Genomic DNA, 72,089 nt, shown 5'->3' with positions numbered 1-72,089 from the left:
ATAGTGGTATTGCTTTTCTCTCTCTGTTCTTTTCCTTCATCTCCAAGAAAAGATCACACAATATTTAGAATATTTTTTTTTTTTCTTTAAAATAAAAGTGATTGTACAGAGTGCTGCTTAAATTGTACAGAGTGCTGCTTATATTGTACAGAGTGCTGCTTAAATTGTACAGAGTGCTGCTTATACTGAAGCAGGGAATTGGCCTGCAGATAATAACCTCTTGGCTAATCTGAGCTGCCAACATCATCCCTGCATTCTGGATAAACTCCAGATTCTCCTAAACTAGATACCCCTAGCTGTCAACCAGTCAGCTATCAAAATCATAACAGGGACTCTCAACAATTGTATAAGACAGACTAAAATGACATGCATCTTGATAGGTAATTTCACACTAAATAAGACGTAAACATTGAGTTATTTTCCATACTACACAAATCAGTTCATTTTATGCCAGTAAATATATTCCTAATGCACTGTGAAGAGGATGCATCAAATTAAACATACCTCTACACTCTTGTGTTATACTGAGTAATCAAGGCCATGTTATTATTATTACTAAAACAACAACATACTCCACACCACACAACAATGACATTGGACGCTGTCTGGCACTACACCATTTTTAGAGTTTCTTATTCATTTGCCACCCATCCTTTATAAATAATCTACAAGTGTGAGATAAATAAAACTTGTTTTTGTTTTCATGTACATTCTTCTGTTTTCCCTTTGAAATATAACTGAGTACATTGCATATACCTAGTGTGAAGGGTTCGGGGGGTTGCTGTTTCACCAGTGATTTTTTTTTTATCATTTTGTTGTCTTGCACTTTGATGTTTTTGATACAGTGTTTAACCAATTGATGTGTAGAGATTTCACTCTTCTGAACTAAGTTAGAATGTTGCTGTCCTTGAAGTGAGAACTGAAAATACTGTGGATATGCTCTAAAAGGAAGCTGAAATATCAAACTATCGTTATTGTTTGAAGTCAAAAGTGAAAACTGTGTTGATGTTCTCCAATGGTAAGGTAAAGGAAATACCATAGTTCAAAATAAAGTCCAAGCACAGGACTAAGGACAAAGATGTCAAAAAGCCTGTGGAGATACTACAGGTGAATTTATGGGAACCAAAGAATGAATTTAAGGAACATGAGAAAAAGTGGGCTAAATAAGCTTATATTGTCTTGTTGTAAACAAAAGAGCTCAAATAAAGTTGAACATAATGGAAAATACTAGCAAGAAGAGGAAAATAATAAAATAATTATTTTGTGGTCATCCAGTACCTTTGCCAAAGATCAAATCAGAGAGCTGTTAAGATAAATGCACTCTATACCAGATTAGAAGAAATGTGAATCAGAAAACAGAATGCAGACAACTGAGATGTTACAATTACTGTGATATCTGCTTATATCTATATCAATATGTATCTGTCTAGCTATATATATAGTATATGAAAACAGAGAATGTCAAAAAATCCTGATACTAATATATTTTAGTTCTGAGATCACCATCCCTCAGTGAAAAGAAACAATTAATGCACAGGACTAATGCCTCACAATAAGATGTTGTCCTGTTCGATTCTTAAAATCATTAGCAGACCGGAGTTCTGCTGTGGCGACCTCTAACCGGGGAAAGCCAAAAGACACCACAACAACAACAACTAAGGTTCAAAGCTATTAATGTACCTGTAGTAGAGGGTTTGATTCCCTCTACCTACTGTGCAACCTTCAGCAAGTTTGGGCTTGGTTCTTAAATGGTCTCCTGGAATACATTTATACCTATGACACATTAATCCTGCAGTTGGTATGCATAAGCATATGAGTTTATAAAGAATAATTGCTGGTGAGTTTGATTGAAACTCAAAACATTGAATTAACTCACTGGCGATTACTATTAATTGCAACTAAAATCATCACAAAAAAGTAACTGCAAATATGAATCAATAGGTTACATTTGTGATACTAAACATAAAACAAAAACAGATGGCTTGGCCCCCCCTCCACACCTGTGTGTAGGGGTGTGTGCCTTGGGCAAAAAAAACACTTGAATGATATAACTCTCAAAATAATGAGCTTCAACCTTCATGTAATTTGACAAATTGTACCAGCAATGGAAAATGCCACATTTCACCAGGCGATACTTGTATAGTTCTCATATTTTATATATATATATATATGTGTGTGTGTGTGTGTGTGTGTGTGTGTGTGTGTGAATGCGCGGTAGGTATATATATAATGATTGGTGGTAGACATGTTTGTTATAACACAAAACCGCAACCAAAACACATCAACCAATCATTACATCACTAATACACCACATCGACACACTATACATTGAAAAAGGAAAAAAATGTCCTTTTCTGATGCACTATCCCAAACCTGACCACATTCAGTTAAAATTTTTCTGAATATAAGTTGTGTGATTTTAATTTTTTTTTTTTAATTAGATGCAGGTTTAGGGTTAGAACATATTACTAAAGTGGAGCAGAGGGAGGTGAAGCCCCTAACCCTACCCTGCATCTTAATTAAAAAAAAAAAACCCTCCCATAACACTATCCCTAACTGAAACACTAATCCTAAACACTCATGATCATACGCTCATAAACCATCTCCTTATCTAACCCCCCCCCCCACACACACACACACACACACACACACACACACACACACCTACTACACACTACTACACATCCCACTTGTCTTTTTGATGAAACACACACAATAAAAAGTCTGTTCAGTGCCCTTAAAACACTGGACTTCCACTTGTCAATGAATGATAGCATACGATTTTCAAACTGATTGTACCTATATATATATATATATATATATATATATATATATATATATATATATATAGACACACACGCACACCCACCCACCACAGACCTATCTATCTATCTATCTATCTAACTATATATATATATATATATACACACACACACACACACACACACAAACAGAATCTGTGGGAGATAATCAAATACAAACTTTTATTCTCAAATAAATGTGAGCACGTTCAGCCCCTTAAGCAGCAGCATCAGATTCAACATAATATATAAAAAGGCAGATGAATGTTTTAACAGCTGCCAAATAATCCACAAAACTCTGTATTGTGTTTATAATGACCACTATTACTTTCATTTCTCCCTGTCCTAATGCCTAGAAAGATTCACTTGTAAAATGTACAACCTCCACAGAGGTCATTTTTAAGTAGGAAAAACAATGGAATAACTTCAACAAAAAAGAGATGCTCAGGTATATGCCATTAAAAGCAGGATGAAATACAATGCCATATTTCAGTGTTTTACACAAACATTTTTACAGGTTTTATTTACTTTTGTGTTGGAGAAAGTAGTATTAAATGATAAAGGAGGGAATATAGATTTGATTTTCCAAAGTAAAAAATATGCTAGCACTTTAGCTCCAAGCACACAATCTAAATGACTTTGTGACAATGAAATCTCTTCTTAAAAAGGGAAATTAGAAAAGGTCAAGTTGATGAGTCTGTTATTATGATTATTATGACCTTTGTTTTTTATGCTTTATCTTTTGTATGATGAAAAGCTTTAGGACTTGCATTTTTAAATTTGTCTTCTCATCATTCCCATTTCCATGGAGAAGGGGGTAAAGAGAGGCCGCTCTGTCAGCTGTGGCAGACAGAAGCAAAAACTTTCAGTGGAGAGACAGTCAAATCAGTCTCTCAAAAAGATGTGGCAACAGATGGGGACAGTCTAGTTTGGAACATTTCCAAAAGAATTTTGGACATTGATGAATTCAATGTTCTTTATAAGGGACTTAATTTCATTCCCACTAGTAATAACAACTTGACTAATGTATTAATTGATGTAAGAATGTTTCTTAGAAATGTTATGTTACAGTACGAGTTTGGAAATAACTTCTCTGAACGCAAATGCAGTTTCAAAAAATCCAGTGTATATATGCCTAATAACTATCCATTAATTGAAGCATTTTTTAGGTTAGTTGAGGATGACCTGCATGTTTTCTATGATGAAGGACGTTCCAGTAAAGGTCGGAATAAATTTATGGGTAAAAAATTTACTTTTAGGGACCGAGCTGCTATACGTAGACTACAAAATTATTCTACTATAGCTATTAGACCCGCAGATAAAGGCGGTCCTGTGGTAATTATGGATCAAGAGGGCTATCGAGAAGCTATGCTTAGAATGTTGAGTGACGTTAAGTATTATCTAGTTATTAGTATAAATAAAGTGGATGAGATTAAATGTAGGATATATTCCATGATAGAAGACTTGGTTAAGAGTTCTAGTATTACACATGAGCGAGGCAGGTTCTTTGAAGTAGAGTATCCAATGGTTCCAGCTATACATGGCCTGCCTAAAATTCATAAAGATAGCCTAACCCCCCTTTGAGACCTATAGTCTCAGGCAAGGGGTGGTACACCGAACCATTCTCCATGTATGTTGAGAACGTCCTCCAACCATTATTAGATAAAAACATATCTGTTCTTAAAGATACCAACAATTCTTGATAGACTTGTATCATTTCCCAAATACATATGCAATGAATTCTGATATGTTATTTGCTACATTAGATGTTCAATCCTTGTTCACTGTTATGCCGAATGAACAAGGTGTGGAATCAGTTAAGAAGTATTTGATTAAGCATAGTGGTTATGATGGTAAATATATTGATCTTATATGCCTTTTTCTTGAGGTTATTTTGGAAAATAACATTTTTATTTATGAACAAGAGCGTTATATACAACGTGATGGCATGGCTATGGGCACTTCGTGTGCCAATAGCTAAGCCAACATGGTTCTAGCTTTTTGGGAAGAGGATTGTTTATTCACTACTGACGAGTTTAAGAAACGTGTTGTTTTATCAATGATTTATCGATGATGTCTTTTTAATTTGGAATGGTAAGGGTGATGACTTGGAATTGTTTGTGGGTGAAATTAATATTATGACAGACTACGTTAAGTTTACTCTTAAATATTCTAATACCAAAATAGAATATTTAGATGTGTTTGTAGAAAAAGTGATGGATACTTATATTAATACTGGCGTTTTTAGAAAAACAAGTTATAGGAACACCCTTTTACACAGACACAGTATGCACCCCTCATATACCTTTAAGAACATCATAAGAGGGCATTAAATGCCACTGATGTAGGATATCGACATGAGTTAGTATGTTTCAAGAACAGACTTCTACATGGAGGTTATAATAAAGTAGAAATAGAAAGAGGTCTTTCAGATCTTGACAATATTAGAGAAGGCAGAGCCGCCCCATATTATTCTAATAATGTAATATCAACCAGTGTAATAAGGAGTGAACCTTCAAATATAAAAATTTCTATGTTTTACACCACTGATAATGGGGCTATCTATGATATTATCAATGATCATTGGAAAATCCTTACCACCAACAATGACTTTAAGAATATTGTCGGTGAAAGACCTGTTTTTAGATTTAAGAATAAACCCAATCTAAAAAGGATACTATGTCAGTCCACACACAAAGGTATTTGCAGTGGGAGAACAGGTACAATACCCTGTGGGAAATGTCATTTTTGTGGTTTCATTGAGACCAGTGATTGTTTTATTCACCCAGATACTGGCAAAGAATTTAGGTTTAATATAGTTGCGAGTTGTGACACCTCGCATGTTGTTTATTTGGCAGTGTGTAATCTATGTTCCTCTTTCTATATTGGGAAAACCAATAGGACATTTTGGACTAGAATTAGAGAACATTTATACGCCATTAGAATTAATCATTAATAATGCCTTAGCCAAACATGTAATGGCTTTAGGTGATGACCACACATTTAGTTTTATGGTTATAGATGTAGTCACACCCATGATTAGACATGGGGACATTAGAAATGGCACTGAGAAGAAGGAGATTAGCTGGATTTTAAGGCTTAGAGCCAATAGAGGTAGAGGACTTAATGAGAGGGCGTCCCTTCAACCCATATTGAAATCACGTAGACAATGTTTCAAGTGATCATTTTATCCTTTAGGCTAATTTCCATTTTTCTACTTTGCTTGCTATTAACATTATTATTGTGAGACACTGATTCCCATGATATTGTATTTTATATTCATAACTTGGTTTTGTCATGTCCAGTTTTCATGATGCTATTATCTATGTACAAATTTATAACATAGTTATGTGCTTTTTTTAATATTTTTATATGTCATCTTTTATAGTTTCATCATTTTTAAAGTAGTTGCTTTAATTCATTATTTTTTAATTAGTCTATTACGTCATTGTTTTTTGATTGGCTATATAAGGTGTGGAATTTGGAGAAGGTGTTCTTTGGTCTGATGAAGCGATTGTGAAAGCGCTTACCTGTGTACACCATTAAAGTTAAGAAGTTGATTTTACCAGCGACAGTTTTTATTTGACTGTTGCATGGTTGCCTCTGCTGCTACTTTGTTATTTATAATCCCTAGAAAGATTCACTTGTAAAATGTACAAACTCCACAGAGGTCATTTTTAAGTAGGAAAAACAATGGAATAACTTCAACAAAGGAGATGCTCATGTATATGCCATTAAAAGCAGGATGAAATACAGTGCCATATTTCAGTGTTTTACACAGTGAAACATTTTTACAGGTTTTATTTATTTTTGTGTTGGAGAAAGTAGTATTAAATGATAAAGGAGGGGATATAGATTTGATTTTCCAAAGTAAAAAAATATGCTAGCACTTTAGCTCCAAGCACACAATCTAAATGACTTTGTGACAATGAAACCTCTTCTTAAAAAGGGAAATTAGAAAAGGTCAAGTTGATGAGACTGTTATTATGATTATTATGACCTTTGTTTTTTATGCTTTATCTTTTGTATGATGAAAAGCTTTAGGACTTGCATTTTTAAATGTAGCTTCTCATCATCAAATTCAGTTTAAGAGTCATGCATTACATTTTTGTCCTTATATATGATTTATAGATAGATTTATTATTATATCTGATGAAGTCTGTGTTGCTTAATGTGATGAAAGCATTCACATTTACTTCAGAAAACAGACAGGAGTTTATTTCCTGTGGATTTCAACTCTGTTTTAACAGTTTGTACTTTCCCACACACTGACATTTTTGCTTCATGCTACAGTTTTATACTATATATTACATATAATGGAAAGTAAGCCACTGACATTTGTAACTTTCTTCTATTGTCCCTAATAAAACATATATATCTGACATCTCCAGAATACAGAAAATAGCATGATGACCTTACAAATGCAGACTATTTTATTTATTTAATTATCATTTGTTGACTGGGTTAGTCCCATTAGGCTAGTAGCTTATTTTTAGGGGAAACTCAAGGTGGTATTTATACTACTAGAGGAAATTCTGCTATAGCATCATGAATTAGGAGAGTGCTTGTTCCATTCCTAGCTCAGTGGTGGCTGGGAGAACAGCACTCAAGGAAATCCAAGACGGCGGATAGCACAGAAGCAAATGGCTGTGCAGTGTCTAAAGCTATATCAGATTCTGAGGAGCTGTTTCAGCAGAATTTGCTTCATCAGAAGGAAATGTGCAACACAATGATGGATGTGTTATTGCAACCATCTAGTCTGGAGGGTTGCAGGAGGATATTTTGGGTGAAATGTTGAGGCAGAGTGAGCAGGAGAGTGGAAAAGATGTTTCTTGGGGTGAAATTATGGATAAAATTCAATCTGAGGAATCCAAAGTTATTTTAACTGTTAAAGAAACTGCAGGGAAAGTGATGGCAGATGAACAAAGGAGAGGAAATAACAACCAATGGAAATTTATGGCAAGAATTCAGAACAAGGAAGAAAAATACATGGACAGGTATGACATTTGGGATAATTTAAAGGTCCCATTGAGAGTGAAGGCTCAGGAGATAAAAGATTTTACTTTTATTTATAAAGAGACATTTTGTGACACTATTGTTGAGACTGGTTCTGTTCTGGTAACTTTCTGAGGGGAATATCAGAAGACAAGGAACTGTAATCCATAGAATTCTTATGTGGTTAAAATATTTTACAGAGAAACAAAAAAGAAGATACATATTCAGTTTCAAACTGAAGTTGAAAAAGAGACTTTAAAGAGACATTTAAGCAAACTTTGTAAAGAAAGTATGAAGATTAGCAAAGTATATGATAACAGAGGAGTATGAACTGGGGGATGGTACTGACATATTGTAATGAAAATGGAAAAATCCCTAGTATGATAAATGTAGAGGGTAACAGAGGTCTTCTAAAATATTGGGGACAGCAAAAAACATATTTTTCAGTGGAAAAAGTGAGCATTTGATAAGTAATTGTGATAAAAGGAATGTTATATTTGTGGAGAAACAGGTCATAGTGCAAAAAGTGTGAATTGAAATGTTATAAATGTAACAAAATTGGGCATTTATGGATGGATTGTAAACTAGAGAAAATAGATGACGAAGAAGAAAACAAAAGTGAGGATAGTACACACAGAGAAGAAACAGTCCCAATAAAAGATAAAGTGGATATAGAGAAACAAGAACAGAGTAACAATAAAGATAAGGATAAAGAGAAAAATGAAATGGAAGCGAATATAGAAGAAGGTTCCGAAATGATGACAATATAAACCATAAAATATTAAGAGTTAGAAAGAATTATAGTCGCAAAAGAGTAAGAGACAGAAAAAGAAAGTTTATGAGGGGAGGAGCTCCCTGATCAGCCTCAGTAAGAAGCTGAGATCCCTTATAAGATCCTCCAAAGCTAGATACGAAAACAAAATTGCCACTAAATTCAAGAACAGCCACAAAGCATTCTATAGTTATGTCAAGAATCTAGATGGCAACACCCAGATCTGCTCTGAGTTACAGCACAAAGGCATGAAAATTACAGAACCAACTGATATTGCCAACATCCTGGCAGATAGGTTCAGTGCTAACTTTACTCCCCCACCACCCCCTAAAGGGCCCATATCTATACAGGAAGAATGCAGAGTCCCTGTAATCCCAACTACACAGTTAAAAGCTGCACTCTCTAAAGCCAAAAACACAGCATCCATGGGACTGGACAACATCTGAGGCTGTGTTTTACATGAACTTCAGAGCAAACTGGCTCCCCACTTAAGCACCATGTTCAATAATAGCCTCGCATCAGGCTTTGTGCCCACTGAATGGTGCACAGCAACAGTTACCCCACTCCACAAAGGGGGAGCCACCACTGATCCCGGGAACTATCGACCTATTAGCCTGATGAGCCTGGTCTGCAAGGCCATGGAACAGATCATCATGGAACTCATAAACAAAGACCTTGGTAACCTCCAAACTCTGGATCCCACCCAGTTCGGGTTTGTGAAAGGCAGATCATGCCTCCTGAACCTGATCGACTTCTTTGAGGCAGTCACCAAAACTGTGGATGAGGGTAAGGTGGTTCACACAGCCTATCTTGACCTCGCCAAGGCTTAAGACACCATCCCCCATTCTGGAATTATAGCTAAACTCATTAAACTAGGTATAAATCCCTATGTCACAAGATGGGTTGCCAACTGGCTCACTGACAGAACCCACACTGTAAAAGTTGCAGACTCCAAATCTGACCTCAAAGCAGTGACAAGTGGAATACCACAGGGTTCCATCCTGGGACCTCTCCTGTTTGGTATCTACCTCTCTAAAGTACAGGCTAACACAGAAGGCCTCTGGCTAATGAAGTTCGCAGATTACTGCAAACTAGGAGCCATAGTCAAGCCCCCAAGTCCCCAAATGATGTGGACATCCTACAGAAGGGCCTCACTAAGACAGATGCCTGGTGTCAGAGCTATGGCCTCAAGCTCAATGCCAAAAAGTGCAGTGTCATCCCCTTTGGTAAAAACTCTGTACCCATGAACTACCACATAGGTGGCAATCTACTTAACACAAAATGCATGATAAGAGACCTTGGGACCCAGGTGGACAGCAGTCTCTCCTTTGATAGTCACATTGCCACAGTAGTCAGGAAGTCCTTCTATGTGGCACACTTCATCATAAAAGGGTTCTCATCCAGGAAAAAAGAGGTTATTGTTCCCCTCTACTCGTCACTCATTAGACCCATTATAGAGTACAACACTTCTTTTGGAATGTACCTCACAAGACAGCTGCAGCAGCTGGAAAGGCCACAGAAGTACCTCACAAAGAGGATTACTGTCCTCAAACAAATGCCCTACACTGACCGCCTCAAAAAACTCCAGCTTTACTCTGCAGCATATTGCCTACTTCGAGGTGATCTCTGCCTAACAATATAAAGCTATGTCAGACCCAGAGCTGGTGGACATGCTACACCTAAAGAAATCCCAATCCCTCTGAGCTACATGCTCTACGGACCTAAACCTTGTCACCACAATAAACAGGACATGCTGGAGGGATAGAGTCCTGTCCCAGAGACTTCCCACACTCTGGAACAGGCTACCCATCTATGTCAAACAAAGTTCTTCATTAGCACTCTTCAAGAAAAATCTTGATGAGTGGATGAGAAATAGGAAATACACCCCGGGGATCACTTCTGTTGCTCTGCTCAACAGTAGCACAGGAAAATAACTTTCTTGGGTGGCGTAAGCTATGGAACCTTGCTGGCTAGGCTTACGTAAGCCCTTGGGCCGAATGCCTAGTACCTACCTATGAACCTATACATGTAAATGAGAAAAAGAAAGGAAATGGTTAATGCAAATGAGATAATTTCTTCAAATTTAATTTCTGGGGAGCTATAACTTAGACATAATTACAGTTTTAGGGTGCTTATAGTAAATATTAACAGTATCAAAAATATAAGTAGAAGAATGGGCATTATAAATTGGAGTAGTAAGAGTTATACTGATGTAACACTATTGGAAGATATAAGATTTTTGACACAAGAAGAGAAAGTACAAGCAAAGACATTTTGGGGAGGAGATATAATATGGAATTTAGGAAAGTACTATGTTCAGGAATAGTTGTACTTTGTAGAAAGTCAGTGAAAATTTTGAACATAACATTGGCAATGATTGAAAGATTAATTATTGTAGATGTCAGATGGCATAATCAGGTATATAGAATTATAGCATTGTATGCTTATATTGCAATGTAAACAAATTTTGGATTATATTAATATAAGTATAATATTAACAGAAGGTTTTAATTGTCATTTGAGAGGAAAAAATAAGAACAGAGAAAATGATGTTAAGAAATTTTTTGAGGTTACAAAATGTAGCAATTTAAAGATTTGGAATAATAATTTGTGGACATATAGTTAAGGTATATATAAGACAGAAATATATTATTTTATGATATAATAAGGTTTAAATATAGCTAAGGGAGAGGCACTTGTAACAGGCTTTTCAGATCACTCAGCCATTTGGATAGAAATACAATAAAATAAGGAGTATATTAGACTGGAAAAGGAATAAAAATAATAAATGAGAAATTAAGGAATGAAAATGGGAAACAATAAGTATGTGTTTATGGAAAAATCACATTTCTACTAGAGTGTGTCATAAAAACTGGTCTGAGTGGTGGCTAGCTTTGAAGGAAAATATAAGATTTTTTAAAATGGCAGTTAGATGTAAAAAAGCAATGGAAATAAAACAATGTCTGGCTGTTTTACTGATTTTGAAAGGAACGATAGAGAATGTTATAGACAGAATGGAGAATTTATGAAAAAAATCAAAAGAAAATCAAAGATTTATTATTCAAGTAAAGATATTTTACAAGGTAGAAAGGAAGAGGTATCAGCTTACTTGAGCCGCATAGTTAAAGAGAATACTAGTATAATGAGAGGAATGAAAAATGATAGAGGAGAAGTAAGAAGATCTCACTCACTATTATAATAAATGATGTAAAGAAAATGTTTCAAGATAAGAAAAAAGTGCAAAAAAGAAATAAAAGAAAAGAATGGCATGATAAAACATCGACAGAACAAGAAAATAAGAAATTAGAAAACAAGATTTTATTATATGAATTAGACAAGGTACTTCACCACGTTAAGTTACAGTCAGTTTCAGAATAAGATAGAATAGGATACCAATTTTATAAAAAAAAATGGATTGGCAGAAAAATACTTCTTAAAAGTTATAAATGAGTGGTTAAATGAAGGTTTTATGTATAAAAAATTATGCAGTGGTATATTTAAATTTGTATGGAAAAAGGAGGATAAAATTAAAATTAAAACTTGGAGATCTATAGTATTGAATAATATAGATTATAAGATTTTTTTATGAAAATAATTCAGAAGAGTATGGAAAGTAAAATTAGAAGTATTATGGAAGATAGCATATATAGTTTAAAGGAAAAAGGATGTCAGGAAGTATTATTCATAGTAAGAGAAATTTGGGGATGATATTATAGACAGTATTGATGAGATCAAGATCATGACAGGGGATTTAAATAAAACTTTTGACATGATATAACATGAAGTTTTATGGACAATTATGGAAGATTATAGCATTAGTAAAAAATTAAGAATGTATGCTGTTCTGTAGCTAATAAAATAAGGTAAGAATTTTAGTGAATGGATGGTTAAACAAAGAAGTAGATATAAATAATAGGATACATCCAGAATGTTCTTTGAGTAGAATATTATTTGCATTAGTTATGAATGCATTAGTCAGAGATGTAAATTTGCACATGAGAAATGCTACTTATAATACTACTGAAGGAATAGCAGTTCCAGTCATGTTTACTTATGCAGATGGTATTGATTATGAAAAATAATGTCTGGATGAAAGAAGTTATATGTTATATACATCAATGATTAAACATAATAGGCATGACCTTAGATTGTACAAATAGGAGGAGTATCTTTCTCAATGAAAGAAGTCTTTGTGTTAGGAATAACATTTGTAGATAAAATGTAAGTGAAGAACAATGGAATAGAATACAAGATGAAATAAAATAACTTTGTATTTGAAAAACATACAGCCTATCATTTAATAAAAAGGTTTATTTGATTAATACAGTTTTGCTGGGAAAGACTGTATATTTAGCTAGTGTTTATATGTTGCCTATAATCTATGAAAAAGAAATACTATAAGTATTTTTTCTTTTATATGCGGCTCAAGATTGAATCCAGGGGAGACTTGTACATGGACAAAGAAGATGGAGGTTTAAGCTTACTAAATCCAATTGTTTATGCTGCTTCTCTGAATTTGTATAAAGTGTTTTGAATAAATGATATAAATGAAAAGTTGGTAGTAAATATACTAAAGTCTAAATATAAGCACCATTGGGATATGTTAAAAAAATTAAAGAGGAAAAGCATGTTTAAATAAAATAATGAGATGTTATCAAGAAAAAAAATATTTTATGGAAAATAAAAGTTGACAAAATAGAAAATGAGAGGAAAGTGTGATACAAAAATAGCATGATACAATATTATTAAGTTAATCCTTGTTTGAGCTAATGAATGAACACGTTAAAGCTATAAGAGTATGAACAGCACAGTGTAATAAGCAAGTAGAATGTCAAGAGTTTTATGGAGACTCATGATTAATAAATTACCAGTAAAGGGAAATATACCATTATATAAAAAATCAGTGAAAGAGTTTGTATATATTGCGGTAAAGAAGAAACTACAGAACATGTTTTTTACAATGTACAAGTTGCAAAACGGTGGGAAAAATTGTGTAAAAACTTTCTTTGATAATATAAAGGAGGTACATGAAATAAAATAAATATAGATATGATTCTATATGGATATTATAGGCATAAAAATAAAAAATATGTTAGTAAAACAGATAAATGATTATTTTAGGTTGCGTGGACCACCTGGAATGAAAGGCTAAATCAAGTCATGTTTAATGGTAAATGGAGACTACCAGTAACTTTAAGAAAAAATTAGATGCTGGTTGTGGAAAAAAAGAGTAGGATTCAAATAAGTTTTAACATAATAATAAATAGTAAGATATCTAAAATTATATGACTATAGCAGAAAGGAATGGAGATTTGTAAACTGTATACATTTGTAAATATTTAAGTTTGTAAATAGTATTGTATGTAGTTTTTTTAAAATAAAGGACCCCTCCTCTTTTCAATATGTGCCATGGGATCTTTTATACCCACCTGAACTACCAACAACTCAAGCAGATGTGACCACAGTTTAATGTCTCATCCAAAGAATGACAGACTCAGGAGTACAGCACCCTCCTTATCCTGTACTGCAGTATCATCAGTCGATCTACCAGGTGTGAGAAAAGAACCCACAGCTTTCTGCGCCAAAGGTAAGTATTCTACCTGTTGCACCACTGACAATATTTACAAACAATAAAGTCTTGTGAATAGAATCATTACAGCAGACTGTCTCAGGCAAAACTCCGATGTTTATTACTAGGACCTCCACTGGTACTTTCTTCTCTCAGGATTGTTCCTTCTCAGGGTGGTGCTCTGGCCTCAAGAAACTCTTCCTTTTACAAAACATATCTTCAAACTAACTCTGGACCTCTTCAACAAATACTCATAACTTTAATAAACATTTTTATTGTGCTTTACTGTGTTTGGATCCTGGTCTTCATTCTGTTGTATACTATCTACAGTTCCTGCTTTCCAGTCATGTTGGTGTTTATGCCTCATCATGTCCAGCGATCCTTCACTTAATGTACTGAAAATTTTCAGACAAGATTTTTTGGATTCTAGTCAAAAGACTACAGACCAATTTACTTCTTCAGTGGAGGACCAAGTCCACGAATAGCCTACATGGGGAGATGAAACTATGACACCCTGGAAAATGTTTTTGCAAGAAGAACAACAAAGAAGGACAAGCAATACATTTTCCTCAATAGGACAATGGGTAAGTGGTACTTTACCAGCTGAAACTAAGGAGGTAGTTGATAAATTAGATTAGCTTATGTCAAAAGAGCTAGCTATTCATCTAAAACTCCTAAATTTACAGCATTACCTTGAACTTAATATTACATCTTGGGGTCTAAGGGCTTTTAAGTGGCCTACTCTGCCTTTTGACCCACAAGATGAAAATTATAAAAAATTTCAAGCGAAGTGGGTAGCAGCTGCCCATCGATGCTCCTTAGAATGGATTAACATCTTAGTAGAAAGGGTTAGACTTAAGCGAATAAATCTGTAGGAAGAAATTATGTTAACTTGTGAATCCCTTTCAAATATATTGGGGATTGAGAGTATGGAGCAATGCCTGAATGACATACAAAATAAACTTATAGACTTTGAGAAAGAACTGCTTAATACTAAGAAGTATAAATTAAACCATGACTTAAAGGATTATAATAGCGGTTTTGCTTTTTCTAAAAGAACCAATAGTAAACGACGTTCAAGGGGTGTTCGGCTTTCAGACCAGGAAAGAGATCGGAGGCAAGATGGCAGTTCTAGTGCATGTTCAGAAGCATCTATGGATTGGGATAGCGAGTCCGGTGATTAGCCTGGACTTCCAGCAGCACAAGATCTATGATATATGAATTAGACCTTTCAGAGGGACAAAAGGGCTGGTAATACAGACAATTTCAACAAGAAAAGAACTAAGACTGTTTAAGAGCCCAACAAAAGATCACCGCTTGAGGGACAACAGTTTTTACAACAAAGGTACAAGCAGGTTAGGTGGAATTAGTTCACATTCTGCTAACCCAACCACTGCTGCTGTGCATGATAATTAGTTAACTGATCGACTCAAAAAAAAAAAAAAAAGTTGGTTTGGTGTGACTTTTGAGTTGATCAATTTACTAATTAACTTGAAACTAAACAGAAGGAAGAGTATGTCATTCACTATATTAGGTATGGATTTTATTTGTGGCTTGTCTGATGATGTCTGGCTACTAAGCCGGATGAAAAGCGCTTCACGTGTACTGTTTGTTTTACATTTATTTTTATTTTTTCAAATTAAAAGTGTGGAGTTCAGTTTTTTACCTCTCAGTGGTCTTTGTTCCCAGTTTGTTTGTGGTTTGTTCAGCTTTTGTATAAGTTTTATTGTTTGCCAATGGCTCATAAAAATATTCATAACCCTCCTGGATGGCCAATAGTGTCAGCATGTAACTATTTTATTAACAATATGGGTATTTTTTTTACATAATTTTCTTTTGCCCTTTGTTAATAAACAAGTTTCCTTTGTTAAGGATAGTTCAGACTTTTTGGAAAAAGTGCTTTCCATACATGGACAAATGATATGTACTGGCTCACTGCTGATGTTAAATGTTTATATACCAGTATTGATCACCAGTTTGGGCTTGAGGCTCTAAGCGTTACCTTGGGTGACAGTCCTCTTACATATTATATAGTAGAATTAGTTGAATTTTGCTTAAAAAATAATTATTTGAGTTTGATGGCCAGTTGTTTCATCAGTTGACAGGCACGGCCATGGGGCCACATTTTCACTATGTATGCAGATATTATGATGGGACTGTTTGAAACGGATTATTTGTATCAGAAGGATTTCTTTAAGCAGCATGTAGTTGGATATTATAGATTTATCGATGACCTGATATTTATTTGTAAGGGGGGGAGGTATACACAGGCAATACATTTTTTGAATAATCTGAAGAATAATAGGTTCTTGTTACAATTTGATGGTTTTCAAATTGGTAATAAGGTAACTTTTTTGGACATTTGTTTAGAAGGGGGAGCACATGGAAAAATAATAAGTAAAAATACATCAGAAATTTGAGAATGTGGCCCATTTTTGGGATGCCCATAGTTGCCATCCCCCCATCTTTAGAAATCCCTCCCCTATGGAGAATTACTTAGAGTGAAACGGCTTTGTAATAATAGTGGTGAGTTGAATAATGAACTTTATAAAACAGTGGAATTATTTATCAGAAGAGGTTATGATAACAATGGTGCATGCTTCATTGGATAAAGTAAAAAAAGAAAATTATAATTGGCCAACAGTAGATGGTCACAGTAAGGTTTATCAATCTGGTATTAATTTAAGTAACAACCTCAGAAAAATATTTTTGTGGTAATTACTTATGATCTCTTATCGGATGAGGTGAAGAAAATAATTCAATATTATTAGGGTTTTTTGTTTAAATTTAAAGAAATTGCAGATATATTATGTAGAAGCCCTATGTTTTCTTATCATAAAGGTAGAAGTATTAAAGATATACTAGTACATAATGGCTTCTCTATGCCTGATTATAGCATAAATAGTAATCCTACTCTATTAGGTACCTTCCCTTGTGGTGGGTGTATTACATGTCAATATATCTGTAGGACATTTGAATATATTAATGAAGTGCATTTTCAGGCTAAGGCTATATTTTCCTGTAAAACTGAAGGGCGTTATTTATGCACTAAAATGCCCTTGTAGTATGTTTTATATTGGTGAGAGCAAGATGGCTTTGAAGTTACGAGTCCAGGAACATGTCAGGGATATCAGGAATTCCAAACTTGAATGCCCTCTTGCCATGCATTTTAAGCAATGTCATAATGGAGACCCAGGAGGTCTATTAAGTACAGTTTTAGAACACATCCCTATTAATTAATATGGTTTTGATATAAAGAAAAAGTTGTTGTATAAGGAAGCGATGTTCATATTAAAATATAATACAATGACTCCTAGTGGTATTAATGCAGAGTGCAATTGGCGTGTTTTAATTTAATTTGATTTAATTGAATTTAGTTATTTGTTAATTTATTACTAATTATTTAATTGTTTGTGTTATATGTATGGAAGTAAGGGGTTTTGATTTGTATTCTCCTTTGAAGGCTTTTGCCAAGGCGCTAAAGGTTTTAATAAACATTTTTTATGTGTGCTTTACTGTGTTTGGATCCTGGTCTTCGTTTTGTTGTATACTATCTACAGTTCTTGCTTTCCAGTTGTGTTGGTGTAAATACTCATAACTTCTCTGACATGGGCTAACTAGCCCCCTCTTTAAATATGCATAAGTTCTCACTGCTGGATCCACTCACAGCTTTCACCCAGGTATTCCACTTTAAAGGAGTATCAACACCATGTGACAAGCATGTCTCCATATAGACACACACACACACACACACACACACATACACACACACATACATAACAATGGGTGTGTGTGTGTATTTATATATATATATATATATATATATATATATATATATATATGGGTCTACGACCAGAGATCGAAATTACACTATTTCGAAATCCGGTAGTAGATGCCCACTAACGCGGAAGTGCACTTTCACGAACACCACTAGAACGAAAGGGCAATGTCCTCCACTGTGGTGTGGTAGTCACGGACCTTAGGGTTAGGGCTTGGGTTAAGGATAGTGGATAACCCTACTAGATATCCACTATCCTTAACCCAAGCTCTAACCCTAAGGTCCGTGACTACCGCACCACAGTGGAGGACATAGGTCCATGACTACTGCACAGTGGAGGACATACAATTTCCTCCACTGTGGTGCGGCAGTCATGGACCTTAGGGTTAGGGCTTGGGTTAAGGATAGTGGATAGCCCTACTAGATATCCACTATCCTTAACTCAAGCCCTAACCCTAAGGTCCGTAACCATTCGCTCAAGTGATGTTCACAAATGTGCACTTTCGGTGAAGTGCACTTTCACGTTAGTTGGCATCTACTACCAGATTTCGAAATAGTGTAATTTCAATCTCCGGTAGTAGACCCATATATATATATATATATATATATATATATATATATATGTATATATATATATATATATATATATATATATATATATATATATATTATATATATTTATATTTATACTATATATATAACATATAAAAGTACCTAATGAAAAAGCAACCACTCACTCACATCTGCAAATAAAAAAATGATGAACCAAACAACAAAAAACCCTATAAAATAATGTTTTAAGGAGCGTGCCCCTTCATCTCCACATCCCCTGCTAATTAGATATACCAGCTGACAGATCGCCCAACAGTGAGGAAAGGGCAAATTCTCCATCACTGCTGTACCGCAGTCTTGCACCCACAACAAAGCAAGCTATATATATATATATATATATATATATATATATATATATGTGTGTGTGTGTGTAGGATTGCTGTTCTTTCAACCAAAACCATTTTAATGAAACACCCAACTCATTAAGGCTGCTGCTTTTTCACAAGGTTGGTGTGGCTGTGGGATAGTTTTTTTTTTAAGGGAATTGTATTCCATATTACTCACAACAGTTACCTAATTATAATCACTGAGGGTAAGGATGTTGTCCTGACTTGTTATACTTTCTTTAACATGGCCTTTTACTGAAATAACTTACTCTCTATACCCAACATATATATGTATATATATATATATATATATATATATATATATATATATATATATATATATATATATATATAAATTATGGTTTACTATCAAAATGTGGAAAGTCACAAAAATTTCTGTTCATGTGATCAAATAGCAATGTCAAATTTGGTAATCTTTCTTGTAAAGAATCTCAGACATGATTACTTCAAAGTCGGTATTCTAAATAATTGGAAACACCAGGAGGTGATGTCAGATCATCAGGCTGCTGTGGTAAAGGTGCCATTAGAATTGCATCTCTGAAGCACAAGTTTTTACAATTTTGCAGGGGGCAAGCCCCCTTCACCCCCCATGTGGGGGGGCTGTGCTCCCCCACACCCTTGCATATTATATATTCCAACTCTGAGATCACACTACAGTGAGGAAAAGGGTAAATTTCCCGATCCCCACTGTAGAGCAATCTGTTATCAGAACATCGAATGCACATTAGCGAATGTACATTACCATTCGCTAATGTACATTCAAACATTTTTCAGAATGGCATTATGGAACCTGGAAAAGATGCATTCGACCATCCCAGTTTCACGCAAGTGCCATTCTACATTTTGATATATATATATATATATATATATATATATATACATACATACACACACACACACACACACACACACATATATATATATATATATATATATATATATATATATATATATATATATATGGGTCTACTTTGACCCATCGAAATTACTTTTCAACGAAATGTAAAAAGGCGAGCTGTTTTTCGCGAAAGTGTACTTTTGCCAAAATGCACCTTTGTGAAAAACAAATCAAAAAAAACAAAAAACAAAATAAAAAACACAACACTAATCATATTTATGCAGGGGGGCTGCGCCTCCCCATGACCCCGCTACTGTTATATTCTCACTCCGAGATCGCACTACAGTGGGGAAAAGGGAATATTCCCTTATCCCCACTGTGCCGCGATCTAAGCAACAGTCCCCTTTGCTGTTCCCTTAGGTGCCTTTTCACAAAAGTGCATTTCGGAAAAAAAATGCACTTTCGCGTAATAGAGGTCACCTAATTATGTTTCACTGAAATGTAATTTCCTTGGGTCGAGGTAGACCCATACATATATATATATATATATATATATATATATATATAGATATATATAGATATAGATATATAAAATATATATATATATATATATATATATATATATATGGGTCTGGGTTACAACGTCGACAGATGGGAAGACCGACAGCCGACACCGAGAAGATCGACGGATGAAAACACCGACGGAGAACACCGAGATGGGGAAAGGATGTGTGCGGTAGTGACGGACGAGGGTGTGAGTAAGGTAAGTGTGCGATGTTGGCGGTCTGTAGGGGTAGGGGTGGAGTTAGGGTTAGGTGCGTGTTAGGTAAGGGTGCAGTAGTGAATGTTTTGGGTTAGGGTTAAGTGAGTTAGGGTTGGTAAGGTGCAGTAGTGAATGTTTTGGGTTAGGCGGTTAAGTGAGTTAGGGTTAGGTTAGGGTTAGGTAAGGTGCAGTAGTGAATTTGTTTGGGTTAGGGTTAAGTGAGTTAGGTCAGGAGGGGTTAGGTTAGTGTGCGAGTGACGGACCTTAGGGTTAGGGTTTCGTTAGGGTAGTGGATAGTTGTGTATGTAAGGTTTAGTGTTTGTTTGTTAGGATTTAGGTGTGCTTGTGTGTGTGTGTGGTTTGGTCAGGAATTTGTTTTGTTTATTAGTTGTTGTGATGATGTGTTGAGTGTGTGTGGTGTCGTGTTTGTGAGCTGTCGATGATGTGGTGTCGGTGATGTCGTTGTCGATGTTGTGTGCTGTCGGTGTTATAACCTAGAACCATATATATATATATATATATATATATATATATATATATATATATATAAGTATGGATTCACTTTATATCCTCGAAATACTGAAATGTCGAATTCAGTACTTCCAAGCTATAAAGTCGAATTTTTGAAACATAGAAAACTTAGAAGCGTGAAATTCAAAATCTTGCACACTGGAGATTTTGAATTTTGCACTACTACTACATACACACACACACACACACACACACACACACACACACACACACCATCCTCCCCACACACAAACACAAGCTCTCTACTACATAAAAGCAGAGGTGCAAGCCCCCCCTGCATCCCCCATGTGGGGGGCTGCACCCCCCCCTACTTAAATATCCTAACTCAGAGGTGACACTACACACAAACACACACACACCACCACACAAGCTACATTCTGCTCGCACACACACATCACTGCAACAAAACACACTAACATACACCACAGCCCCTACCTAAAACCCTTAACACACACACACACACACACACACACACACACTCTTACCTGAATCCATAACTACTGCAGAACCTCAGAAGCGTGAAATTAAAAACCTCCATTATTTGAGGTTTTGAAATTCGTGCTTCTGAGCTTTCGGTCTTTTCAGGATTCCACTTTATGGGCTCGAAATACTGAATTGCGACATTTCAGTATTTCGAGCTTCTAAAGTGAATCTATATACACAGACACACACACACACACACACACACACACACACACACACACACACACACACACACACACACACACACACACACACACATATATATAATTTATCTATCTAATCTATCTAGCTTTCTTTGTCCAATAATGTCAAAAAAAGGCCAAAACATACATGCCTGCAGCAAGTAGCAAATGAAGGCCGAGGGAATCAGACCTTGTACTAGAGGTAAGTAGCCTTTACACTGGTCTGTCTTTAACAGGTCTTTGCATATATCATATTGGCCTTTGTTACAGGAGGCTTAAGGTATTACACAATGAAGACACTAGCTTGGCTGGGTCTTTCTTGCAGCTTTTACTGAACAGTTGTGGGACTTTTTACTCTTTGGATTTATACACACACACACACACACACACACACACACACACACACACACAGTTTTACCTTGTGTGTAGGAAAAGTGAAGGTACTAACAAATTTCAAAGGACAGATTGCATGAGTGAAAATATTTGTGATATTGCCATGTACCCTTTTACCTGGTCTATTTTTATATTATCTTGTCTTTGGAAAAAAGATAAAGTTCAAAATATCTGAATGTTTTTTAATTTGTTTAACAAAATGTAAAAAGTATGTGTAAATAAAAACATTTGTTTTGCAAGTCATGTGCCAAATGGCTTTTACACTTGTATTACTCAACTGTTTACCCACATTTGTTTGTTCAAAAATAGTAGAGTATATGTATTTATGCCCATATATAAGAATTTTAATAAACATTTGCATATTAAACACCATGCACCTTGCATAGCTTTCAGTGTGCACATGCTCCAAACTGATTGGCTACCACCAGCCTTTCTGATTTCTGCTGGCAAGTTATGAATACATATTCAATGCCAGACCTGGAAATAGGTCAGGTGGGGGAACCCTAGTACTCTAAAAACCTCACCTTAATATTACCACACAGTTCCCCAGGCTAGTGCTACTACCGTTTCTACCTCCAGCTGGATTCTACTAAAATTATCTGAGAAAAAGAGAATATTCCCACTGTTAATTCTAAGCAGTCATTCATAACATTACCTCCTTAATTCTAAGAAACCAATATATAGCTCTTTCTTGAGACTTTAACCTTTTTAGGTCCCACAAAAAATGACATTATAGAATTTCTGTGTAATCAAGATCTAATCCAACTCATTACAGATACCACAAGGCCTAACCCTATTTCCATTATCACTCAGCTTGCTAATAAGCAACTATCCCAATAATATTTTCAACATTTCACTTTCAGTTATTTACTACCCATTACTTTCCCTATCCAAAATCTTTCATTAAAATATGCTCCTAAACTTGCCACTTTCAGACCCAAATCACAAAATGACATCTCTAAACTTAAATCTCGTCTGCCTACTATGGATTGAGCTCCCATTCTTTCAACAAAACTCAAACCTTGCTGCTGAAAACATCACCCATCTTCTATTCTTACAAAGCAAACTCTTCCCAGTATTCTCAAGACATAAAACATATGGGTCTACTTCTAAAGCCCGACTCTCAGATGACCGACTTTCAAAATGCTGAGATGAAAACCGTGAAAGTTCAGAAACGCAAACGTCAATTTTTATCATGGTGAGTAAATATGTGACCAACTGTAAATGAAACTCACGTCAAGATAAGTAAAATCCACCTAGGTGGGGGCTACACCCCCCATACCCACCAGTTTAGGGGGCTGTGCCCCCCACACCCGCTAACTAAATGTACCAACTCTAGTATTGCACTATCGCACTACAGTGGAGAACAGGGCATGTTGGCCAAGTGTTTACTTACCCTAGTAAACAGTCAACTTTCGGGTTTCTGAACTTTCATGATTTTTGTCTCAGGATTTTGAAACTCAGTCATCTGAGTGTCAAAACACACACACACACACACACACACACACACACACACACACACACACACACACACACACACACACACACACACACACACAAAAAAAAACAGAAGCATAATGACAGCTCTCTCTGGACCATCACAAAAGAAATAGCGCTCATCATGAGCAGAGGCTAGGTAACAGGGACCCTATCTGTAGGCCTCACTTAAGGCCAAGACCCAAACGTAATGAACTTACCATAGCTATTCACTGTCTCTTCTTCAGTCACTTGTATTTATCACCACTGTTTACGTTACTAAGCCAAGATACATTAATTTCACTTTCAGTCAGTCTCATTCCTTACATCCTGTAGCTTCAGCATTTCCTCACAATCAAGGCCCATACTGCAAACATCTGGAACAAAATTTCATTGTGTACCAAACACAGCTTCTCTGTTATGGCTTCCAAACTTTGCCAAGTGCTACTCTCCAACTATAAAGACCTCTTCTCCTAAAGTGCTACTCTCCAACTATAAAGACCTCTTCTCCTACCTTAAATTCAGACCAGAATTTAAAGCCCATTTTATCAGTGAACTAATTCCCTCCAATGGAATTCTGGAAGTTTGCACTGTAACTTCCAATGGGTGGAGCCTAAACAGTTTGATAGAATCAAATTATGTCCTCATCTTTCAAAAAATTTTCTTATCTCTGGAACCATAGGGGTAACTAAAGAAGTGTAAATAGCAAACTGTTCAGCATAACCTATTTTTATAGTGGTAGTATTTTTGAATGTTAGATCTTAAACTGGATTTTATAAGTAACAGTAAACACAATAAATGTTAAGTTTGTAATACTTTATAAACAATTTAAAATATCTCTACAGCCACTCAAGTTGCACAAATACTGTCAGCAGCATTTTATTCGATCAACTGAGAGCTTTCATATGAGGGTAAGTAGCTCTGCCTGTTCTACTTGGTTGTTGAGATATTTAGAAAAACATGACAGGATCTGCCCCTCATGATGGGCAGACCCTGCCTGGTAAATCGGGTGGATTTCTTTGAAAATGTGACCAGGGCCATTAATGAGGGCAAATCTGTGCACACAGCATACTTCAACCTGGCAAAGGCTTTGACACAATCCCACATTCAAGCATTACCAATAAACTTAGCAAACTGAATGTAAACCCCTTCGTTGTAAGATGGGTCCCCAACTGGCTCACAAACCGGACACACACACTATCAAAGTGGGTGAATTCACATCAGCCAGCAGACCTGTTACCAGTGGAGTGCCACAGTGGTCAGTGTTGGGCCCCCCCTAGTGTTTGGTATATACTTCTCAGAAGTTCAGGTCAAAATTTGGGGTTGTGGCTGACCAAGTTTGAAGACGACTGCAAACTAGGTGCAATCATTGAATCCTCAAATGATGTCAGTATACTCCAGGAGGGTCTCACACAGACCAGTGACTGGTGTATTAGTCATGGTCTCAAACTGAATGCAAAGAAATGCATCATCATTCCCTTTGGCACAAACAATGTCCCCTCACACTATCAAATCAACAATACCCTAAGTACCCATGAAGTGGTAAGGGACCTGGGATCACAAGTTGACTGTGACCTTAACTTCAACCACCATGTGTCTACTGTAGTAAGGAAAGCTTTCAACGTAGTATACTTGATTAGATAAGGCATCATCTTGAAAGCAAAAGAAGTTATAACCCTTCTGCACTCGGCACTTACCTGGCCCATAATTGAGTATAATGTCCTGTTTGGTGTGTACTGTACTAAGCACCTGCAGCAATTAGAGAGACCTCAGAGGTTTCTAATAGGTTCATAGGTTGGTACTAGGCTATCGGCCCTAGGGCCTATACAAGCCTAGCCATATAAATTCCCTGGCTATTTCTTCCCACATTATTTACTTCCCTGGACCACTGTCTAGCAGGGTGACTGACGTGATCCCTGGGGTGAATTTCCTTTATCCCATCCAATCATCAAGGCTCCTTTTGAAGAGGGCCAAAGAGGCACTCTGCTTGACATGTATGGGCAGTCTATTCCAGAGTCTGAGGAGTCTCTGGGTCAGGAACCTATCCCTCCAGCAGGTTTTGTTTATTGTGATGACAAGGGTTAGATCCCTGGAGAGTGTGGCTCTGAGGGATTGGCATTTCTTTAAATGTAGCATGTCCAACAGCTCTGGGTTTGACATGGCCTTGTATGTTAAGATGTATGTTAAGAAGCCTTGTATATAAAGATGATCAAGGGGCTCCAGCATGTGCCTTACACAGACCGATTTAAAGTCTCTGCCATTATACACGTATCATATAGACTTCTTAGGGTGGACTTATGCCTAGCCTACAGAGCAATCCAATACCCAAACATAATGAACTTACCATATCCGTAAATCAAATGGGACTAGGGCTACCCATTCCAGGGACCTAAATATAGCCTGCGACTTACATAGGACAAGCTGGAGGGACAGATTTATCTCACAGTGACTGCCATGGCTTTGAAACAGGCTACCAATTCATGTGAAGCAGAACACCTTTATGACATTGTTCAGAGGAACCTGGACAAGTGGATGGGGCACTGTAAATTCTTACTGGGGATAGTGCCCACAACCCTCCTGGACATGGGCAGTCATCACTAAATGCAATCTTGGGTATTGACTAGCATTTCTATGGTATTACATTGGGATGAAACTGCTAGGCTTAAATTGACTTCCTATGATCCTTTTATTTATGACAATATAAAGCAATATTACATGTAGGACAATTAATATCTCCTTACCTGCACTATACAGGGGTCAAATATCAATTCAGTTATGTTTGCCATTGTGTAAGCTTTAAGTTGAAAATTGTATTACTCTGTATGTAGCATGGTATTTGAATTATTAATGTAAATGTGAACAAGCAACATTTGATGCCTAGAGGCATCAGTAGGATATAACTAGAGAAACACCCGGAGGTATCATTTAGTTGTAATGAGTTAAAGGTAACGCCGCTGTCTCATTTCAGGCCACATTATGTAAATGGCTCATAATTCATTAACCATTTTCTTCTAAAACCACCCCCTAAACACAAAAAGTAAACTTTAAGCATCCTGTAAATATGGAAAAAGCCATCTTTTGCTTATTCTCTGTCATACATTGTAAAAACTGCTACTCTGTCTATCATCTGTCCCTTACACTACGTCATTTATTTGCTCATTCTAATTTTTGACAATTGTATGTGTACAATGTGACACTGTAATGAGTAGAGCTTGCAAGTAATTTGCTTTGTTTGCTGTTGCTTGAAATGAACCCAGGACTGAGACAGAAACTGGTCAGTTTTTGAACAGTGCTCTGCTCTGCCAAAGTTAAGTAAATAAATTCCTGTTATCACTTATTCAAACTTATTTCTGCGCCTTTGTGTACAGCTGTGGCCATCAGCTGTTCAGTTTTCTCCATTCCCAAATGCTCCTAGTTAAGTATCCTTGGCATTATCCCCCAGGGCTGGGACTACCACACATACCTCTCAACCTTTAGCATAAAAATAATGGGGGCGATAAAGGACCAGTGTTAGGGGCATTTTAATTATTGTTCTTGTAACCTTAGAACATTGCTAGAATAACAGATCATTGTATTAGCATTCGGTTTCTGAATGATATAAACTCTAAAACTCAAATGTCTACCATTATTTAGTAACTAAAATTGTCAAAAATTTGCCAGAAAATCACAGATTTTATGAGAAATGTACCAAAAGTATGAGACAAAAATCTGGACGTTCTGTAAAAATCTGGATAGTCGAGAGGATCATAGTCAGAGCTCCATATCTCTATATTAAACAGCCAAGGTTTTATTTACCTTTCTCAATATTCTTTTTTTTTGTCTTTCTTCATTTAAAAATGTAGCAAGAGTAAAACTGAAGTAAAAAAATCATTTTATAGATATTTTCATATCGAATAACATTTGTTCTCACAGTATCCCATTTCAATGGGGTTTGCATTTGCTTTTATTTTTTTTTTCTTTTTAAGCCTTTAGTTTGTAGATGTTTAGATATTTTTGTGTTGAATAACATGATTATTACAGAATTCTGTGTTTTTTCTCTTCATGTTTTTAAATGGATTTGAACCTAATGCTGTTCACAGCTATTACTTCTGTCAGAACAGCTAGTACATTACATTTTTAGAACTTTTGTCTGGATTAGAGGTGAATGAAATTTTGGCAGCTACCATGGAGGAGCAATTCTCTGGGAAGTGTTCCTATGGCAACTCATTGTTGAGAGGGTGCTTGTAAGTCAGTCTATAGTGAAAATAAGTGAAATATTCTGAATGTTGGAATTAAAGTAATTTCCTCTCTGGGTCCTCATCACCTAAAACAAACCAATAATTTTACTCATGTAATCAAATACTCTAAGTGAACAAAAAAGATGCAATATGGAATGTCATATACTTCCATATGACATTGAATTAAACACCAGAATAGATCATTGTTTTATTTATTAGTTCTAATAAATTCTTGAAGGTGAAAGAGAAAATATCAGTTAAAAATATAAAAACGAAATGGCATTTAACAGTTGGAAACCTTGCTGATCAGGCTAAGTTCTGTCAGTGAGAAGTGAAGGTCAGCAATAATCTATCTGCAAGGTCAACAAGTGCTTTAAGTACTTATTTGTACCACGGTCTCCACATATGGTCTGCTTGGTTAGGCACATGTTCATCCACTGCGAATCTAGAGTCTCTCACTGCTGGCAAGTCAAGAGCACTTTCAGAAGATGTACTGACATTTGACCTCATGTTGGAAAATCCAAGTTCTGCAGCTGATGTCTTAGAGTCAAACATCATCAGTGCAAATGGTCTCTTTGGTGTCAGATGACTCGGAATAGCACTGCTGGTACGACCAGTGCAATCATCCACTCTTTGCACAGGACAAGGTATTTCAGGTGGCGAGACCTGCGATGAAAGACTGAATAATTTTGGATTGCTAGAAGCAGGAAGAAAGTTAAGTTGAGATGTACTGGTCACATGGGTATGTATTTCTGGTGAGCAGATGATCTGAAATGTTCTTGTAGAAACATTGTTATCTGTTAGATGTGGTGTCATGACATGAGGAGAAGAAAGTCCATTTGTAGGTATGTTTATACAACTGGCCAAATGATTAAGGAGTTTGCTTCTTACATCAGCATCAATTCCATCACATGTTGACAGAAAACGGGTTACTTCATTCACACACTCATTAAATCCAGCAAAGAACTTGCTCAAAACACATGGACTGACACTTAATGAAGCTAAAATGTAAAATAAAATAAAATAGATGTGTTACAATGTGCTCAAATATACATTTTCCAAGCATTTGTATCAAGCATTATTTGTAATTATGACACTACAAATGAAAATAAGTGAACAATGCAAACTTTACCATCAGTCTTGCAAAAAAAAAAAAAAAAAAATATGTAGTGAAGTATTTTCCACATACTGCTATTTAAATTTTTATAGCACATGGAACTGGTCTATTGCCATCAAACACTGAGGAGTTTGAAATGTATTTAAACATATATTTCTGCAATATTCACAGTGGCTTTCCTCCATTGTGTCCCTTTATAAAAGATGAATTTAAATAATTTGAACCCCTTAAGGACATTAGCTCATTTAGAATAAAGATGAATGAAACAGCTATCTCAGATATATGGGAATATTAATGTCTCTGGGACAGAAAAATGCAAACTACTCATTTATTCAATATATCCTTATATCCTTAAATGTGCTCAGTATTAGAGAGAGCATCCCCACTTTGTTGAATCACACACACACACACAATGGGATCTGAAACTGAGAGACTAATTAATGTACTGATTAAATATGCCTTTCCCAAAATGTAATTAAACTGTGCAGGAATTTAAAAATGACTACAATGTGATCTTGCGCTCACACAATGGGTGGACAATAGTGGTGGCACTGCGAAAAGAAAAAGGACTGATGCCATCCTACTTCAAATAGCAGCAGATAAAGAACGTTCGGGCTTAACAATCTACTCATTCCCCTGCTTTTTGGATAATTTAGACATGACACTTTATCAATACCTTATTGATTTTTAAACTACCCTCATAAGACTTATGTTTGTCCCATGTATTTGTTTTTACTGTACTATTTCTTCAAGGTGGCTGTACAGCCATGCCCTGCCATTTCAGTAAAATTGTTTCTCATTGTGTATTCAAACTGTGTTACGTTCCTTTCACATATCTCTTATTTCTTTTTTAGTATGGTAGCTGTTTGGGCTCAGATACTGTTGAAACAGTTAAATGTTTCTTTGTGCCCCCTGTTTATTTAAGAGTATATTTGTTATGTCTTTTGGTACATACAATGCACCAGTTTTGTCTACCCCCCCCCTCTGATTTAATGCCAAAAAAGAGAAAGCTTACAAACTTAAATAGGGAAATCATCACGTTTAATGTGGTGACACAAACAAGAATTGAGAGGGAAATGTCCTTGGATCATACACACCCTAAGAAACATCATGTAGTAAGTACGGTGATATACCTCATACAGGTACTTTACTGTTAGCCAAAATAAAACAGATTTAGGATGCTATAGTCTCATTTAAAGACATCAATAATCTGTTTCAAATCCTTACTTCTGACTCTATCAGCTGTTTATTTCCCTTCAGTCAATATCTAACATGCTGAAATCCTCACCCATTAAATTCCTTGTTAGGATTCTCTGTCAGTTATTTTAATAGTTACCTTAATACACACTATCATAGCACCTTCACTGCATCAGGCCTTGTTACTCATAAAGGTATGGTGCCCTTCAGTGTCCATAATGCATACTGTCTCTGCCATCCAACTCTCAGTATGAATGCCTACATTAGACAGTTAATACTCTAATTATAGGTAATGTTACAAGTTAAGGCATACTGGTTACTCTATCTACATCAGAGTAGTAAGTGTAAGATACAGCAAAGTACCTCAAAGTATCAAATGTGCATGAAAAGACCGGTACAAACAGTGTGCCTACATTAAAGGAAGTGATCTAGAAATGTAATGGGTAGCCAGTTATGGCCAACATCTTTTGGCAGTGAATGGGTATTAAAAATGAATGGAACTCAATGCCTTATTTGGGACATCAGAAAATGGCAAACACAAGCTACATGTCTCCAGACAAACTGGAGGTTGGATGGGAGGCACTGAAGATCCAGCAGGTGGTGAAATTTAGGTCACACTTGGGACAATTAAATAACCACAAGACATTTCTAGTGAACTTCATGGCAGTTTAGAGGAAGGGTCTACCTGGGAATGGGAAGAGAACTATGAATGAGCCATTCAGCTGACAAAAAGGATGGTGATGTCAGAAACTTCACCCTATGAAACAGCACTCTTCTATTGCAGAAGTTTCAGCTTAAGCAAGGCCCAACATAACTGCTCTGTCACTGAAGTACTTCCTCAAGAGAAAATAGACAAGACCCAACATTACCAGAATTATGTGTCCTTGTACTTTGGAATTTGGCATCATGGTGAGACCCATGGACATCAAATGTCCATATGTACAATGATCACACCCACAGCCACTGATGAATGAGTAACTAGAGCAATTCACATAAATGGATGTATCATCAGACCAATGTCCATTGATGATGGATGATCAGATTAGTAGCCACAAAAATATGTTACCCATACATGGAATGATGACCAAACTGGGAGAAGGAAGACTCTCCTTGGCCAAGAGGAGGTGAATGACTGCAACTGTGCACCAGCCATGATGAATAATGCACTGTGTATCCCCAGATGGATAATAGACCAGCATCTCACCAACCAAGATGGATAGCAAGGTGATTTCCATAAACCAGAGATTCACCTCAGACACACCACAAAGCCCCAGAAGGAAGATTCTAGTGCAAGACAAACATATGTTATGGAATTACCAGGATCACTGAGACTGGACAGCTGTGCCCCGTGGTTATTATCCTAAGCACCTGACAAAATCCCTGACATGTTGAAATACTAAGGGAAGGAAGTAACATTCTGAACTAAAATAAAAGTTACAATGTTGATGGCAGTTTTGAAATTTAATAATAATAATAATAATAATAATAATAATAATAATAATGTTGTTGTGTCTTTCGGCCTATCCCGGTTAGGGGTCACCACAGCGAAACTCTGGTCCACTAATGTTTGGTAGTGGATTTTTACATGCCGAGTTACCAGCCGTGACACAACCTTCAACGAAGGCACGCTCATTCACGCATGTCTCCAAACAGAAGACGCTCTAGCTGGGAATCGAACCCGCGGGGAATAATAATAATAATAAGAAGAATAATAACTGATTCTTGACTGAATATTTTCTTTAAACCAACAGCTTTCCTGTTAACTATTTTGATGTGTCTAGTGCTGTGGCATATAGTGTGTGTATGTGTGATGATGTATTTGCATGTCTTTAAGGTCATGAATGAGGCTACATGAATGTGTGTGTGTTTATGTTTTGGAGCATGTGTGTGTGGGTGAATGGTTGAGTGTTTCTGTGACTGTGAATGAGTGTGGAATTGCTTCTTTGTGGATGACTTGATGTGTGTGTGTGTGTGTGTGTGTGTGTGTGTGTGTGTGTGTGTGTGTGTGTGTGTGTGTGTGTGTGTGTGTGCGCGCGCGCGCACATGGGTGTTTAACTATATGTGTGTGTGAGTATAGGGGTGCCTTAGCTAGCACGATGCATGGGCCACTAAGGTGAATACTAGCATAGTCAGGTCTTACAGCACTAGTGTACGATTTAGACATATGGTAATGAGCCAATAATGATGTCTTTCTTACCATGGCTATACCCATCTCTGAATCACATTTTTTTCACAATCGAGCTAAATGGCCAAACAACATTGTGCAACTGGCACCAGTGGTGAGGAGGTGAGGATTTTACTAAATCATAATGTAAATCTTTATGTCCACAGCACTCTTCAAGTTAACGTTGGTGCTACCAACTACAGAACGTCCTTTACAAATAGGATATTCTTCAATAAAATCTATTATGGTCAATCATAATTAAAAATCTGCATCTAGAATATTCTAGGGAAAGCTGACATTATGAACTACAGTCAAATGCTCTACAGCTAGTGACTTTGGCCTACATTACTACCTGATGATCCAGGTTTGATTAGTGGATCAGGTGCTTGTGGAGGAGAGAGATGAGAATTGAACATTTGATAATGTCTTGCCCAGCCTGGGGTAAAGGTTCTGATGGGGTCCCATCACAAAAATTCCAACTAGGGAAGGCACAGAAGCGTAGCTCCCCTTAACTCAAAACTCAGGTGAACATCAGTCTCCCAAGGAATGTACAGCCTTCTCACTAAAGCATGTGGGGTGTGAAGAAGCATACATTTGCACTTGGCTCAGTGCAGTCATCATTGTGTGTTTTTCACTCAATGAGAAGGAGCTAACAGCACTTGAAAAATACAAAACCCTAATCGTTGGCAGCTGTGATCCCTGGTACTGCTTTTGGGGGAATGAATTGGCCGAGAATGGATGGGGAACTGAGAGTTATAAGGAGAAATGTGGGAAAAAAATGTATTAAAAAATACTCTCTACAGATAGAATATTCTACACAAAATGCTGCTACAACAAACCAAGTCAAACTTTAAACAGCTATGTAAATCATCTGCAGTAAAAGCTGGTAGTAGCAGCGAAGGGCAACATTACAATTCAAACATTCTTGTAGGGAAAGTCGATACTATCACCCCCGCAGTTAAATTATGAATAACTACACTATTCACCACAGAAAGGTGGCACTACTCACAATGATGAAACTGAATTTGCAGTACTAGCTATGGAAAAGAGACACTGCCGACAATAGCCAAACTATCTAAAACTAGAATATTCTGTAGTGAAAGCTGATATTACTAACTTTAGGGATATTCTAATGCATTAATCTGTAGTAAAAGGAGATCCAATAAAGCTAAGCTAAACACTCTACAGGTAGAAACACTCCATAGGAAAAGCAGATTCTACATCCTGAGGCCAGACTTTACAGCTAGAATGCTCTGTAGTTGCTGTTGTTTTTCTTTCAGCTTTTCCCAGTTAGGGTTCGCCACAGCGGAACTCTGGTTCGCTAATGATTGGCAGTAGATTTTTATGGTGCCGAGGTGCCAGCTCGACGCCTAGCCTTCAACAAAGGCATGCCCATTCACGCATATCTTTCGAATGCTACTAGACCGCGGGGAGGACATGCAGACTCCACACAGAAGGTGCTCCAGCCGAGAATCGAACAGAAGAACCTCTTGCTGTGAGGCGAAAATGCTACAGCTACACCACCTTGAATGCTCTGTAGTGATACATGATATTACCACCTAATGCAGAATTCTCTAAATTAAGTTCTGTTTGGTGAAAGTTGGTTTGGGAACTGCAATGAAAGCCCATTTTTACTGCCCAAAGCCAGACTTTCTACAACTAGGGTATTCCACAGTGAAAGATCACACTATTATCAATTGCTAAACACTGTACTCTGTACTGAAAGCTGTTGTCATCAGCCACAAACTCTCTGCAGCTACAATATTTTATACTGAAACTAATACTGCTTACCATTGTCAGCAGTCCTTGCAGCAGGAATTTTTTGAAGTGAAAGTATTAGTACCAGAGAGAGCCCAGCTTACTGCAGTTAGTGTGTGCTGTGATGAGTTTAGCAGTGTTATTGAAGCCAAATAAACTCTTGAGCTCTGTGCTGTGACAGAGAGTAGAATGATCAAACAGCAAAATTCTGTATTCAGAATACTTAGCAATGAAACTGATGTTGAGGCCTACATTGAGGCCTACTGCCTATGATGCAGATCGACTCCTGTGATAGGAAAGTTTCTAGTTAAATAGCAGAATGAGGCTTCTTTTCATTCTTGGATTTGTCTATTGTCTGCCAGTAAATCCCAGTAAATGCTCACCTGTGATTTTGTTGTGCTGAAGGGCGCGCAGGTGTTTGACTGCCATTTCCAAAATGTCAGCTTTCTCCAGCTTTGAAAATCTTGGATTCTAATGGAAACAAAGCCACAAGGTAAGACATTTCCTATAATCCATAAGAATCAAATATTACATACTGGTATCAGTTAAATCCTAAAAAAAAAATCATCACATTTCCATTAACATATCAGTAACTCTAAAATGAATTACAAAATACAACTACCATACTCAGAACTAATTGCAATTCTGGCCAAAAGAAAATGATGGGAAACATTAAGTTTCACTAGTCAGTAAAATGCCAGTATAGTTAACAGACGTAGTACTTTCCATGTTGTGCTATCATTCACTCAGCAGGTTGTGTTAAAATGTAAATAAATGTTATATACTAAGAAGAAATAGAAGGGGTGTGTGTGTGTGTGTGTGTGTGTGTGTGTGTGTGTGTGTGTGTGTGTGTGTGTGTGTGTGTGTGTGTGTCTTATCACCAAGTCTTTTGGGTACAGGAAGGATATACAGATTGAACTGAAGAATGAAGCACTGTGATGCAGTGATGTGAATGGTTGCAGTGGTATCACATGACATGCTGTAGAGAACAATTATTTTCATTTGTACTCTATACTGCATTGTGCTTTTGAATATTAATTTGTCACAATGTGAGGGAGGATGTTTCCTGATATCTGCAACTGGAGATGTTATATTCACAATGTGGTGCAAAAAAAAAAAAAAAAACACCTCATATTCATTGCTTCCAACTTTCCACTGAAATTATGAAGCTCAAATAGACCACATGTATCTGGAGATGTTACATTCACAATGTGGTTAAAAAAAACACGTCACGGTCATTGTTTCCTACCTTCCACTGAAATTATGAAACTCATGAGGCCACATTCAGCAGCTGTAACACAGACTAATAATGTATTGTTTTTCAATAAGTTTTCTCCCAGATCTTCAGCAGATCTTTCTTATAACTCTGCTTTATAAATTAAAGATACATAAACATAAACACTTTGCTGACAAGGTCATTTTTCAAGCAGTTACACAACTTTGGAACAACTGTGGGTCATGATGGTACCCTATTTTATGAGCTAGAATCTTGAAGAGAGAAAGCTAAAAAGGCAGAAATGCATTACTGAAACCCTGAAGATTTATACATAAAGGTTTCCCATATAATTATTATTTGGGAGAGAGGATAGAATGCTGCTACTAAGCACCGTACCACTGTGCCTTTCAAACAAACATAGGAATTGGGATTTTTTTAATGCAGCTGGCAACCCTCCCACCACTACTACATGAGTTAGACCACAGTGCTTAATGCCTGAAGTAATACTGACCTTTATGCACACTGCATGCTTCCAAAGTATCTCTAACCTTGGACTGGAGTCTAGCAGTTGTTCACCCATTGTGACACTTCAGTTCATGACTTGTGGCATTGCATATTAATATCTTAAAAGTATGACTTCACAGTCCCTGTGTAAAATCACCTTATGGGGCCCGATTGCATAATGACAAAAGTGTAATTGAGGAGGTGGCCAAGCATAGCTAACTTGCTGCAAAGCAGGGGCTGAAATATCGAAAACTCTGCATATTATGATCAACTTTTTCCAAATCAAGTGTGGATTCTTAACTTTTGTAATTAATGTCAATTTTGGGAACTGGTTTTAGAATGCTCCTTTTCAGACTACTTTCATGAACTGGGGCTCAGTCATTCTAAAATTATACCCTGACGACTGATTTTATAGTCACTCTACAAAATTATATTTTGGAAAAATATGACCTAATAACACTGATATAGTTTAATGTTCTGTAAATATGTGGGCATGAAAGATGGAAATCTAGCAGTGGCATATACAAACATTAATAAATTAAGGGTAGGCTTATAATTTTGGCAGTTGTCAATAGATCTGGAAAAAATCATTACACTCATCATGTTTATGATCATTACATCATGGTGCTTTGTCGACCAGGTAGGAGCACATCATGCAGCATGAATTAGGATTGCTAGTAAAACAAATTATAGTATAAGTATGCATTGATACCTATGAAGAACTATGCTGTGAGCTGCACAACTTAAAGGACATGAGATACAAAGGCAGGCTAAAACAGCATTCACTTAGTGCATTTCAGATGTGGCATTGTACACTGATACTGGCATAGCACACACACAGTAAAGTTAGGGTGAGGTGGCAAGGGGAGGTTTTAGTATATGAGTTTCAAAAGAAATCATATGAAAGTTGAATTGGTTGATGTTTATATACTGCACATAGGAGAGGTTCTATTTTCAGCAGCAGTATTTAGTTCATGGCAGCAAGATAAAATGAATTGTCATCCTATTCTTACAGAGCCGTCTAATCAGCCATTGGTATGTCCTCATGAACTACAGAAGTGTGTCCTTAGGATATCAGCTCATGGATCAAGGAAATGTGTCTTTGGGATACCACCTCATAAACTATGGAATTGTATTCTTAGTATATCAACTCACAAACCATGGAACTGTGTCCTTGGGATAACACCTCATAAACTATAGAACAGTGTCCTTAGGATATCAACTCGTGGACCATAGTACTATGTCCTTAGGGTACCGTCTGTTGAAATGAGTCGCCCTCTTTCCACAAAAGCCTAATGAACCATTGCACTGTTCACTGAGCATACCTGTTGCCATCACTGTCACATGACACTTTGAGCAGCCAGGACTCCATCACCACTACATAATACCCCTGCCACAGGACACTGGATTGCTATGTGTGACAGGTGTTACCTGTCAACACTAAGGAAATGATGCTGAGGTTTATTTACAGGACTCAAAGTGTATGTGACTTACCTACAGGTAGGAATAACACCTACTTAAAAAAAAATTTAGAAAACAGCAGAACATAGGCATACAAATAGTTATCACATGAACATTTAGATTGCTGGACTCATTCAGTAGTTTCTTCTAAAACAAAACACTTACATCTTTTTTCAGTGCATCTAACAGCAGGGCTTTCAGTTGACCCAAACTCTCATTTATTCGTGCTCGACGTCTTTTCTCCATTATGGGTTTAGAGATCTGAAAAAAATTTCAAATAATTAGCATGAAAAAGTGCACACTGTTTGTTCCACAGCCCAGGCAGTGTTTACTATATTTTTTCTGTTTCTCCAGTCTTGTGAGGAGAATGTGACATTTTGGCCCATATTAGTGGGTTTCACAGACTATGCCTAGCACTGGCTGACTGGTGCGCACATTTCTATTTTCTGAAAACTCCCATCAGGTAGGGAATGAATTAGAATGACCATGAAACTTAGACCAAATTAGCTATTTACAGCTTTTTCAGGCAGCTGGCCAGCCCCTGCCCCAAACCCTCAGATTTGTTAGAGCATGAACAGCTCCACATCTGTTCCATATTAGTATACTGAGACATATAACATTTTTCTATTATTTATGTCATCATAATATAAAATGAGTTAGTTTCACTTTATGAACTAGACTTCTTAACCACCAGCTAAATATTACAGAAGTATGTCCCAATGCCTTGTACCTATGGCTTCTTAACTTAAACTTAAGAAAACATTTTGAATGTGGGGGCAAAGTTACCGGACTGGGGAGTGAAGGGGTCAGTGTTATGTGGGTTCACTGGTAATTACAAAATATTTCTTTACCACCAGGGGTCCGTATATAGGTCTGCTTTGGAAGGCCGAAATACCACAACACCGACTTTCACAATCCTGAAACGAGAAGGCCGACAACTTTAGAAAACCGACATCACGGAACACCAACTGGAAACTCCAGGTAAGTAACCACTTGTAAAAAAATATATATAATTAAACCCGAAGGAAATTAAACCCACATATGTGGGGGAGGGCTTCGCCCCAACCCCCCCGAAGCCCCCCACACCTCCGTAACTAAATATACCAACCCCAAGGTTGCACTACCACTGGGAAAAGGGGCAAAGTTCAACATGGTGGCCAAGTGGTTATTTACCAGGAGTTTGCAGTCGGTGTTCCAGGATGTCGGTTTTCTGATGTCATCGGCCTTCTCGTCTCAGGATTGTGAAAGTCAGTGTTGTGGTATTTTGGCCTTCCGAAGTAGACCCTTATATATATATATATATATATATATATATATATATACATATACACACACACACACACACACACACACACACACACACACACACACACACACACACACACACACACACACACACACACACACACACACACACACACACACACACACACACACACACACACACACACACACACACACACACACACACACACACACAAAACACACATATACATACACTCTATAATAGTGAAGTAGGCTAGGAAGTCAGATATCTAATGAAATAAGTGTTTTTACTTTTCTTTTCTTGATCTTAAATCACACAGCAGTCTGCTTCTTGAGTCATATATTTGTTAATCAGCTTTGTTTCTCTTTACATTAAATTTGCTTATTTACTTAAAGGCAAAAAAAAAAAAAGCTTTGTCCTTTTAAATCCTGTCTTTATGCTGTACATGAAGACAACTGGCATTTTTGATCATGCAATTTACTCATTCACACACACACACACACACACACACACACACACACACACACACACACACACACACACACACACACACACACACACACACACACACATCTATCTATCTATGTATGTATGTATGTATGTATGTATGTATGTATCTATCTATCTATCTATCTATCTATCTATCTATCTATCTATCTAGCTGTCTATCCATCCATCAGTTTATCTGTATATTTATCTATATGGGTCTGGTAATTTCAGTCAAGTGTTCTTTCAGTTGACAGTTTTCATTTCTATACCATTAATTGATAGGTTAACTGATCGACATTGGTGTGAGATCGCTATAATATGGGGGCTAGGGAATATGCTCTTTCCTTGAGATTGTGCCATTATGAAATTTGTATATATATATATATATATATATATATATATATATATATATATATATATAAGTAGCAGGGGATTACCTATTGTTTGATTTCACTGTCTGTATAATCATAATAAGGATGTTTTACATTCAAGGTGTCTTACCCAGGATAGAGTCTTTGTTTATTGTACTTTGAGAATCTAAACTGTTCTTAGGATCAAGCAGCCCATCATTATCTTATGTAGAGTACGGATAGTTTTTCACATGTTTAAATGCAGAGTATCTGAAGTTGCTGTGTTTTCATAACTGTTTATGTAAGAATAACTGCATGTTAACAGGGGAGTCCGTAGTATTTCTGCAGGGGGGTGCAAACCCAGAGCACCCCCTACTCAGCCCCCTCCCCCACGCAGCCATTCCAGTGTCCCATTACTTGGTTATTTCTCCCCAGTTGATATAAACACTGTTCAAAACTCTCAGTGTGCATACTGTTTTATACTTTACTTCTACAATGATTACAGATATTTGGATTTAATTTACAACTTTTGTTTCAGATTTTATAGTACAAACGCTGATAGACATTTGCTAAACAAAAATATAGTCTTACAATGAAAACAGACTTAGCATTAAACCTTTTTTGCCTTTGAAACTCACATTCACTGAAACAGCATTGAAAACCACATTCAAAGAAAATGCATCTGGCCAGTGGCAGGTTAAGTTTACCTTTGGGCTGTTTTCAAATCATAGGCCCCCTTGCACACAATTTTAGGACCATGCAAAAGTTCTGTGATTCACCTTCCTGACTGTATTAGTTATAATATATAATAAATGAATTATATCCCTAGTATAATACAGCACCACTTGTTAGAGTGACAAACTGCCTAATTCAGTACATTTCAACCATAAAAGGGCACTCAACCTTCTGTCTTTACAATCTACCAATATCAGTCAATATGCAGAATCTCTGCAGAAGTAAAAGTCATCTGAATAATTCTACATTAAAGAGATCTGAAACTGATGAAGAGGTTGCTGCTAGAAAACGTTATATTTCAGTGTTTCATCTACAAATTCAGTGCCTGCTGCCCTTGAAGAATAAATTGCCTATGTTACATTAAAATGATAATCTGGTATACTGCAATAGGGAATGGGTGGCAAGCTGAAAAACAAGTTCATAGTTACTAGGCATCTCATCTAAAGGAGGACATACTCAGGACTGCAGCACCCTACCCCCTTAAAATACAAATCTACATGCTGTGGGAGTAGAACCAACAGCCCTCTGTATCAAACTGCAGATATGCTACCTGCTGTGGTACTAACATTGCTTTATAGTTCTATACCCCAATAGAGATACCATTTGCTAAACAAAACAGTTGCACATTTTAAGCAGACTTAGCATGAGCAGCAGTAAACGTCTTTTCCCTTGAAGTTCACAATTCCTTGAAAATGCACTTGAAAATAAATTCCACCTACTAACTCTAACTAAGGCATTTCACTTTCACACACACACACACACACACACACATGCACCTCAACCTCTTAGCGCAAGAAATCTGGACAAAGCCTAAAATAAATAGGGACAGTTGATAAATATTGCTCTCATTAACCTAGAAAATTGCTAGAGTAACAGGATTTGTCTTAGTATGCATTTTTCTAAAGGTTATGACATCTAAAGCTCAAATGTCTGTCATTATTTAGCAACTTCAATCCATTTTAGGAGGAATATGGGGCAAAAATCTGGACATTCTGCAAAAACCTGGACAGTTGAGGGTTATGCTACCTCCCTCTTACACACACACACACACACACACACACACACACACACACACACACACACACACACACACACACACACACACACACACACACACACACACACACACCATACCTCTCAATCTCTTAGCACAAGAAATCTGGACAAAGCCTGCTATAATGTTGGGGACAAAGGACCAAAACTAGCGACACATTTAGAAAGTTGCTAGAACAACAGGATTTGTGTTAGAATGCATTTTCTGAAGGATATGAAGTCTAAAACTCAAATGCATGTCACTATTTAGTCATTTTAATCCTTAATTCATCCCAGTGATTTGTCAAAAAACAACAGAATTTTTATGAGGAACAGACCTAAAATATAAGGCAATAATATGGACAATCTGTGAAAATCTGTACAGTTGAGAGGTATGATACACACACACACATCCCCCTACCTCCTTAGAAAGTGGATAGAACAATACGTTTTGCATTAGTATGTATTTTCTGAAGGTTATGCAGTCTAATGCTGAAATGTCTACCATTATTTTCTGACTTCAGTCCTCAATGGTTTGCCAGAAAAACACAATTTTATGAGAAACAAACTGAAACTGTGAGGCAAAAAATCTGGGTACTTACGTATTAACGCATCCAGGACTTTGTCAGCCAAGTACAAGCAGACATGTTTCCGCCAAAGTACGGCAACCGAGTTGGGTTAATACATCCTGCACAGCACACCTCTATCATCAAACTACGCAGGGAGATAAACCTAGGACTCAGACTGAGGATTACCACATTTGACAGATCTAGCACTGTAACCATACAAACTGCTCTGTAACTCCATGTATTCACTTCATTAAATAATAACTCGTGATAACTGTTCTGCAGTTATGAAACAAATAAAACCTAATCAATCATTAACACAGTTCTGCTCTAAATTGTATAATGCACCACTACTATGCTCACAAGACTAGTGCAGTATGTTGTAAGCAACAAGCATCAAAGAATAGTGGGATACCGCATGGACCCCATCCTAAAATAAGACTGGCACCAAATGCAGATAAGCGTGCACTTTCTGAGTACAGGCCAGAATGTGAAGAAATGCTAAGTTGAAACATTCTCTATCATATCAATAATGTTCCTGACAAACAAAACAGAGAACCCACATTTCGAGTTCTGACTACTACATCGACCAGTAAATGTCACCGTCAGTAAAGCTAGCACCTGTAACTGTAGCAACGAGTGAGGGCACATTGCTTTACATAACACCCCGTGGGCTTTGTCTTGTCCTATGTACATTGTTCTTGATTACTCAATAACAGTAAAGAAATTCACAAGATCGCATCCTTACCTTGAAGTAAAAATCTTAAAATGTTAAGTGTAATGAATAGCAGTTTGTTTGTACTTGGTTGACAAATCTGGATAATTACGAGCTATGAACCCCCCAACACACATTCCTACCTCCCTCTTATTTACACACAAACATACACACACACAAACACACCTACCTGTCTCTTACACACACACACACACACACACACACACACACACACACACACACACACACACACACACACACACACACACATATACACATAGACATACGTTTTACACACACCCCTATTTACTTCTTACATACATGCATACACACTTCTACCTTTCTACTTCTCACATCCACACACCCATACCTACCTATTTCTTAGAGACACACACACACACACACACACACACACACACACACACACACACACACACACACACACACACACACACACACACACACACCTCTTAAACACTTAAACACACGCACACACCTACCTCTCACTTGTAAATTAGTCCACAGTCCCAACATCTTCTGGAATTCAAATTCCGCATGGGAAGATGAAGATGTAAACCATTGGACGCATAGATGCAGGAGATGAAAACAGGTCGCAAACATCTGTTGCATCTGTGCGACTGGACACAAAGGGCATTCTTAAAGAAGAACTCCCTTAAAAAAAAATACCCTTCAGGTTGGCCTTCTTTCACTTTTAAAGTGCTCTTTCTCCATAATCAGGGGGTCAGATGTTCTTTATGTCCCCTAAGTGTGACCATTCTCCCTGACTGTAATGTTTTTCCTCCCACTTTCAGGGTGTCTTTCCTGCATGTTTAATGCAAAGGACCCCTTTGTAAGGCAACACTCTACCCAACAGAGCAACAATGTGCATACCTCTCAATCTCTTAAAGCAAGAAATATGGAAAAGGCCATAAATAATGGGGGGGGGGATAAAGGACCAAAATAGGGACTTTTTTACATATTGCTCTTATAAACTTAGAAAATTAATAGAATAGCAGGTCTTGAATTAGCATGAATTTTCTGAAGGGTAAGGCAAATTTGTGTCATTATTTTCTAACTTCAGTCTTCAATGATTTGCCAGAAAACCACAATTTTATGAAAAATGGACCAAAAATATGAGGCAAAAATCTAGACATTCTGTGAAAACCTTTAGAGTTGAGAGGTATGACAATGTCTTAGCAGGAGACATCGTCACCCCTTGCATTAAGGATCCGTAACACAAACAGTAGCTAGATTTTTGCATTGCAGCTCTTTGCATAGCTGTCTCTGAAGTGCACAGTTAATTTTATGTGTTATATACAGTATGGCACTGACATCCACAAGTGCAAATAACAGGACTGCTGCCATCACAAGTATCCTGTAAAAGAGTGCTAAAAACTCCAATTCATATTCTAAAATTTGATGAATTCATTTTCAAACTGAACTTTGCTTTTGTTCATTACAGATCAGTGCACATCCAGATGTAATGTGGAAGATGACATTATAGTGAGCATAATTACTTTGATATAAACACTCATTTGATCCTTCCTAGTTTATTATTTTTAACAGCTTTACTGAATTATACTTAACCTATAGGCAAACATACATTTATATAAAAGAAAACAAACCATATTAACATGTTCCCAGGTACACATATTATATATCACATATCACATATATTCATCAATTTAGCATTACATAAATTGATCAATTCCCGACTTAAATGTCACTTTTCCTCTAAAGAATATCCTGCATTTATTGTTGCCATAATTTCCATTTTTTCTATGTAATTTGCTTCTGTGCTTTTGTAAAGATCCCGCTTCTGTTTCTTTCGTCTCTGTTACAATATTAAATACTTCAGATGCACTTGGTTTAGACATTGATTTCCATTTTCTAGTAATTGTTGTTTTTTGGCAGCCACCAGCATTAAACTTAACAAGCCCATTTCTAATTTATTATAATTCAAAACTAGCATTATTATGAATAGCCAGCAGCTTTATATACTGAACACTAATAGATCATTTGTCCCATCTGCAGCTTAAAGAGGCCATGGCTGTTTAAACTATATTTTTATTTATTTTGTCATTGTTAAAAAGGTAAGTTCAGTAGACATGGCTGCCTGTTTCCATGGGTGATACATGCACAGTGACTTACTTAGGCTCACACAGTTTAGATATGGCGACTGAGTGGAATCTAAAACACATGATCACAGGATAAATCTTTCGTCATAACTTTCAGGATGAGAAAGATCCCCACAATGAGATTAAACAGGAAATAGAAGGACAGTGCCAACGTCAGTGCCGTTTTCCATCAGTACATCCATGTTGCCTGTATGCTAGCTTTATCTACTATTATGGGGTACACTGCATGTACAATTACATGCTATTATGGGGTACACTGCATGTACAATTACATGCTATTATGGGGTACACTGCATGTACAATTGCATGTGTTATGAATACTAGGGAGTTACTCAGTCGCCACAGTGAATTAATAAATAAACTATATTTCACACCTTAATATTAAAACAAAACTTAATCAACAGCTTTTGGTAAAGAGCTAGGCTTCTCAGTGAATGCAGGAAATGTGCACATACACAGATGTACCAATGCAGTCATCAGGCAAGGAGTAGCTGCCCAATCTTTACGTTACCTAATTTTTCTCACTTAGGTTTATGCTGAAGACTGCAGTTACATGGAGAGACTAAAAGCTAGTGAAACAACCTACTGATGTACAGCTAGCCAAACAAAACCAGTTAAAGAGACAAATTACAAAAAAGAAGACACTAGTGCCATGTTCAGAGTGTTTTGCAGTAGGGGACAAGTGAAGCTGACCCCTCAGCCCTTTACTGCTGTAATACCTCTGAGTAGTGAGCACATCCATTGTTACGCACTGTAGAAAAATATAGCTGCTGCTTTAAGAGTGCAACCTAAGAGTTAGTATATAACTGGGTGTGGGACACACAATCGTCACACAGGAGTGGAGGTTTGCTCTTCCTACTAAGTATTTTTTCTCCTTTAGCTTTATTTCATCTAAATTTAGCACAATGTCTGGCTGCTTTTGTAGTCTGCTTTTAACTGGTAGGCTATACTTAATTACCTGTAGTAGGACGCTCTCAATCTGCAATGTCCTACTGTTCTTTGTGTGCAGTGTGTGTGTGTGTGTGTGTGTGTGTGTCATAATTTTCAACCTCTTAATACAAAAATCTGGACAAAGCCTAAAATAATGGGGGACACATTACGAAAAATAGGGACAGATTTTAAATATTTTTATAAACTTAGAAAGTTGCTAGAATCAAAGGATTTGTGTCAGCATGCATTTTCTGAAACATATGGTCTGAAACTCAAATAATTCTGATGATGTAGTGACTTCACTGCTCACTGATTTACCAGAAAACCACAAATTTTATAAGGAACAGAATAAAAATGTGAGGCAAAAATCTGGATATTCTGCGAAAATCTGGACAGTTGAGAAGTATGGTGGGAGTGTATGTAAACATGAGAGTGCCTCTGTGTGTGTGTGTGTGTGTGTGTGTGTGTGTGTGTGTGTGTGTGTGCGTGCGCGTGTGTGTGTTTGTCCATAAATGAGAGTGCCTCGGTCTGTGAGTGTGTGTGTGTGTGTGTGTGTGTGTGTGTGTGTGTGTGTGTGTGTGTGTGTGTGTGTGTGTGTGCATTTTTAATGAATCCTTTGATGCTTGCCTCTATATAGAGGTGACTTTAACCACTGACTACCCTCTCTTTAAAGCAGTTATTCTTATAACGTTGTAATCTTTCTTCCATCAAATTGAGCTCTCCTTGAAAGGGACACAGAACACATCACAGAACACAGAACACATCACAGAACACAGAACACATCACAGAACAGAACACATCACAGAACACATCACAGAATACAGAACACATCACAAAACACAGAACATATCACAGAACACAGAACACCTCACAGATCACAGAACACAGATCAATGGATTTTGACTGCTTGAGCTGTATGTACTCTGCTTAGTGATACACCTCATAGATAATGTACTACTAGTGACAGCAAGTGTATATTTTCTTTTCTCCTAGTCACCTCCGGAATATCCTTTTACTTGCTGTAAGCCACCTTGAGTTTCCATACGGTGTTTGAATCTGTACCCTTGAATAGAAAGCTTTCTTATGCAGCTATTAGATACTGTCTGAAAAAAATGCTTCTTTACATCATCCTGAACTGTTCCACCCTTTATTTTCAATTTGGCCCTTCTCCACGCTTGTACAAGATTTTTCCATATGATATTGCCCTTCTTGACATTACAATGCCTGACGGTTTTCTGCATTGTCAACCATCTTTTTTTTTCTTTCCTGGAGGTCCACATATTAACATTCCTTACTCTCTAATCATATTTTCTCTGAGACACACTCTGCACCATTTGGGCTACCCCCTTCTACAGCAGTTCAATCAATGTCTCTATCAGGTGTATCTCCAGAACTATATAGAAAAGAGGGGAGGTCACTACGTCTCTGCACAAAGGCACTGTAACATCTCTGTGGGTTCTGTTGATGGCTTTATGTATATTTTCCAGTATTTGGTGGCTTCCCATCTTCCCTGCACTTTCTATCACACCACCATTAGAAATTGCCCCTTATAGTTGGAGATGTTGGCCCTTCTTAACCTTAATAATCTCTCTAAGTTTTCTTTGTCTTTTTCAATCACCTATTTTTATCTCACCCAGATACTGATATTGTTCCAGTGGCTAAAATCTTATCTTAGGTCTTCAAAGGGGGTCTACTATAGAACACCGAAAAATCAAAAAATCGAATGCTCACATGAACGAAAAATCAGGAATTCGATATTTAGTTTTTTTGGATCGCAGTACAGTGAGGATTGGAATATTTGCCCTTTCCTCACTGTAGTGCGAGCTTGGAGTAGGAATATATATTTAGCGGGGTGTGTGGGGGGTGCAGCCCTCCACAATAGCGATTTCGAGTTTCTGATTATTCGCTCATGTGAGGGTTCAATTTTTTGATTTTTCAGTGTTCTGACATAGACCCTCCAAAGGACACTGTGGTCTCTTAGTTCAAACTCTTACTAGTGTAACTCTCAGCTACTGAAACACAAAAATTTTTTTTTTAATTTTTGTGTTTCAGTAATTTTTTTGTTTCAGTAGTTTGTTGGCTTCCTTTTGGTTTATCTGGAGTATGTAACTCTCAGCTATCCAGAATTTTCTATACTGTTCCTGATTTTGTCTCATATTTCTGTCCTGTCCCTCTTAAAATGTTTGATTTTATGGTAAATCACTGAGGGTTGCAATCAATACATAATGGCTGACATTAGAATTTCATATATTATATTGTTCAAAATATACATATTAATGTAAAACTTGTTCTATTAAGTTTTTGAAGTGAATCAGAGTAATATTTACAAGAGGTCTGTGATTTTGGGCCTCTGTCTTTGCTTTACTGTTGGTTTTGTCCAGATTTCTTGACCAAAGATGTTGAGATGTATGCCTACCACACCTGCGTGGTATGACACTGTCCTCTGGTCTGTTATTCTTGTACCTGTTAACTATATTAGCAGCTCTGTGTCAGAAGGCATTCATGGAAGTATAGGTATGGATGGCAGATTTGCTTGTGGCCATAGCTTCTGGATAAGGTGTTAACATGTAATCAACACCTATGTTTTTTATCTCCATAAAATTTGCCTTATGCCTGTTCCATGCATTCTTACTTCGGTCTTTATTGTTTGACCCTACAACCTCCTGAGGATGGCTGTTCCTAAACTTTGCAAATCATGTATTTAGACTGTTTCTCCTTGTTCTCATGTATGTATTTTTCCCCTAAACACAGTACCTGCCTGAACATTGCAAATTAGCTTTGAGGTATTTAACCATTTCTGTTATGTTCCACTTTGCCTCCATTCTTAAAGCCTGTGCAAATTAAACTCTTCTAGTTTCTCTATTTATGCCTTCTCATGAAAACTAGCTATCTGTTTCGACACTAGATAAGACTAAAACAATCAAAAATCTATAAAGGATTCAAATCTCTAACTAGTAGGTATATTTCATTTGAATTATATGGCCTGGCTGAAAAGTTCAGACTTGTACTGGTTAAGTTATAACTGATTTAGAAGATTCTTTTTTATAAATTTTAGAAACTGTATTTCCTAATGGGACTCCTGGGTTTGAAATTCAGGATCTGTGACCCTCGTATGAAATAGCTAGATTTCTTAATGATCTAGTTATACTTAACCCAGTTCAATCTATAATTGGCTTATACATTTGTAACTCATTTTTAGGAACTCTGCTGATCTCAGTTCTCTTATACTCTGACTGATTACACGAAAGAAGTTTATTTTTAATCCCGACATTATGAACCTTAGTATGCTGTCTGCACTGGTAATGTTAGCAATATGCAAATATTGTCTGGAGGACAGCACACAGGATTATAGCTGTGAACTGTTAATGAGCTTTATGCTATAGCCCAGGGTTTGATTTCCTCAGCCTGCATATGCCTACTGTAAAAGTATGCACCCCAGTTTACAAATAAATTAAAATACATTTTATTTACAGATTAATTTTCTAATCTAGCAAATAACTCCATTGGTTTTATTTTTTCTTTTCCTTTTTAAGCACATTATTAAATGGCTCAGAAATAAAAAGTGCATTTTCTTCAGATGTTTTTATTCAATTACTAAATAATTACTAAATAAAAATTGACAGGAACAGGGAACAGGCATCATTATTTCATACTGTGCAATGCCATCTAGAACAAAGTAAGACAAAATATTTACTGCACAAAATAATACCTATATCAATCCCTTGTTAAGAGTATGAATTTGCAAAAGAGATTCTGTAAATGATTTATACAGATTTATGTGTGATTATTGCAAATACACAATTATTAGTCAAATAATCATCAGTAATGCAAAAAATCTGGAAATAGATATTTTAAGAAAAAGCACATTTTAAGTAGTTGTGCTGTGTGGCTAAATTTTCACTAAATTATGTGAGGTTAAAGACAGATATACAGACAGACAGTAGTTGTCGAAATGGCTTATACTTTTTTATAAATTATGTAATTTATTCCCAGCTTTCTCTTAAAAGACTGAAAACTTTGTGCTGGCTGATGTAAAATACTTGTGTGTGGCATTTGACTTGTCCAGCTCCATTTCCTCTCACAATATCTTCACAAGAAACAGAAAAAAAACAACTGCATTTGTTTTTACTGACCTTTCTGGCTTCCTTCTGACTCTTCGTTTTATTTGAGGGCAGTACTGTCACACCTTGTGTGACAGTCCTCACTTTCTCTGACGTAAAGTCCAGCATCGCAGGTTCAGATATTGCTGTAGAACGCTCTGTTGCCTCCCGCAGTTTTTCTCCCTTAGCTTTGGCTTGCAAAGAATGACATGGCATTTCTGCACAGCAGTCTCCTTTTAATATTTCAGGCTCCTTTCTTAAGGATGGGGTAGGTTGCTCCTACACAAAAGGGAAGCCAAGGAGGTAGTCATCTAACAGGTGATAGCCTTTTCTGATTGGACAGGACCTGGTGTGGGGGGGGGGCACTGTATTTGCATCTTTGTACATTTCTTATTCACTAGCCAAGATGAAAGTGGTGTGTCAGTCAAAAGCAGGACACTGTAGTGACCGGTTCCTTCTGTCTCCTTTTATGTGTTTCACTGGTGTGTGACTTCTGCTCTCTTGCTACATTTCAGCCACGTACACCCTTTCCATGTTATTTTCTGGTAACTAGCAAAGACACAATCTGTCAGGCAGACTTGAATTTTATAGCTTCAACTTAGAGTTAGTACAGTAACCTCCTCCCCTTATGTCATGTAAATTTAGAGAATGCATGCTTGATATTTTTACTGTGCTGTTGTTTTAAATCTCGTCCCACAGGGGAGTTCAGATGAGATGCGGAATCTTATTTCCTTTGTGGTCTTAGACTAGGTTTTAAAGCTTAAAGTAAATTCACACATACATAGCTGCCAGAACAGAGTAGGCAGTTTCTATATGTATATTCATTCTAGGTGTCCAGGTTCTGAATGTTCTGTCAAAAAAAGAAGTTTATTTCCAGAGAAGATGTAAATCAAATCAGAGGTTTGAGAAAGGAGCATAATGCATTACTTATACACAGAATTTGGTAGCAAACAAAGGCTGTTGCACCCATATATGTTTCTCACTATCTTAACTACTGCTAACATTAAAAGATCTAAGATAAAATTCTTAAAATGTGTGGTAACATACATGTTAAACTGTCTCTAAGCTTTTTACTTATACAAGAATGTGCTGATGTTATGTTTTAAGGCTGGTAAATTTCAAATTATGCTTAGGTGGTGTTATAACAATGCTTCTTAATGTGAGAACTTGGAAGTATATATGTATAGGGCAGTTAGCCAGAATTTCCTCTGTGACACTTATGAAATTAATTATAATGTCTAATGATCAGTGTAAAATTACACTAATTTTATTTTTTCCAAATAAAGTGTATAAAAAGTAAACATTTTACTAAATCTAATATATCATATATATGAGAAATTGCAAAAGTGTGCCATACAGATGTACACAATATAATAACATCAATTGCCATTGTTTTCTTATCTAAATACAGTACTAAATGGATTAGACTCTTGTACATGAGGTAAACAGAAAGTCTTACAGCATATTACACAACAAGCCTGTGTTCACACTTCATTTACTTGGTAATAATAAGAGAGGAATGTTGTTTGTATTAAGCATTGCATAAGAAGGTTAACGGCCACTTCTGGTAATAGTAGTGTTAACTTGTTTGTACTATCACACTTACCTTTAGAACACTTAGTATAGTATATTTATTAATGCTATTTTGACATCATGTTAAACTATGAATCAAAGTGAAAATCATATAAGAGACAACGGCATAGCTGACACCATGCATAGTCTCAGACCTAGAGTTAACCTGGCCCAGTATGTTAAGTTTCATATTCCCTGCAGGCATAATGTGGTTTCCAGTTCAGTCATAGGTTCATCCTAGATCCAGTTCTACCTGTTTCCTAGTAATACACATATTCTAGGATTGTGTCCTGTGCTGCCAGCATTTCATCCTGTTTAGCAACACCAGGAGTGAGAAATAAGTTGCCAGGGAACCACCAGCAATTCTGCTAAATGATTCACCATTAAAGGCTAAAATTGCTTCTGGTGATGGTCACCGGCTCTGGAAGGAAGAGTATTTAGTCAGTTATCCATTAGGAAACACATGTGCTTGCACCCCTACAACAAGCCTTCTGTGAACAGCCAGAATCCAGGATAAAGATCTACTTACAAATCTTCAAATGCAGTGAAATAAGAATCATTAAAGGTCAATGAATCTAGAAACAGAAAAGTATGTTTCACTGAATATAACTTACCTAGCTGAAAAAATGCCAAACTGGGTCCAGGTAATAACATGCTACCAATTAAATGTATTTTTACTGGTGGGCATAGAAGTAAGCCCTAGTGTGGATACCACACCCCCAATATTTAATATGTGCTGAATTCCTCCCATTTTTTGAGGTCATGTAGTCTCAGGATTAAAATATTTACATTACAGCAATGTGTGGTGCATGAATTTGAAATGCATGGTTGGCAACAGAATGTTGTAGCACAAAATGTCACAGTGGAAAAATCATGGGGCACATAGCATTGCCCTCCCAAGTTGTTGCTTTTTAAGATACCAGTTATCAGACAAAGGGGTGGTGTGCAGAAGAACCAATAATAATACATGGAGCACAGTGGATGTTGCCACACATTGTAGTGCTGCCAACATTGGGGTTCACTGTACTTACACAGTAGCTGCCTCGATATAATAGAGGTCAAAAAAACCTGCAATGAGTTGCAGTCACACCCCCCCCTATTAAACACATCCAGTATGGTGGCATTGTATATAGTGCTGGTATGGACCATAACCATTACACCAGCCTACCTCTATGTATGTATGCCACCAATCCCCCCATTTCCTGCTATGGAGGAAGTGTCCATGCTGAGGTGCCGACTTCCTGATATCCCCCAACACAGTGTGCACTTGTATGACATATGACTGTCACTTTATCCCTATCTATGGGTGTGCAATTGACTCTGTGAGCAGTATGGTCTTTTGAGCCCAATATGTTGCATCTCACTGGTATGTTCTGTGCCATTTTCTAGTGATCCCTGGATACAGCCCTAACATGGGGGTGCAGAGGAACATACTCCCCTATAACAATAACATTTTTGCAAACCTGTTGTTTCTTCAGTTAGATTCAGCATTCCTTAAAGACTGTATCACTGTAAACCTGACAAGAGTCTTTGTCACAATCACTCTTGTCTAATTGAAATCTTACTAACTAGAGTTGTTTAAGAAGATACCAAAAGAAGGGGGTCCCTCCATCCGAATATACAGGATGTCTGTCTTCCTTGTGTAAAACTTAGCAGGATTGACTCAAGTTTTTACCTTTGAATTGGTCCTTTTTTTCAGTTTTCAGTAATACAGGGCCATTATAGAGTCTTAGCTTCATAGATATTCCAAGGCCGCCGAGTCTGATGACCATTCTCACCCTGCCAGCACCCTCCCTCAGGCAGCTCCTCTTTTCTTCAGAGGATATACTGGTCAATCGTGGTGCAGATTTATGGATACCCATCCAGTCATCAGCTTTATGCTTAAAGGTAGAGAGTCACGCTGCTTAACATGCAGGGGAAGTTTATTCCAGGGGTTTGGGAGCTACTGGGTTATGTACCCACACCCTTCTCTGGGTTTTATGTATCTGTTGGTGAAGAAGTAGGTGGGAGATAAGAGGTGTCAGCCTCTTAAGAAGTTCAGGAGTGGTCCAACCGATTATGTGTTTTACTTCAGCACTCTATGGAAATCATTGTTGCTAAAACAGTCTGTTAGCACCACATTAGTTTTACACTACATTCATACTGACTGTTACAGATATCTGTTAAATATTATATATATTATATATTGTTATTCACGTATTTTTAGGCTATGGCAGACAGGAAACTTTGGGATCAGTTCACTGACCTGGTTACCAAACAAACAAATAAAATGAGCAAATTTTCCTAACCATGTCACTGACCCATACAGTCTAGAACATCTAGACCTGTGTAAACTATTTTTAGAAACACAGATCTGTATATAATATGCTTGCAAATTGGAATGGCCCTCTAAAATAGCCTATTTGTTGAATATAAGGGACAATAGCAGAAAAGGTGTATATTTATTGTCTGCATGAGCATCATTTGGAGAAAGATGAACTTTTTAAAATGTTAGACCACTATGTGTGGTAGCAACAATTTGAAGTTTTAGTGCACAGAAGAAACTTCTGTTTCATGGCCCTTAACAACAGAATTTAATCAGAAAGGGTATGTTAGGCAGCCTTGACTTTGCAAAAGCCAACATCAAAACTTGCACAAAAACCCAGCAATCCAACCCAACCCAAATGAAGCTCTCAAGATGAAAAAGCAGTAACAACCATACCTCTCAAACATACCAAATTCCTCCGAGTTTCCCAGTTTTGAGGCTAAAATAATGGAGTGCCATGAAATTTGGAGTGGTCCCTTTAAATCAGGATTTTTATTTCTTTGCATCAACATGCACTCATAGGTTCATATGCTCATATGCAAGTACTTCACTTCCCCAATAAGAACAATAATGTGTATAAAACAGTGCCTGACATTAACTCAATATAATCCTCAGTTATTTATTACAATAATATATGTGACGGGGCAAAAATGACGCAAAAGACGGGGAGTTGAGCGGTAGGATGCTGGCACACTGCCCTGCATTTTACCTTGATACTCAAGTACTCCAGATCATTGAACATGCATATCCACTCCTTAATTTGCATCAAGGATTGCCTGAAATGTAGTTCCAATATACTCTGTTCACAGATGTAGTATACTCCATATTTTCTCTCCAAATCCAATCCTGTGTACTTCTTTCCCTTCCTTCTTCCTTGTACCTGTCTCGGTTTGAATAAACCCTGCCCAGTTCTCATTGCCAGTTGGTGCAGGTGATCATTATGGGGGCTGATGGTACTTGTTTTGATGTTGCCATTTCTGGAGAATACTCAGTCAGTAGTAGTTTCCATAATGTTTTTCTTCTCTTATATGTCCTATTTTTAATTTTTTCTTGTATATTGTATTGTATGGAGCTTTTCTCCTTGGGTCTCCATTGAAAATGGACTTTTTGTCCAGTTGTACTACCGTAGTAAACAAATGTAAAATAAACAAACAAACAAATAAATAAGGATTTTTTTCCTCTGTTCTGTTGCTTGTTTCTAGGTCTTATGAACTTTAAAACACACAGCATCCTATAACATGGCGGGACCTACCTTTGAGACTCAGGAAGTTCCTAGTGGGGTGGTACTGAAGGAATAATTTGAATTCCCTGGATTTAAAAATTTTAAGATTTAAGTAATTTGGGAAGTTGGGAATTAAACGTGCCTTTTCCCTTGAGAACAGAACTGTATGCAGGTTAGAGTAAGATGCTGGTAGCACTTACTGTACTAGGATTACAAGAAAAAGGGCAGCAGTAAAGCTGTTTGGCACTTTGGAAGAAGTACGCATGCACTCACTGGGATCTGTATTGGGACAGCTTGCAGTTGCCGATCTGTCACAAACATGCGAGTGATATTTTTGTTGAACTGGAGGATGAAGCAGGCTGGGTTTCCCACTTTATGGTCTGCTCCAAGGTTGGCTAAATCTACTGCAGACTTTGCTCTGGAGGTATACGTGAATAGTACCATAAGACAACTCACAATTTAACACTCAAAACCCTACCTTCCTTGAATTTTATTTTATGTTTGTTATTTGTTAGTTATGTTAGTTATTTTTTATTTTCATTTTTATTTTTATTTTGTTGCTGGCCTACTCCTTTGGGATCCATATCATCTAGTTTTCAGACTCTTGTATGATACCAGCACACTCTCATATATTCCTTATGGTTATTTTTTGTTGTTACTATCCTTATTTACTTATAACTTCTGTAAATTACTACGTATATATACCCCGACCCTTAGTACATCGTTACATATTTTGCTGTATATAGTCCCCTGGTTTGTTTAAGCACCATGCATTCAGTTATGTTGTATATTTCTCATTTTACCTCCTTAAATCAATTAACATCCTGATCTCCCCAATACATTTGCATTTTCAGAAACTTAAGTCTGCAGTTAGTAGGCAGCTCTGAAGAAGTGTTAGCAAAACCGCTGCCATGATTTATCTTTATTTGATATAAATGCCCCCAAACTATGATTAATAATATTTTTAATTAATGGTTAGATATCTGATCCTTAGTTAAGTTCCTCATAGTACTGATATTATCAAATAACAAAAATCCCAATTACAACAAGTGTAATTAGGAACGTGTGCTTAAAAATGGGATTGAGCACTTTTGTTTAGCCACATTTCATATTACTAATTATTAATTGTTTTCTTGTGTGCCATACATGCATATTATAATTTTTATAGGTTTTATAAGTTTTTATATTCTTTTATATTTTTATATTTTGATATTCTGGGTTGACCTTTCATTATTTATTAAACACACTCAAAGAGTAATTTTAAAGTTTTAACTTTTTGATTGTGAGGACATATCTCGATTCTGACTCTAGTTTCCTCTTGAGAATTGGTAGCGAGTAGCAGGACTCATTCTTAGAAAATGAGGAGTGATGGCCATAGGCTGACTTGGAAATACTACGACCAATCACTTAGGTCTATGGAGTAACCAATACTTTAACTTACATCAAAAGATGATTTCCAACCATTGACAGAGTCCTCAACTACCACAACTAATGGTTAACATAGATCTGCTATGACAGCCAACGATGCTGATTATCCATGCCTGTTAAATGTTATTGACTAAGTCCTTTTACTAATGTTAAATGAAGTATATATTATGCTTGTTGTTTGATACTTTAGTTAACAACACTCATCTGCCTACCACCTTTGCTCCAACATTTGGACTGATTTAATAAAGGTCGTTTTTAAGTATTATTAGCAAAAGGCTTTATCCATTTCTGGGTGAAACTGATTTCTGTATTTCAGGAGTTCTAGTTTCAGATCGCGTTATTCATTACCTCTACTTCTCCTATGATTCATCTAACCATTGGAAGGGACTTCCACAGTTAAAACTGCTGATTTTCATCTATATTTCAGATTTGCTCTAAGCGACTGATCAAGTTGCCTGTTTTGTCTCTCTTCTGAGTATTTTTGGCTTGGGCTTTGTTAGTACATATAACCAAGACGCTGGCTTACTTTTTGGTTGTATTTCCCTCACTTTTAGTTTTATGAGCCTAAATAGACAGATCGCACAAGTCCGCTATGTAAGTTGGGCTAAGTGGTTAAAACTTTGCTGTACCATTGCTGCTTAAGTAAAGTTGGGTCTTGCACTGTTCTGAGTAATGTGTTTTAAGCTGTACAGAGGTGGTAAGTAAAGATCAGTCTAGTTTTTCCACATTTGTAGACAACTGCATAGCATGATTTATTTGCTTTTTTGACAAAGGTTGTGTGGTTTTTGACATATTCACGTGGAACTTGCAATATGTAAGAGATCTACGAATGAAAATATAGCCTGCTTAAGAGGTTAAAACCTGCAAATTAGAAAAAATAATGTCTATGTTTGGAGTGTCTTGGAAATGGGTTTGAAAATTTAGAGATGGAAATTATTTTTGTGGATGTGCTTAAGGGCAGGAGCTTTTCCTTCAGGAAAAATTGGAATGAATGATGTCTTTTCATGTATTTATTTATTTAATTCAGTGACAGCTGAGATTGGCATATGACTGTAAGAGACGCAATTGTCAGCAGACTGCTCTAGGAAGTTTGCATCTGGTTGTTGCCAGGCCCAGGGCAAATACAACCTCCTTGCTTCTTTTGCTTCATGTGTATAGGTAGTGATTGACTCATTCTGTCAAAGTTAGCAACATGCAACGTTTGCACTGTTTCTTTTCATTTACCATCTGGCAACACTTGAACTGTTGCTTGTGTTTTGATTTCCAACCATCCAGCAGGATTTTGCCAATGCCGATTACAGATGCAGAAGTGAGATAATCCTTTCAGATGTGCTGTATTCGTGAGAGACTTGTACTGTTTGTTATAGACTGAGGACTCGATGAATATTGTAGACAGTCATATCAGAAACTAAACATTCATAACTTTCTGTGCAGAAAATGCATGTTGATGGTATCCCACAACTCCAATGGAGTGGACGAGGTTATATAATTACATTTGCAAATTTTGTATTAATCAAGCGTCCCAGTTTTTTTTTTTTTGGCTGGTTGTACCTACTTTTCATGGGCTTTTGTCCAGATTTTTGATGTTTCCAGGTTGAGAGGTATGATAACAACTGCCAGAAAAGATAAAATGTTAAATGCAAAGGCCAATTCACACAGCACGTTTTTGGGAGATGGTAAGGTAGAGTGCACATACAAAAACTCCCACAGATATGGGAAGATCATGCATACTCCACAGACCTGGGAAGAGCATGCATACTCCACAGACATAGGAAGAGCATACATACTCCCAGAGACATGGGAAGAGCATGCATACTCCCCACAGACATGGGAAGAGCATGCATACTCCCATATACATAGGAAAAACATACATACTCCACAGACATAGGAAGAGCATTCATACTCCCACAGAGATGGGAAGAGCATACATACTTCCACAGAGATGGGAAGAGCATACATACTCCACAGATATAGGAAGAGCATACATACATACTCCCACAGACATGGGAAGAGCATGCATACTCCCACAAACATAGGAAGAACATACGTACTCCACAGACATAGGAAGATCATGCATACTCCCACAGATATGGAAAGAGCATGCATACTCCCACAGACATGGGAAGAGCATGCATACTCCACAGACATAGGAAGAGCATACATACTCCCACAGACATAGGAAGAACATACATACTCCACAGACACAGGAAGAGCATACATACTCCCACAGACATGGGAAGAGCATGCATACTCCTACAGACATGGGAAGAGCATGCATACTTCCACAGACATAGGAAGAACAGGGTCTATATCAGAAGCTCGAATGGTCAAAAGAGCGAACGCTCTTTGATCGAGCTTTAAAGATTGAACTTCTAAATAGTGAAAACATGGAACAGAGATTTTTTTTCCTAAGGAAAAAAAATTGCCGCTCCGCAAAAAAAAAAAAAATGCAAACACAATAAAAGGTGGGGGGCATCACCACCCACCCCCATGTGGGGGGCTGAGCCTCCCACATCTCCCCTACTTAAATATACCAACTCCGGGATCACACCACGGTAGAGGAAATGGCAAATTTCCAAAGAAGGCCCAGAGATTTTTTTTCCCTGGGTAAAAAAAATCGCTGTTCCGTGTCTTTGTTGTTTAGTGCCTTCGATCTTTAAAGCTCGATCAAACAGCATTCGTTCTTTTGACCATTCGAGTTTCTGTTATAGACCCAGAAGAGCATACATACTCCACAGAAATAAGAAGATCATGCATACTCCCACGGACATGGGAAAAGCATGCATACTCCCACTGACATGGGAAGAGCATGCATACTCCCACTGACATGGGAAGAGCATGCATACGCCACAAAGACTGTAGTAGAGGGTCAGAAAGGAACCACAAACTCTGGAGCTAAGATGGGGAAACCTTATTCACTTGACCAATATGGCATCACATACAGTACATGCAAACTTTGCATTAGGACAGGTAGGATCTGTCCACTATCTGCAAACACCTAGATCTAAAGTTTCTGCAGAACAAAGAAACCTACTTGTGCTGTTTTTTTCCAACTTCCAGACAGCCAAAATGTAGTCAAAATGACTTCAAGCCAAAAATCTTAAAAAAATGTGAGCCAAAGATAGAGGATAGGGTACTCAAAAATACAGAGGCTGAACTAGTCAAAAAACATTTCTATCAATTTACTAGATTGTGATTCTAAGCAGTACAGTTTGGCCCATTTTTTAAAGGAAAGAGAAAGAACTTGGGATTAATCAGCTCTCAGACTCCTGACCTATATGGAGATATCATGTTTTTCAGAGAGCTGTTTCCCTACTCAGCATTAGAATGGCTGTTTCTCTCCCACATAGAAAAGGCAGCTGCCCAGTGGCAGAACTAAGTTGCCCCAATACATTTCTTGTTGTGACTGTCACTCTCCGTGAATAATTGCTTTGTGCGATAAGGCTGTAGAAAAGATACGGTAAAACACATATTACATACATGTACTGAAAGGCAAAAATGAACATGGCTGCTGTCCAGTCACTCAGAGGGACAGTTCTCCTCTGTGCTATCAGTCACCTAACTTTATTTAGTGACCTAAATGGAGGTGAGCGGAGTTAAGGTGTGCGTATGTGGGGGATATCACAGGCTAAACCCAGCTATCATTCTTCATGTTGGTAGTTTAAAGTGGTGTGGATTTTTCGATTTTTTTATCACCTCATTGCCTCCTTCTGTAGGTCAGTAGACATGCAGCAAAGCATGTGTAAAAATATGGTCTGTTTTCCCTGCCAAAACCACTGCAGGTTTTGTGTCTGTGTGGGGGGTGTGAGGGGGGGCAGTAGTAGTTAAACCAAAACAGCGTGACACTACAGTGTGACTTTCTTACTGTTCTTCTATCCAACATTTACTGCAGAGAGAGCAACTGTAACTGTGACTAAAAGGCAGCTCAAGAAAATTTAGTCATTTGGTGGGATAAAATAATGCTAACCAAATCAAAAGTAAATACTACTATATTAGATATGAACAGCTGCCACCATTTGGTAAATGACGTTTCAGCAGGCAAAATACATTCCATTGCAAGGGAAATGGAATTTACACAAACACAGCAACTCTTCTGTCTTGCTTGGTTCCTTTATCTTCCTTCATGCACATAGAGGAGATGTAGGTCTGCTCATTGTCCACATAGGTGTGGAGATCACTGGGCTAGGGGCTGCAAACATTTCTGTGATCTGGCCATCATTGCTTAATGTCAGCCTTGGACTCCCAAAACTAAAATCCCCGATTCATAGTTTACTCTTTTACACCTTTATAAGAATCTAAGTTGTTAAAATATAAATCCTTATTATAGTATAGACAGGCATGAGTACTGCTTGATGGAAAGTTGGAAATGTTGGGTCTCCTACTCTGTTTTTTGAATGGGCTCTTTCAAACTCCTTTGATGCACTTACTGCTATTCATGAATGGCCATACTACTGCAAAGAGTAGACTAAAATGGTGTGAGAAAGATCTTGCTGGCAGTAATGAAAGGTCAGAGACCTGACTGACACAGCAGGAAGGAACAATGGGTGCAGGATAATCTTATTCGGATGGAGCACTTGGAAATCTGTTAGGCAGACATGTCGTATAAGTAAGCAGAACTTCTGTCCAAATGTCTGCAGTAGCTTCACAGCCAGATTATCACTTTCATAGCATGGCAAAGCAGTGTAGCCTAGCCTAGGTTACACTAGGTTATGTTGAGAAGAGCCCCTATTAAACACCAAAGTATGGAGCCAATACAATAATTTCCAAAAAGGTATCTTCCATGAAACAATTAGCCTTATACTGCAGCTATTTTGGGATTGCACTGTCCCAGAAGTCCATCTTTGTCTTGTGTTGAATGTTTGTTGATTACCAGGAACTCACTGAAATGCTTATTGTATTTATTCCTTTTAACATTTAAAGGAGGCATCTGACTTTCATTCTGAAGAAGGCTAGTCTAGGACAGGAGAGTCTGGAAAACTATTAACCATTTTTTTACCTGCCATTCTTAGGCAAGGTCATAGAGAACTCATTGGCTACATAGTTGGAGAGGTAATTATTGGCATAGGCCTTGATGGCTCCTTACCAGTCTGATTTCAGGCATCATCACACCACTGAATCACTTTGTTTATAGGTTATAAACAATTTGCTCAGAGCAAGAGTTTAGATACCTTGCTCTGCTTTGGTTCAGATTGATTTTTCAGTGTCATTTGGTAGTGGGGCTCGTGTACTAATTGCCTTAGAAACAGTTTTTCTGCTATGGTCTACTCCTGGTTATCTCATATTTAGCACAAAGGTCATGCAGAATAAAATCCAAGATTAATTCCTGGAGTTGTTTTCTGCTGATGTGTGGGGATTTTCTGGAGTATGTCCTCATATCTTTAATGTTCAGTGTCTTATATTCTTTGTCTAAATGATTAATGAGAAGACATGGTCTAGTAACTATGCTGATGACACCCGCATCTGCTTGTCATTTGACTGTACCTCTACAGAACCTCTGCTGGCCCTTGGTCTACCTAGCTAACAGCAGAAGGTCTATCTGATTGAAGTTAAACCCAGGCAATTCTGAAATGCTCATGGTACAAGCTATGACATGCTAGTCTCTGATCTTCCTTCTATATGTTCTTCTTCTGTTATAAAACCGAGTGATGCACAAGTGAGGCTGGTACCTGCAATCAGCAGCCTCAGGGTCTTTCTAGATAATGAGCATCTGCTGAACGGCCAAGTGTTGCAGATACTTAATTTCACTTCTGTTCATCTGAGAATCATTTGGTTACCTTTAACTAAACAGTGACTTTGTGATAGTAGTTCAGAAGCTTGCCTCTTTTTGACTGGATTATTGAAGATCTTTTTATCTTAGGCTGCTTTCAGATGATTCAACTCACTTGCAGCAAGAGCAGAGTATTGTGGTTTGGATACTAATGAGGACCCCCCAGAAGAGCTCATGTTTTTCCTGTTCTTTAATGCCTTCAATAGCTTCTGTTATCATGCAAGATCTCTCCCAAGGTAATCTCATACATGTATAATTCTCAACATGGCTTTGGTCCTGCCCGCATCACCGATTTTATCCATCCTTTTCTCAAGCAGGGAAGAGAGAGATTCCTAGGTTCTGTTCCGATTCAGTACATCTCTGGGCCTTTTCATCTGCTGCCTTTTACCTATGAATGATCTAGTCTACTGGATTAGCGAATTGTGAACCTCAGCAAACTTTATGAGACAAAGCCTTCTTTCTTCACATGGCATTTTATGAAGACCCATCTAAATGGACCTTTTTTAGTATATATTTTGTAGAATATATGTTGATTTATCAAAATGCAAAAACGTCAGCAATGAAATGATCAATACCAGCATTTCAAAAAATCAAAACAATGAAAAATAACATTAAAAAAATGCAAAAATAAACTGACAGTTTCCTTTTGTGATCCTATAACCAAATCCCGACTGCACATTCATATGTAATTTGTCTGGCTAATGGTAGTATTATGGATAGGGTTTTTCAAAGGTAAGGTGCAGGATTTAGGGCACAGGCATTAATAAGATGGGTCCTGCCCCAACCCCTAACCCTAATGCTGCACCTTAACTTTGAACATTACCACTAAACAAAACAGCTCAGACACGCACCTTAACTATTATGCCAACTCAAACCCTATAGGTTAGTACTAGGCTAACTGCCCTTGTGGGCCATTTTAAGCCTAGCCAATTATATCATTTGAAAATCAAACCCTATACTTTGTGTCTGTAAGGTTAACACCTAAACCATTATGCCAACCTGGTGAGTGCTGAGGGCTCTCCTGTAATTTTGTTATGTATGGGGCAGAGCAGGTAAGGTTTTAGTCACAGGTATATTGTACAAAAGTGACATGATTAGTAGTGGAGCAGGTAAGGTTTTAGTCACAGGTATATTGTACAAAAGTGACATGATTAGTAGTGGAGCAGGTAAGGTTTTAGTCACAGGTATATTGTACAAAAGTGACATGATTAGTAGTGGAGCAGGTAAGGTTTTAGTCACAGGTATATTGTACAAAAGTGACATGATTAGTAGTGGAGCAGGTAAGGTTTTAGTCACAGGTATATTGTACAAAAGTGACATGATTAGTAGTGGAGCAGGTAAGGTTTTAGTCACAGGTATATTGTACAAAAGTGATATGATTAGTAGTGGTGTGGAGTTTATTCATGAAAATGTTAAATAAATCTGGGCTAACTAATGACCTATGGAAAACACCAACAGAGATTGATAAAATGGTGGAATGATTTTGCTGCCATTTAACTGTCTGCTGGTTGTTGGATTAATAGCTGTGGAACTAGGAGAGGGAAGAAGTAGTGAGATCTAGGGTAACAAGTTCAAAAAGAAGCTTTTGGTGGGATACAGTACTGAATGCATTGGCTAGATTAATGAAACAAGACGAAATTAGGCAGCCCTCATTCCTGGTTTGGCTGACTATGTTGGTGAAGTTGAGAATAGCGGTAGTTGTGCTGTGGTTGGGTCTGAACCATGCCTCTCAACCATACTGAATTCCTTGGCATTTCCTGGTTTTGAGGGCAAAATAATGGGGTGCCACGAATTTCGAAATGGCCCCTTCAAATCCAGATTTTTTTTATTTACAATGTTTCATTACCATTGACGTCATCATGCATTGCCAGCGTATCCCGCAACATCATCAATTTGCAGTGGTGTGCGCGTGATATTAGCATCATGAGGCAGTGCCTAACTGCCTGTTTGAAACTGGAACAGCTTAATAAAACAGTTGATTATGACTGCAGTCCACCGCCTACATGTCAAGAGGGTGTTTTCTTTTTTTAATTGTGTTCTACAGTTATTTATTAGGATTTCTTCTAAATTTGACACATTGTAATAATATGACAAGGATAAATGGAACATTTTAACGTGTGCATCTAGTTATCTGTGCATGAATTAAGTACAAACATATCAATGTACACTTAAGTAAAACCTTTATTACCCTTAAATGGACTTTTCTAAATCCAAGGTAACATGTATCAACAAGTACCTGTTCTGTCCTGTACATTGTTAGACTGTTAACTTTATTTATCAGCAAAGAGATCAGTGTGAGTAAGGTATAACTTACATTTAAGTAATGAAATCTGAGATTTTTTTGCCTGATTTATATCAAGCACAAAACGCTTCTTCCGCTCAGTGTTTAATGTCTGAGGACATGGGAGCCAGAACCACCACTTTAAATCAAGTCATGAACTGTGCCCCGAGTTCCTGGCTCAGATTTTTTTTTAATAAAAAAGCTGTGCAAGAGAAAAGAGAAAAGGAACATCAGAAACAGAAAAAGTGTGTGTGTTCCCATGTGTGTGTGTGTGTGTGTGTGTGTGTGTGTGCATGTGTGTGTATTTGGGGGTGTCTGAATGTGTCCAGTTGTCAGCAAGTGTCTGTGAGTGCATGTATGCCAGTGTTTGCAAATGCATGCATGTGACTGTACACAAGTGCATGTGTATATGTGTATAAGCAGATGTGAGCGAGTGCATATGTATTTGCAAGTGTGTGTGAGTAGGTGTATGCGACTGTGCATGAGTGCGTCTATGTGAGTGCAAAAGTATGTGTATATGACTGTACACGAGTACATATGTACATGTGAATGTGCATTAGTGCATGCAAGTGAGTGTGTGATTGCATGTATATAACCGTGTGTGAGTGCATGTGTATGTGTGAGGGTGATCAAGTACCTGTATGCGAGTATGTGTGAGTATGTGTGGACATACATAAGTGTGTAGAGGGTGCAGAATCAGACTCCTACATAAGGGAGGTTGCTCCAGAAAACATTATTTTTTTAATTTTAAAGCATGCATACCTCTCAACTCTACAGATTTTTGTAGAATGTCCAGATTTTTGCTTCATATTTTTTGGTCTGTTCTCCTCATAAAATTTGTGGTTTTCTGGCAAATCACTGAGGATTGAGATCCCTAAATAATGACATGCATTTGAGTTTCAGACTTAATTTTCTTCAGAAAATGCATGCTAACATAAATCCTATTATTCTAGCAACTTTTTAAGTTTATAAGAGCAATACTTAAAATCTCACTCTATTTCTGGCCCTTTGTCCCACCATTATTTTATGCTTTAACTAGATTTCTTGACGCTAAGAGGTTGAGAGGTATTCACAGCTATTCAGGGAATATAATTATTAATTTTATTGCAATATTCTTTTTTTTTCAGTTAAAAGAAAAGCTGGTGATGTAAAATTCAGCAAACATTGCTCAACAAATGCATTTATTTATTTATTTGTTTGTTTGTTTTTCCTTTGTTTACTGGGAAAGTCCAACTGGGTAATATCCATTTTCAGTGGAGGCTCTGGGAAAAAAAGCTCAATTTGCTTACATTGCATTATATCAAGTTTTACTTAAACAGAGAATAGTTACATTTCTATTTACATTTATACACAAATAGTAGTTACATTTATACATTCTAAGATTTTACAGAGGTGGAAGTTACTAAAGATAAAACCCACTAGCAACTTAGTGGATTGTATAGGCAGAAGTTATGTATACAAATTGTTATTTCAATGAGAGTTTGGGAGTATGTATTTGGAGAGGATTGTACAGTGAACACAAAGTCCTAACCTTGTGATGAGCATGTGCAGGACCAGGACTGTTTAAGATGTTGTTTAAGCAGTGGTTTAAAACTTTTGAGTTTGTCGGCGAGTTTTATTTGTGTGGGGATACTATTCCAGAGTTTAGCAATGTACTAGGAGTAGAGTGAGTCTCTTGCAAAATTATTTGACTTATTTGTAAGTAATAAGAATTTCTTACTAGAATGGAGGTCCCTTGCTGGACAGTATGGCAGTAATAAGTTTTGCAGTGTAGGGAATTTTTCTGGAGGATGAATGAGTATATGTGCTATACTCAGCTGTGAGTATGTTAGGTAGGTGTGCAGTTCAAGCCAGTTTAATTGCTTTAAGGTATTACAATGTTGGGCCCTATGAGAGAGATTGGTGGCCAATTTAGCAATTTATTTTAGCAGGAGGCATTTCTGTGTAAATTCATCCCATCAGGAAACCAGCTCTTTTTTATTGTGAAGCAGCAACTTCAGGTGAATATAATATGCCAGTGCATGTGGTGGTTTTGACCAGAAAGAAACAATGTTGTGGAGAGTTTAGTGCTGCTCAGGCAACACACTTTTATCTGAGTAATTGTCAATAAATATTTTGTTATATCTCAAAGATAGTTACTCATAATTCTTAGCTAGTAGAAGTTACATGTTTTTGTTTATATAAATGTATCTTTGCCTGTGTATTAAGTGATAATTCAATAAAGGTGTTTGCCACCACAGAAGGCTGGTAATTTACCTTAGGTGCAGGTGAGAGAGACTGCTGTGACCAAGCTGGTTCCTCAGACCACTATTATACCTCACAACTTCCTAACACAAGAAATCTAGATAAAGTCTTAAAGGATGGGGGGGGCAAGGACCCCAAAATAGTGACAGACTTTAAATATTGTTCTTATAAACTTAGAATGTTGCTACAATAACAGGTTTTGTGTTAGCTTGTGGTTTTCTGAAGGATATTTATTTATTTATATATTTATTTACTGACATTACTGGGAAAGCCTGACTGGGTAGAAGCCTATTTTCAGCAGAGGCCAGAGAAGAAAAGCTCTTAATTATTACAAACCATTTTAAGAACAATAACTTTACAATCTTCAAAAGTAGAACAAAAACATCTGCAGTTTAAATAATTATAACAAATTAGATATAATACAAAAATGGTTAAGAATTGATACAAGTTATATGACAATCATTTGATATTTAGAGAAAATTTAGACAGTTGTAGAGAATTGAAAGGTGAGTTAGTCTAATATAAGCAGGAATTGCAATATGAAGTGAGGGAAAAACAGGCTTATGCTATATTTAGAGAGAAAGTCAGGGAAGAGAATTTGATAGAAGTAAGGAAGTAAGTGAAGAAGGAAAGAAAAGGTGCTCATTCACATTTAGGGATATAGTTTTTCCTGGATTTGAGCAACAACAGAGCCAGATTTTAGCAAGGAAGTCTTTCAGAGTTGTCTTGAAAGAATGGAGAGGGCTATAGACCCGATGGATAAAGGTAGGAGTTCCAGGCCTTAACAAGCTTGTATGAGTAGAGAAAATGCCCAGCAGATTTGCTAGGTTTGTAGACAGACAGGAGTTTTTAGTCACTGGATTGCACTAACCGACTGGGAATATAATTGTGCAAAATGTTTTTTAGTGCTGGACAGGCAGATGGTTGCTGGATAATTAGTTAATATTTTGTAATTTTGTTACATTTAGTGATGTTATTTAATATTAGTTTAGCAGTTAATTTTATTTTTGTAAAAAAAAAATTGCATTTTAGTTTTATACAAGTTCAAAGTCTGATACAAGTTCAAATGTTAATTTAAATAAAAAACTATTATTCTGGTTATATTTTGCGTTTAATATATTGTCTGGTCTTCAATTTGCATTTTGAATGTTGGTATCCTACAATTCCATTGGAGTGGGTGGGGTTACTTAATTTTATATATATATATATATATATATATATATATATATATATATATATATATGCAAATTTTATGTTAATCAGCATGCAGATTTTTGGTCATGTACCTTTATCCAGATGTTTGATGATTCCAGGTTGAGAGGGATGGTCTGAACCTATGCTAGGTCTTCGAGAGGAGACATTTTTGCATAAGCTGTGTGTGGATGCAATTCTAAAAAAAATTTGAGATAGTTAATAAAATTGCAATGAATCTATAGCTTGTTAAATCAGTTGATGTAATCCTTTCCTGAAGAAGTATTATGAAAGATTTTTCCCCAGATGTAAGGGATATAGTTTTCAGTTATTGACCGTTTGATCTGAATGGAGACATGGAATGCTATTGAGTCTGTAGCAATTTTTACATATTTGGTGGGAGGTTATCAGCAACTAGGGTTGTTGGTTTTAATTTACTAAGTAACTTTCTAATATTTGTGGATGGGACAGGTTGAAACTAATTGACTATGTGTGGTTTTCAAGAAAGGGGGAAGCCGTTGGAAACTCCTGGTGTCTGGCTGGTGTGTGATTCTCAAACAATCTGGAAATATATCGCTCATTGATAAGTATATTTCTTGGCATTTTAACCTTTCATAGTTCTGCATTGTCTTAATTTTGCCTGACTGAATTCTTTTATATATTTTCTGGCATTGTTTTCTGTTTCTCATCTGTACTGAAACTGCTTACCCCCTATTTCAGAGGTGGAGTTTATAAAACTGGTCTAACAGCTTTTGTGTTATCTGATTGCTTCAAGGCTTGCTGATTTAAAAATAGTTTCTGTTAAATTCCTGCATACACTGTTGGAAACTCCTGGTGTCTGGCTGATGTGTGATTCTCAAACAATCTAGAAATATATCACTGATTGATAAGTATATTTCTTGGCATTTTAGCCATTTAAAGTTCTGCATTGTCTTAATTTTGCCTGACTGAATTGTTTTATATATTTTCTGGCATTGTTTTCTGTTTCTCATCTGTCCTGAAACTGTTTTCCCCTCCCCTCACCCTATTCCTGTGGTGTTGTTATAGCTGGTCGCTTTGCAGTTGCCCGCTCCTACTGTAAATTTGATCTGGGACACCCCTCCCAATCTGGTGTTCACTCTACTTAACACAAAGAGAACATTTGAGAAGGCCAACCCACTTAGGTTCTTCACCTTGAATTTTTCTGAATTCTGCCCCTTCTTCCTCTCCCCTTGCACTTTACTTAAAAAAACAATTGCACTTTATTTTTCTTTTGCATCTTCTTAAAAATACTCAATCGTATTTATTCTGCTCCATTTATTACTGCTTGGTAGTAGCCTGATTAAATTGTAACTGTTATTCTAAGCCTTTTGGTTTAAGCACTTGGGCTCCAGACAAGTTGTTTTACATTAAGAAGGTTTGTGGTCTGCACTGTTGTGGCAGGACAGGTAGCTTACATCCTTCTAAGTTGGGAACTGCAGATTGAAGGCTCAGTGTCTGTTATTCTAAAAGTGTATTAGTTCTGGTTGAAGCACTTGGGATTCAGGCCAGTTATTTTTCATTAAGAAGGTTTGTGGTCTGCACTCTTGTGGGAGGAGAGGCTAGATTTTGCCCTTCTGAGCTGGGAATTTCTGGTTAAAGGCTTATTGTGCTTGCTTATTTGAACTGTTTCTTTCTGAAATTGGTGCACCTTGTTTGCTGTAGCATAGACTAGATTCAGACATCCTGCTTTGTTTGTATAACTTGAGCACTAATCCAGGCCATCTTTTTTGGAGAAGGTTCCCTTGCACCCTAGTGGCAGGAGTGTGCAGTTAGAACTTGTCTGATTGAAGACTGATGGAACAGGGCTCAGTTTTGAGCTTCTTATTGGTTAATTGAGTAATTTGTTTAATCAGTTTGCTTGTTTTCTATTGTTATATAATAAAATTGCACTTTATTCATCTGCTGTTACTGTATTTGTGTTTCTTCCTACTTTATTATTTTATTTTGCTTTTGCTGCTTATTCTTAAAAGTACTTAATTGCATTTATTCTGCTGCATTTATTACTGCTTGTTAGTATCCTGATTAAATTCTAACTGCTATTCTAAGCCTTTGTTTGAAGCACTTGGGCTTCAGACCAGTTGTTTTACATTAAGAAGGTTTGTGGTCTGCACTGTTGTGGCAGGACAGGTAGCTTACATCCTTCTAAGTTGGGAGTTGCTGATTGAAGGCTTAGGGTCTGTTATTCTAAAAGTGTATTAGTTCTGGTTTAAACACTTGGGCTCTGGGCCAGTTATTTTACATTACGAAGGTGTGGTCTGCACTCTTGTGGGAGGGGATGGTAGATTCCGCCCTTCTGAGCTGGGAGTTTCTGGTTAAAGGCTTATTGTGCCTGCTTATTTGAACTGTTTCTTTCTGAAATTGATACGCCTTGCTTGCTGTAGCATAGACTAAATTCAGACCTGCTGAATCTAGCTTTGGTTGTATATCTTGAGCACTAATCCAGACCATATTTTTTGGAGAAGGTTCCCCTGCACCCTAGTGGCAGGAGTGTGCAGTTAGAACTTGTCTGATTGAAGACTGCTGGAATAGGGCTCAGTTTTTAGCTTTTTATTGGTTAATTGGTTAATTTGTTTAAATCAGTTTGCTCATTTGCTACTGCTATATAAAAAAAAATACACTTTATGCATTGCTGCTTAGCTAGGGTTAAACTATTCCCGGCGCCATAAAATCTGCTCTTTAAATTTTCCCTTAAAACTAGCCAGTTTTTTTTTTTTTAGTTTTAGCACTCAAATCTGTTTCTTTGAGTTCAGCACTTGTTCAGAACTCGTTGTAAGCACTAAATAAGCTACAAATTACTACAGCACTCAACTTTCCTCACTTGTCTAGAGGAAAACAGTTTTTAGTACTTAATAAATAAGCACCTATCCAGGCATGTTTAAGGGTCAGCTCCTGGTGTTTTCTTCTGTCTACCTGATGAATCTGGGCATCTTGGGGCAATGCAGCAATTGCATCATGTACACAGACAACCCTCTCCCCTTACCACCCAACACTACAACCTGTAAGAGATGCACTTATATAGAAAAACTAGAAGCAAAGCTCTCTTCATCCAAGACAGGACTAGACAGTCAAGAGGAGAAGGTAAACACTTGCACCACACCACACTCATCACATAGTCCCTCAAAACCTACACCACCAAAACAGACACATAGAAACACAAAACACACACCTACACTCACGGAGGCTCTCAATAAAAATCTGCTCAAGCAACAGAGACCTCCAAAGCGGAAATGCAAGCAACCTCTACCCCCCAATACAACCCAAATGACACATAGCCCACAAACTCAGTGTGCCACTCAACCACAGCCCATAAGGCATAACAACGTACCCAACACTCTAGTCATAGGTGACTCTGTAGTCAGGCACACTGATGTTCCACTCACCAGGTTAAACAAGGAGAAAGTTACTGTCAGCTGCCTGTCGGATGCCAAGATCCGCCACATAATGCACGCACTGAGTTCACTCCACAACAAGTACAAATATGACTCTGTCATTGTCCATGTTGGTGTGAATGACTTGAAACGTATCTCCCTGGACTACATGAAAAGAGACATAGAGGAGCTCTCCGATCTTGTAGCCCAGACAGATATGACCCTAGCCCTGAGTAGCATCTTGCCATCACCCAGAAAGTTACCACAGTACAAGGACAAAATGATTGACTTCAGCAATTGGCTAAGCTTCTAGTGTCATTCTAAGGGGATCCAGTATCTGTCTGCCTGGGATGACATGATTAACAGACCATGATGCTTTGCCAGAGATGGCCTGCACCTGTCATCCTTGGTATTCCTGATATTGGCTAAGGCTCTTGCTACCCCTATAGTGCCTTTTTTAGGCAAGGGTCAAATGACAAATTCACCACCGTAACAGGTACAAGCAAGCAAAACCTGAGGGTAATGCTACTCAATGCTAGAAGTCTAAACCTCAAAATGCATTCACTCGAGGCACTCCTTAAAATGGAGAACATTGACATCTGTGCAGTGACAGAGACCTGGTCCAAGGCTGCAGGGAGCACCCCTGCATTACCAGGCTATAATTCATACCACACCTTTCGGCCACCTAACCTGGACCGAAACACTAAAGGTGGAGGTGTGTCCATATTCATTAAGGATATCCACACATCCAGGCTAGTTGCTCAGCATAATGCATCCGAGATTATCCAAGTTCAACTAACTCTGGGCAAGACCGCAATCCAAATTGTAACTTGCTACAGATCCCCCACCATATCCAGGATTCCCACTCCTCATTTCTTGATACACTGGAAAATATTAGGGTACAACCCAACACCCTCATAATGGGTGATTTCAACTACCCCACCATTAAATGGTAAAACTACTCATGTACCAACACTTTTGCTCAACATTTTCCAACTCCTTGGATCAAGTTATCCACACCCCCACCAGGGCAGCAGTATGCTAGACCTGGTCATTACAAACATGGGCAACAGGTGTTCCACACCAGAGGTCAATTCATTGTTGGTCAGATCCGACCACAAGCTAATCACCCTAGACATCCACATCCCGCCCCCACCCCCCATTAGGGAAACCACCGTAAAAAAATTTCTCCAA

The 72,089-nt window shown here is 37.2% G+C and overlaps 1 protein-coding gene across 1 annotated transcript; it reads right to left on the bottom strand.

Moving 5' to 3' along the window:
- Positions 1–27,951: 27,951 nt before the first annotated feature.
- LOC122805852 (transcription factor HES-4-B-like) lies at positions 27,952–49,736 on the bottom strand. The gene is made up of 4 exons (XM_044076107.1): positions 49,530–49,736; positions 37,340–37,435; positions 34,377–34,464; positions 27,952–28,758 (listed from the first exon to the last, which is right to left on the bottom strand). The coding sequence occupies exons 1-4, from the start codon at positions 49,710–49,712 to the stop codon at positions 28,139–28,141; spliced, it is 987 nt and encodes a 328-aa protein (XP_043932042.1). The 5' UTR covers positions 49,713–49,736; the 3' UTR covers positions 27,952–28,138.
- Between the last annotated feature and the right edge of the window lie 22,353 nt (positions 49,737–72,089).

Source organism: Protopterus annectens, chromosome 7.part0 (assembly GCF_019279795.1).
Source record: "Protopterus annectens isolate FY-2018-M chromosome 7.part0, PAN1.0, whole genome shotgun sequence".
Lineage (NCBI taxonomy): Eukaryota > Metazoa > Chordata > Ceratodontiformes > Protopteridae > Protopterus > Protopterus annectens.
This window is presented reverse-complemented; position numbering and strand designations above follow the sequence as displayed.

Bases quoted from the DNA above. Each gene is read 5' to 3' on its own strand.
- LOC122805852 (XM_044076107.1), bottom strand. From the start codon at position 49,712: ATGCCATGTCATTCTTTGCAAGCCAAAGCTAAGGGAGAAAAACTGCGG. The intron at 34,465-37,339 runs GTAAGTGTTTTG...TGTTTCCATTAG, and splicing joins TAGATGCACTGAAAAAAGAT to AATCCAAGATTTTCAAAGCT. The intron at 28,759-34,376 runs GTGAGCATTTAC...TTTACATTTTAG, and splicing joins TCAGCACAACAAAATCACAG to CTTCATTAAGTGTCAGTCCA.